The 61,066-nt window shown below is 43.7% G+C and overlaps 2 protein-coding genes across 2 annotated transcripts; both read right to left on the minus strand.

Annotated features, from left to right (window-relative positions):
• Positions 1–3,238: 3,238 nt before the first annotated feature.
• On the minus strand, positions 3,239–21,812 carry lrrc74b (leucine rich repeat containing 74B). Its single transcript, XM_018740503.2, has 10 exons — positions 21,639–21,812; positions 20,859–21,051; positions 20,265–20,407; positions 19,745–19,877; positions 18,901–19,107; positions 6,684–6,793; positions 5,014–5,129; positions 3,792–3,870; positions 3,434–3,529; positions 3,239–3,337 (listed from the first exon to the last, which is right to left on the minus strand). Exons 1-10 carry the CDS (start codon positions 21,810–21,812, stop codon positions 3,239–3,241), a joined length of 1,350 nt encoding a protein of 449 aa, XP_018596019.1.
• Positions 21,813–22,896: 1,084 nt separating this feature from the next.
• nos1 (nitric oxide synthase 1 (neuronal)) lies at positions 22,897–55,844 on the minus strand. The gene is made up of 29 exons (XM_018740541.2): positions 55,601–55,844; positions 50,897–51,716; positions 49,241–49,352; positions 46,467–46,601; positions 45,214–45,359; positions 44,608–44,770; positions 43,702–43,793; positions 42,450–42,591; positions 42,212–42,351; positions 41,043–41,217; positions 36,550–36,651; positions 34,125–34,319; positions 33,940–34,025; positions 33,234–33,378; positions 31,009–31,113; positions 30,782–30,840; positions 30,519–30,635; positions 30,044–30,218; positions 29,696–29,834; positions 29,500–29,578; positions 29,202–29,395; positions 28,844–29,013; positions 27,953–28,163; positions 27,578–27,665; positions 26,855–26,976; positions 26,597–26,745; positions 26,038–26,232; positions 25,794–25,912; positions 22,897–25,376 (listed from the first exon to the last, which is right to left on the minus strand). The coding sequence occupies exons 2-29, from the start codon at positions 51,586–51,588 to the stop codon at positions 25,361–25,363; spliced, it is 4,263 nt and encodes a 1,420-aa protein (XP_018596057.1). The 5' UTR covers positions 51,589–51,716; positions 55,601–55,844; the 3' UTR covers positions 22,897–25,360.
• Between the last annotated feature and the right edge of the window lie 5,222 nt (positions 55,845–61,066).

Here is a 61,066-nt window from a genome sequence, read left to right on the forward strand (position 1 = left end):
TCGCGGCCACCAAAACAGACACCCTTCGTTCCCTGACTGCGCCTAGAAATTCTGTCCATAAAGATAATGAACAGAATCGGTGACAAAGGGCAGCCCTGGCGGAGTCCAACATGCACCGGGAACAGGTCTGACTTACTGCCGGCAATGCGAACCAAGCTCCTGCTCCGGTCATACAGGGAACGAACAGTCCATAGCAACGAGCCCCGAACCCCATAATCCCGAAGTACCCCCCACAGGATGCCACGAGGGACACGGTCGAATGCCTTCTCCAGGTCCACAAAACACATATGGACTGGTTGGGCAAACTCCCACGAACCCTCCAGCACCCTAGTGAGGGTATAGAGCTGGTCCAGTGTTCCACGGCCAGGGCGAAAACCGCATTGCTCCTCCTGAATCCGAGGTTCGACTATCGGTCGGATTCTCCTCTCCAGTACCCTGGCATAGACTTTCCCGGGGAGGCTAAGGAGTGTGATCCCCCTGTAGTTGGAACACAATCTCCGGTCCCCCTTCTTAAAAAGAGGGACCACCACCCCGGTCTGCCAGTCCAGAGGCACCGTTCCCAAACTCCACGCGATGCTGCAGAGGTGTGTCAGCCAAGACAGCCCCACAACATCCAGAGACTTGAGAAACTCGGGGCGGATCTAATCCACCCCCGGAGCCTTGCCACCGAGGAGTTTTTTGACTACCTCAGCAACTTCAGCCAGGGTAATGGACGAGTCCCCCTCCAAGTCCCCGGCCTCAGCTTCCTCTACGGAAGGCGTGTCGGAGGGATTGAGGAGATCCTCAAAGTACTCCTTCCACCGCCCGAGAACATCCTCAGCTGAAGTCAGCAGCGCACCACTTCCACTGTAAACAGTGTTTGTGGAACACCGCTTCCCCCCTCTGAGTCGCCGGACGGTTTGCCAGAATCTCTTTGAGGCCGACCGAAAGGCTTCCTCCATGGCCTCACTGAAGTCCTCCCAAGCCTGAGTTTTTGCCGCGGCGACTGCCAGAGCCGCGCTCCGTTTGGCCCGTCGGTACCCGTCAGCTGCTTCAGGAGTCCCATGAGCCAGCCAGGCCCGATAGAACTCCTTCTTCAGCTTGACGGCATCCCTTACTTCCGGTGTCCACCACCGTGTTCGGGGATTGCTGCCGCGACAGGCGCCGGAGACCTTATGGCCGCAGCTCCGAACCGCCGCCCCGACAATGGAGGTGTGGAACATAGTCCATTCAGACTCAATGTCCCCAGTCTCCCTCGGGACCTGGCTGAAGCTCTGTCGGAGGTGGGAGTTGAAGACCTCTCTGACAGGGGCCTCTGTCAAACGTTCCCAACAGACCCTCACTATGCGTTTGGGCCTGCCAGGTCTGTCCAACTTTTTCCCCCGCCATCGAATCCAACTCACCACCAGGTGGTGATCAGTTGACAGCTCAGCCCCTCTCTTCACCCGAGTGTCCAAGACATATGGCCGAAGATCAGAAGAAACGACTACAAAGTCGATCATCGACCTCCGACCTAGGGTGTCCTGGTGCCAAGTGCACTGATGGACACCCTTATGCATGAACATGGTGTTCGTTATGGATGAACCGCGACTAGCACAGAAATCCAATAACAACTCACCAACTCGGGTTCAGATCAGGGAGGCTGTTCCTCCCAATCACGCCCCTCCAGGTATCACTGTCGCTGCCCACGTGGGCGTTAAAGTCCCCCAGTAGAACGACAGAGTCCCCAGTGGGAGCGCTTTCCAGCACGCCCCCCAGGGACTCTAAAAAGGCCGGGTACTCTACACTGCCGCTAGGCGCATAAGCACAAACGACAGTGAGAGACCGTTCCCTGACCCGAAGGCGTAGGGAGACGACTCTCTCATTCACCGGGGTAGACTCCAACACATGGCGGCTGAACTGGGGGGCTATTAATAAGCCCACACCAGCCCGCCGCCTCTCACCTTGGGCAACGCCAGAATAGTGGACAGTCCACCCTCGATCGAGGAGAGTGGTTCCAGAACCCAAGCTGTGAGTGGAAGTGAGCCCGACTATATCTAGACAGTATCTCTCAACTTCCCGCACCAGCTCAGGCTCCTTCCCCGCCAGTGAGGTGACATTCCAAGTCCCAAAAACCAGAGTTGGCGCCCGAGGTTTGGGTTGGCCGGGCACTCGGCCCTGACCACCGCCCAAATCACAATGCACCACACCTTATACTACACTACATTTTATTTTGGCGTGTTGTTTTAGTTGTCTGTGTAAGATATTGTTGTAATATCACACAACTAGGAACTTGTATTACTTGCTTTTTGTAATTGCATGGTAATTGTGGCATATTTGTACTGGAGGGACACTGAAAGGGTGTAGCAGTTATACAATATCAGAAAAAACTAAGACATGCTCAACTTATAGTAAAAGAAAGAAAGGCTTGGGTGCTTGAAATCCCACTGAATGTAGAATTTTGAGTAAAGGTTAGAGAGCACTGCGGTGGCGCAGTGGGTTGGACCGCAGTCCTGCTGTCCGGTGGGTCTGGGGTTTGAGTCCCGCTTGGGGTGCCTTGCGACGGACTGGCGTCCCGTCCTGGGTGTGTCCCCTCCCCCTCCGGCCTTACGCCCTGTGTTGCCGGGTAGGCTCCGGTTCCCCGTGACCCCGTATGGGACAAGCGGTTCTGAAAATGTGTGTGTGTGTGTGTGTGTGTTAGAGAGCACACCTCAAGCTTATCCATTGTTGCACACAGATGCAGAGAAAGGCTGCCAAAATGGATCCATTCCACAAAAGATATAATGTTTCAGAAAGCTTCAGGTGTGCAGTTGAAAATTTACACAGAGTAAGTCACTGTCTGTACATATTTGCAGTCTTGCACAGATTTAGCGACCACACCTTCAGCAACCTTTATGAATGTTTCCTCCTTATCCTCAGACTGTCTCAAGGCCAGACACCATGTATTTTTCATCTGAGATGGATTCACTCACTGTTTGGTTAACGAAAGGATTAGAGCAATGGCAGAGAAGTGTTTAAATTTCTTATAAAATAAATCAGAGTTTGCTTTTCTCAAGAAAATCCAAATTCAGTTTTGGAGAAATCCATTTGGACGGACATGGAGACTTTAGTGAAGGTGAGATCCTGTGCTGTGCGCATATGAAGGAAAAAGGCAGGAAGAGTAAACTTATTCTGGGATTTGCTGCCCTCGCGTGGTAAATCTTTCCAGTTGCAGGCTACTGCCGTTTATTCTAACAGAACCAAACCATTACATTATCATTACATCACCTTTGGTTGTCTTTTATTTTCCTGTGATGCCGCCGTGTTTGACCTGCAGGACAGGGAATATGTCTTTGACTGTGGAGTAGAGATCCACAAAATCCTGGTCCACGGTGATGTGCTGTAATGAAAAAGAGAAGTTACGTGTAAAGTTAAACTTGAAGGCCCGAGGTGTTGCAGAGATATCACACATGAGGTTATTGAAATTGTGGCATACAGAGAAATCCAAAGACTCCATGGCAGAATCCGGATTGTTCTGCAGAGCCTTCAGCACTCCGTAACACCCAGCTGTCTGTATGGGGTTCCGAGACATCTTTGCCAGCACCGAGGGAAAGGAGAAAACGCCATGATGCTTTTTTCAAAGCAGAACTGAAAAGGCCACCAGACCAAAACTAGGCCATCCAAATGATCATTTCTGACACTGTCATATCATGTCACAAAATGGCTTTTAGGCAGCTGTCAGTTTGAAATATGAGCCTGGAATTCACCTGGTGTCCTCCCTCAACTGCTGCCTGCTTTTGTTTGTTTGTGTGTGTGTGTGTGTGTGTGTGTGTGTGTGTGTGTGTGTTTCTTACATTGAGTGTCATGATTGTTTTGTTTACTTTCAGGCCCATTGCAAAGCGGATTGCGCCTTCAGGGGGAATCCGATTGTTACTGAAACAAGAAAAAAACAACAAATGCCAAATAAGTGCTAAATGTGGCAGGCAGCCAGAGTACACTGTTGAATCAAACACTTACATCTGAGATGACGTAGTATCTTCCATTTCAGCCAGTTATGCCATTTCCTCTATTTTTTTCCTTAAAACACATCTAGGCTTTCGGCACGTTATCTGTCAAAGTATGTTTTTTATATTATACTATTATAATGACATACAATAATTATACATGTGCTATAGTATTATATAGTATTATTATTGTACCATATAATAATAAATAAATAAATAAATAAATGAATAATAAAGCCAATTTTGCAAAAGGATTTCCAGACAATGAACACAAACACAAAACACTGGTTTAGCAGGGCAATACTGGAAAATGAACAGTAAAAGGTGGTTTTGTAAAACAGAGTAGAAGAAATGTACAGGAGTGCCTCATTGAGATTGCTGGCATTTGTAGTATCTGATTGATTTACCTATGCTGTGACAGTTGTTACAGGAAGCCTATCTAAAACATGGTTTGGGAGCTTTAAAATGCTTCAAAATTTAAAAATCTATTTATTTTAGTTAATGAAAGCATAAACACAGTCTTACCCCCCAGAGTATTAGTCAGCTATGTTCATTAACAAGTCAATCACAGTGAACTCCTTAGATAACTAAACTAATTTGAACGGGAGCTCAGAAGGATTTTATAGCCTGAAGATGTGCAGTAATCACTGTCTGTTTTACATTAACACAATGAAAGATGCATGTTAATAAGTCATTAACAAAGTCTTTGTATGTTAAAAAAAAAATACAACTTCTTAGGGCTCCCAGACAATGAACGACTCTGCCTGTATTCACACACACACACACACATTTTCAGAACCGCTTGTCCCATACGGGGTCACGGGGAACCGGAGCCAACCCGGTAACACAGGGCGTAAGGCCGGAGGGGGAGGGGACACACCCAGGACGGGACGCCAGTCCGTCGCAAGGCACCCCAAGCGGGACTCGAACCCCAGACCCACCGGAGAGCAGGACTGTGGTCCAACCCACTGCGCCACCGCACCCCCTCTGCCTGTATTCATTTTTGGCCAAAAAAAGAAAACCATCCCATCCTGAAGGCATGGATTTCCAGAGTCTCTGTTGGCTCCAGGACCTTATGTTGAGCTTCTCCACAGTGTTGTTTGCTCTGAGGGCCTCTCCCAGTGCTATCGCCCCATCTAATGCCAGTCCGTTGCACGACAAGTCCAGCATCCTCAGAAATATGTTGGCCTGAAAATCACAAGGCGTATATACAGTTTTTCGGTCAGAGATTATTGTACATTTTTAAATACAGTGGCACAGCATTGAAAGTATAGTATCAACTTTTTATAGACAGCAGCTAAAATTTTTTAAAGCTATATGTTTATGGGGGGAAGGGGGGGCTGCAGTGGCGTGGTAGCGCAGTGGGTTGGATGGGGTCCTACTCTCTGGTGGGCCTGGGGTTCAAGTCCTGCTTGGGGTGCCTTGTGACGAACTGGTGTCCTGTCCTGGGTGTGTCCCCTCCTCCTCCTGTGTTGCCAGGTTAGGCTCTTGCTCCCTGTGACTCCATATGGAGCAAGTGGTTCAGACTGTGTGTGTGTGTGTGTCTTTGTTTATGGGGGGATGTGGTGGCGTGGCAGGTTTGGCCAGGTCCTGCTATGTGGTGGGTCTAGGGATTGAGTCCTGCTTGGGGTGCCTTGCAGTAGACTGGCATGGTGTGTGTGTATATGTTTATGAGGTATACAATTACTGTAATTGGTAATATGATTATAATTATTGCCTGAATAGGGGGCGCGGTGGCGCAGTGGGTTGGACCAGGTCCTGCTCTCTAGTGGGTCTGGGGTTCAAGTCCCGCTTGGGGTGCCTTGCGACGGACTGGCATCCCGTCCTGGGTGTGTCCCCTCCCCCTCCGGCCTTACACCCTGTGTTGCCGGGTAGGCTCCGGTTCCCCGTGACCCCATATGGGACAAGCAGTTCCGAAAATGTGTGTGTGTGTGTGTGTGTGTGTGTGTGTGTGTGTATTCCCTGAATTGCAAGCACCGAGTTTACGAGAACTTGAGGTCATGAATAGTTTCATTTCATACTCCTAATCTAGAAAACATTTCTTCTCATTTACGAAGTCTGAATTTTGATTTTAATTCGATATAATTTCAATAATCATGGCCCCTGTTTTGGACTCTCAAAACAATAAAAACTTTCTCAGTGAGTGTTAAGTCCATTTGCATTGTTTTCATTGTTTGTCTTTAGTGCTCTGTTTTTTGCTTGAAAGGTTGAATTAATGCATAGACAATGAATGTCATGTGTACTGTATGTGTTTTCTGTTAATGTTTAAGTGTACGGTATGTAATAACAAGCGCAGGTACACAGCCATAAAGTATTTTACAGTAATTCATGAAGGGAAACTGCCTTCTTGCATATATTATAACTAATGTTAACAACTGTGTCCACTTTAATGGCATTCATTTATAGCTTAGCATAAATGGCTGTAAATTTTATGGTTCAGGAAGGCATACTTTTTTATCACTGAAACACAGAAATTACATCTTTGATTTAAAAGGATTCAACTTGTGGAGGGTTTTTCGGGAACAAAATGCCTTTGAAAGATGGGGGAAAACTTTTTGTGTCCACTGTTAGATTCATAGACATAGGAGCATCAAAGTACAAATGCAAACAAATTTACAAAGTAATTACTAAGGAAAAACAGTCAGCGATTTTTGAATCAGACATGTTAAAATGACACAAATACAATAATGAAAACATAGTACAGTTCATTTCAGTGATCAGATGGAAAGTGGGTCTTTTTACCCCTAGGCCCTTGGCCAGTGTGATAGCGCCTTTCCCACGGATGCAGTTCCAGCTTAGATTGAAAGTTCTCAATCCTGTGTTCTCAGCTATGGCATTTCCAAGAAGCTTTCCTAAAAAAATTTAAACAGGCATTACATTCAGACTTTGAAACATTTAATCCCCATGATGCTTTCACAGACTGATGAAATGGATGGATTATGGGGCCCTTTGATTCAGTTGCAGACCTGAATGCCATAGAAAAAACAATAACAGCAACAGTAAAGATAATATAATAAAGCATAGCAAGATGGATTGATGTATTACTAGGGTCAGTCTTCAGAGACAGTAACCAATTTCTAAAAGACTGTAAATTCATATATAAAAAAATGATATTATGCATAATGGATTTAGGACTACTGTCAATTCTGAATGATTATATCAGTTATACATACACACATCTTTCCAGTGGTGCTCATCCTTACTGATAAGGCAATAGCATCTCATTGAATTTCCCAGATGTAATGTATTGTGTTGCTATTGTTAACCAGTGCAATGCTTTGTGTCTGGGAAGTCCTTCTCACAAATCCATCGCAGTGTAATTGATTTGGATTTAAATTCATGAACACTCAGGACCCTTTGTGTGTGGCTGTTTCCCTGAAGGTATTTCACTTGCATAGTTTGTTGTGGTGATCTGTGTTGCACTGCACACACGCACGCGCGCACTTTCAGAGCTGCTTGTCCCACACAGGGTCACAGAGCCTAATCCAGCAACACAGGGCATAAGGCTGGAAGGGGAGGGGACACACCCAGGATGGGACGCCAGTCCGCCACAAGGCACCCCTAGCGGGACTCGAACCCCAGACCCACCCGAGAGCAGGACTGCAGTCCAACCCACTGCGCCACCGCACCCCCTCTGTGTTGCACTGCAGGGTTTTGTAATAGATCTAATAGATCAGACACACTTTTTTTCCCACCCTAGCGGGCTTAAGTGAAAGTCCACTCACTCCAGACGTATGGGGGCACTTCAAACGCCAAACTGAAAATCAAAATGAGAACAGAATTGATTCCTATGAGAGCATTTATTTCATCTGCCACACACAGCATACACGAATATTAGTACGTTTCTTTATGGGGAACACTTCTCACAAAATAAAATATTTTATTTTACATTTATTGCCAGACCTACAGCCATAACATAAACATCCAAGTAATTACTTATTGATTGCTGTTGTTGAATTGTAATGATAAGGATAATAAGGATGTGTCATGATCACCACACAGCAGAGAGGCAACTGACCCAATTGCAGGTGCGCAGGCTTTATCCAAGGGATTGGCAAAATCTCATGGTCAAAAAGCAGCCAAAAATAGTCAAAGTCAGAAAACGAGCCATGGGTCAGGGAAACCGGGGAGACGAAGGCAAAAGGTAGACAGAACAGGGAACTCAGAGGAACTCAGAGGAACTCAGAGGAACTCAGAGGAACTCAGAGGAACTCAGAGGAACTCAGAGGAACTCAGAGGAACTCAGAGGAACTCAGAGGAACTCAGAGGAACTCAGAGGAACTCAGAGGAACAACAGTCAGGGTAGGCTGAACTGAGGTTCCACAAGCTGCTGTGTTCGGTGTAGCCCTTTATACCCCCATTCGTTGATCAGCCGCAGGTGTCTCTGAGTTGTGTGGGAGTGGGGACGTGACAGGATGTGTGTAATGAATGTGTGTAATTGTTTTTTTCTCTGTTATTTTGTAAATGGGAGAGCATTATAAAGAGAACATTTTACACATTTTACACTTTCTGCGAGTAAAGCCCTTACTACGGTTTACGTTCAGTACAGGTATTACTATCAACAGGCTTCCTGAGGCCTCTTAGCTATGAGGTCCAGTACACTCGTAACAGATTGGGTTATCTCTTTATTTCAGATGAGAAGCCTCCAGTCAGCAGCATGCGTTGTTCACCGAAGGATTTATATAGAGTGAAACAGTGAAAACTCACCATAACATGATTGCCATATGTCTGTGTTAAAGCGTTCTGTGTCACTGTGTGAGAAGAGCGTTCTATAAAAACAAATTGAATTGAATTGAATAAGTGGAGGCCAAAAACTTCAGTCACATAAGATGTGGGGCTGCGTTATTGAGAGGTTAATGAAAAACATGATTTTTTTTCAGTCAATCTTCCAATTACTGTGTGGAAGAAAGAAAAAAATGTTTTTATTAATTTTTCATTTATTAGATGTGCAGGAAATAGACTAATTATTGCAAAGGAAACATGACTGTGACAAATATAGTACTGCTAACTACTAATAATAGAATAACAGTACTAATAGTGATGAGTACTACTAATACTAATACATTTGGTGGGCGGGGGACGGGAGCCAATCATCATTTGTGTTACATCCAAATTTGTGTTACTGGGTGGCACACTGCTGAGTGGTTTCTGTCGTGCCCCCATTGGCTGACCCATCAGTGACACCTAATGCCACTTTAGGGAAACTACCGATAAAAAGCAGCCCTGGAAATTCTCACATGCAGAACCTCTGCAAAGAACAACTGCTGCCTGCCTTCGAATGTGTTTCCTGAGTTTTTAAGTTCTCCTGGATTTCCTGACCATTGCCTGTTACCTGACTACGAGTATTGTGTTTTCCCGAGTACAACGTTTGCCAATCGCCTGACCATCGCATGTCCTTTGACTACTCCTTTGCCTGCTCCTTGAAACATTAAAACCAGGAACCTGAGCTCTGCACTTGTGTCCGCTCCATCTGTACCACCGAGCCGACATGACAGAAGGTTCCGCCATGCACACGGATGCAGCAGAACTTGTCCAGATCCGCAGTGCGCTCGCGTCTCAGAGCGCTCTTCTCGGAGTGCACTATCAATCCCTTAAGTGGATTGAGGAAACACTTGACAGGCTGATCCATGCCCTCCATGATGGGGGTCTCCTTCAGATGGCAGAGGTGAGTGAGTCGACCACCTCCCCAGAAGAAAGCACTGCTGCAGCACCTCCGAGTACCCCGCCTCCGGGACCCCGTCTCGCTGCGCCAGAAAGGTATGATGGTATGCCAGAGCACTGCCTAGGCTTTTTAATACAGTGCGGTCTGGTGTTTGAAGGCTCTCCCCTTTTGTACCAATCTGACAAAGCTAAAATAGCCTCTTTGGTGTCACTGCTCACTGGTCCGGTACATACGTGGGCTACGGCGGGTTGGCACATGTGGCAGCGAACTACCTACGCCGCCTTTCGTAAGCAGTTTGAGGCGGTGTTCGATCCCCCGCTCGCCGGCCGTGCCTCCAGAGACCGCCTCCTTCATCTACAACAGGGGAATCGAACGGTGGCTGCATATGCCTTGGAATTCTGGACCCTGGCCGAACAAAGCGACTGGAACCCCTCTTCCTGCCTAGCCTGCTTCAGGAACGGACTCCAACCCTGGATCCAAGCCGAATTGATGTACCGCCGGAAGAATTGGACCCTCAGCCGCTTTGTGGAGACCGTGATCGCGATCGACAACCTTGGTCAGGAGCTGACCCTGCACTGTTGGACCGTTCTCCCACCCCAGGCTTCCCAAGGCGACGAGCCAGACCTGATGCACCTCGGACAGAGTCGGTTGGACCCTGAGGAGAGGGGGCGCCGAGTCCAGAACAACCTGGGCCTCTACTGCGGCACGTCCGGTCACGTTCACTCGGCCTGCCCAGTACGTCCCTATGAGGAAGCCGCCTGGGACCACAGGTAAGCCACTTGGGCTGGCCTGATCAACTGATGTTACTGATTCGCATAACCTGGGAGGGAGGTCAAGTACACGCTCGTGTGTTGGTGGACTCAGGGGCTGCTGACTGCTTTATGGATATAAAGTTCACGCAGACAAACCATGTCCCAGGTCAGGACTGTGATTTTAGGCTATGGGTCAATGCCCTGGATGGCCAACCCCTAGGGTCCAGTGTGGTGGATACCTGCACAATGCCCCTGTGGCTTAAAATCGGGGCATGTCACCATGAGGACCTGGTTTTTTTTTTAATCTAATCCAAGCCCCAGACACCCCCATAATTCTAGGTTTCTGTTGTATTTTTATTGTTTGAGTTGGTGTTGTTGGTGTTGTGTGGAAAGGTGTTTGTATTTGGTTGTCAACTTGTAATTGCTGATGAATGATTGGCATTGAGTTTAATTGTACAATTTGAAATGCGATTTATAGAACTGCCACTAGATGTCCATACGTTAATTACGTTCCTTGGTCTTTTGCGTAAATGCAAAAAGAAGTGGAAGAAGCGGGTACTGCCTCAGAGTGTACAAGTGGAGCGACGGATATTTGTTGGTATGTTAATTAAATGTAATGTTTTATTAGAAACCCAGGAGTCGGTCTCGTCATTTGCGAACTTGAAAAGCTGCAACGTGGTTCGTGACAACAACATTTTTTGGTGCCGAAACCCGGGAAGAGGCGAACTAAACGGATAGCTCGTTGCACCTAGCCGCGAAGTAAAAGGTGAAAGAGAAAATGTCGGACCGACTACAGAGGCTGAAACATAAACGCGGAGTTTTGCGGGCATCCGCAACGCAACTACTGCGGTCTCTAGAAGAAGAAACATGTAAGGACAGCGTGAATTGCGACCGCAGAGAGTTGTTGTCCATGCTCTCCATTAAGGAGGAGAATCTCCGCAAATTGGATAAAGACATAGAAGACGAATAGACGAGCTAGATGCAGATGTCGCGAAAACCGCAGACTATCAGGACCACATCAGTCTGTGGAAAACCCGTGCTGCCAGGCTGGTTGAACGTCAGACTGAAGCGGCGGAGGGAGTAAGGGCGGCCCGGCTAAGTGATGTGAGTAGGCATACAGACAGATTACCTAATAGATCATCGGTGAAATTACCGAAGCGGTCTATAAGTAAATTTAATGGAGAAGTATGTCTTTGGCAAGAGTTCTGGGATCAGTTTGAAACTGCCATCCATGAAAACAGAGAATTAAGCAAAACTGAGAAATTTGCTTACTTGAAGTCATACCTCGCTGGACCTGCTGCCCGAGCTGTTGCAGGATTAAAGACATCGGACAGCAATTATGACACAGCAGTTGATATGCTGAAGGAAAGATTTGGAAGAAAGGACCTTGTGGTGAGTGCGCACATGTCCAAATTATTGAAATTGACTCAAGTAAAGAAATCTTCCGACGTTGAAGCATTAAGACAACTGTATGACGAGTGTGAGGTACAGATCAGAAGTTTAGAATCCTTAGGTGTCATATCAGACACTTATGGAGGATTATTGTGCCCCATACTGCTTCAAATGATACCAGATGATCTTGCCCTTGAGTACACCCGCAAAATGAGTCCAGGTCATGAATGGAAGGTTCTTGAGCTTGTTACTTTTCTGCAACGGGAGGTTGAAAGTAGAGAGCGTGCGATGAACTTGACTAACACAGGAACCATAACCAAGGATGCACAGGCTTCTCACAAGCAACACTGTAAAGTAGATGTACGGAGCGAGACAAGGGTCAGAAGGGCAAATGTGCCTACAGCCGCAGCTCTCCACACAGGCAGTTCGACCGCACCTCTTACTTGTATATTCTGTGATAGCACAAGCCACAAATCAGAAGCGTGCACGGATGACACAGTGAACACCCGAAAAGAGAAATTAAAGAAAATGGGGAGGTGTTTTATTTGCCTACGACCACGACACATCGCAAAGGTTTGCAAAACAAAGGGTGTGTCATGCACTGCTTGTGACAGAAGACACCACGCTACATTGTGTGACAAGGCCAAACAAGCAGAAGCCCCCAATGACACTGAAGGTTCTACAGATGCACTAATTTCATCCGTTATGCCCCGTATTGCAAACACACACACGAAGGGTCAGAACACTCTGCTGTTGCAAACAGTGAGAGCATGGACTGAAGGACCCAGCGGACAGAAGGCGGTGCGCTGTTTAATGGATGGTGGGAGCCAACGAAGTTTCATCCACAAGAAGCAGATAAAGATTTTGGGTCTGCCAGTTCAAAGGAGGGAGACTCTAAAGTTGCATACCTTTGGTTCTGAGAACCCGGTAACGGCTGTGAGAAATGTTGTAAAATTAGTGCTGGAGAATGTCTGGAATAAGGAACAGAAAATAGAGATTGAAGCCATTGAGACACCGCAAGTGTGCACTGCAATTATGAAGGTGCCTGGTGAACACATTCGACACCAGCTAGAGAAGAGGGACCTACCACTAGCAGATGTCTCAGTCGATAGCAGGGAGGAGCCAGAAATATCCGTACTGATTGGCGCCGATTACTACTGGAGGATATTGTCAGGAAGAGTAGAGCGAATATCAGAAGCCCTAGTAGCTGTAGAAACAATATTTGGCTGGGCAGTACAGGGCCCAGTCTCTGCTTCAAATATGGGTGAGGTTGCTTGTATGAACATTGGAATAAGTGAATGCAATGAAGTCTCAAAGCAGCTGCGCATGTTCTGGGAATTGGATTCCCTTGGCATAACACAGGGAGATGGGGACAGCGCAGATGACCGCGAAGCTAGACAGAGCTTTGAGGAGTCAGTCAAATATATTAGAGGGCGATATGAGGTAGGGTTACTGTGGTAGCAAAATGCCCCACACCTCCCAGAAAATTTCAGAAATGCCCAGAAAAGACTCGATAGACTGCAAAGGAAACTGAAAACAGATGTAGTATTGTTCAAGAGATACAATGATGTCATTGAGGGTTATCTACAGCAGGGGGTGTGTGAAGATGTCCCAGAAGACAACTGTTCACAGGTGACGGAGGACAATGTGATGTATTACTTGCCCCATCATGCTGTTATCAGAGAAGACAAAATGACAACTAAACTGAGAGTGGTCTTTGATGCCTCCTCTCATGAGCGTGGCAATCCATCTCTTAACGATTGTTTACTGACCAGTCCAAACCTTAATCCAGACCTTTTAAGCATTTTAGTGAAATTTAGACTGCATCCAGTTGCATTCACAGCAGACATTACAAGGGCTTTCCTACAGATATCCATTGCAACGAAAGACAGAGATGCCTTAAGATTTTTATGGATAACAGGACCCCCTGACACTAAGAACACAAGGCCACGCAAGATGAGGATGACTTGTGTCGTGTTTGGGGTTTCTTCAAGTCCATTCCTGCTGGCAGCCACGATCCGGCATCATCTACAAGGGTACAGAAACAGCCATCCACATGCTGTTAACATTCTAGAAACCTGCCTTTATGTAGATGATCTGATTGCCAGCGCAGAGGATATCGACGAGGCTTATATGTTGACATCAGGAGCAAAGGAGATCTTGTCCACAGCCAGCATGAACTTGTGTAAGTGGACGACGAATTCTGCAGAACTGAAGGCTAAGTGGCTGAATGGTGGATTTGAATGTATGCCAGAACCTGAAGCACATGGTTGCGTGCTAAAGGTGCTTGGGTTGGTGTGGAGGCCAGATAGTGATGATTTTGTCATTGACCTTAGACAACTGATGAGCATCTTAAAGGAGCAGGGTAACACGAAAAGAAGCGTCCTAAAATCATCAGCTAGAATATTCGATCCCATAGGTTTCCTGGCACCATTCACTATACGAGTTAAGTGCCTTTTCCAAGACATGTGGCAAAGGGGCTTAGGATGGGACGAGGAGCTGCCAGAAGACCTCAGTCATGAGTGGCAACAATGGTGCATGGAGCTCCCACAGCTGCATCAGATTGCCATTCCGAGGTGGTACAGAGTGAGCGACTGGCAGAATGCGCAATCCCCACTTCTTCATATCTTCAGTGATGCCAGTGAAAGGGCATATGGAGCAGTTGCATACTTCCAAGGACGAACTAAGGATGGAAGAACTGTCACCAGTTTTGTTGCATCCAAATCGAGAGTGGCTCCCATAAAGAAACTAACTCTACCACGTTTGGAGTTGATGGGAGCTTTAGTTGGAGCTAGAGTAGGGAGCAACTTGTTAAAGATTCTGAACATGATGCCATCCCAGCTTTGTTTGTGGTCAGATTCCATGATAGTTATTCAGTGGATTCGTGGCTCAGCACAAAAATGGAAGCAGTTCGTTGCGAACAGAGTCACAGAAATACAGTCACTGACAGCACCAGAATCATGGTCACATTGTTGTGGTAAGCTCAACCCAGCAGACCTCATCACAAGAGGACAGACAACATCCAAGCTGAAAGGAGATGGGTTGTGGTGGTCAGGTCCACCTTTCCTAACATCACCAACACAACCAGAATCAACAGTGGAAGGGTGTTCTGAGGAAGAATTGAAGTCTGAGATGAAGCCATGTCAAGTGACAGTCCAGCTTAGCAACACTGAAGTGACTCAGTCTGAACCACTACTACAACTAGAAGCATTCAGTAAGCTTACCACTGTTTTAAGAGTCACTGCTTGGATCAGACGATTTGTCCATAACTGTCGTGCTCAAGACAAGAAACGAGGAGACCTCACAGCAGAGGAGCTGTCAGAAGCTGAAAGATTGTGGATTCAGGAGGCACAAGGCAAGGTGTTTGCCAGAGAAATAAATGAATTGAAGACAGGGCAGAATATTCACAAGGACTCAAAAATCAGAGACCTTAACCCTTTCCTTGGTGAGTATGGAGTAATATGTGTGGGAGGAAGGTTGCAACAGTCAAGACTGAGTGAAAGAGAGCAGCATCCATGGCTGCTACCTACCAACCACCGACTGTCTGACATGCTGGTTATGTGTTGCCACAACAAGGTAATGCATTCAGGGGTCAGGGACACATTGGTCCAGCTGAGAGAAAGATACTGGATCCCAGGTGCCAGACGGAAGGTAAAGAAGATCATATCTGCCTGCATGATCTGCAAAAGGTTCATAGCAACCCCAGCTCAGCAGGTGACTGCACCCCTACCAAGGGACAGGATTGTTGAAGCGCCTCCATTTGAAATTACAGGCATTGGCTTTGCTGGCCCTCTTTATGTGAAAACTCGGACCACCGTAGAAAAGGCATACATTGCATTGTTCACTTGTGCTGTGACACGAGCGGTACACTTAGAGTTGGTGTCAGACTTGTCCACAGAAAAATTCCTCCTGGCTCTAAAAAGGTTCGTGTCCAGGCGTGGCCTCTGCAGAGTCATCTACTCAGACAATGCTCAAACCTTCAAAAGGGCTGATCATGATCTCAGAGAACTCTGGGCAGCAATTAAAGAGCCTGAGCTTCAGGAATATTTTTCCTCAAACGGCATCAGGTGGAAGTTCATTGCAGAAAGAACACCTTGGTGGGGTGGATTCTGGGAATGGTTAATCCGATCAGTGAAAACAAGCCTGAAAAGAGTGATGGGGAGAGCTTCACTGAGTTTTGAAGAATTGTCTTCGTTGTTGACAGAGGTGGAGGCTATAGTCAATTCAAGGCCACTCACATTTGTGTACAGTGAGTTGGAAGAGCCTCAACCGTTGACACCCGCACATTTTCTTGTTGGGAAAAGACTTACTTCTTTACCACCAAAGTCTTTCCACATTGAGAGTCAAGCCACCAACATTGGCAAAGAGGAACTCACACGAAGATAGAAATATCGTCAGAGGCTTCTGAATGAGTACTGGAAGCGATGGAGAACGGAGTATCTGTTAGACTTGAAGTCTGCACATGCCAATAAGATACCCCCTTCTACTCCGCTAAAGGAAGGAGATCTGGTCTTGGTTGGAGACGACCGAATGCCACGACAGATCTGGAAAACTGGGATAATAAAGGAACTGATCCCAGGCAGAGATGGACGTGTGAGGTCGTGCACTGTGCATCTTCCAGCTGGGACTGTGTTGAGAAGACCTGTTCAGCGTTTATATCCTTTAGAAATTTGATGGTGTTACGGTCTTCATGGGGGGGAGGATGTTGTATTTTTATTGTTTGAGTTGGTGTTGTGTGGAAAGGTGTTGTTTGTATTTGGTTGTCAACTTGTAATTGCTGATGAATGATTGGCATTGAGTTTAATTGTACAATTTGAAATGCGATTTATAGAACTGCCACTAGATGTCCATACGTTAATTACGTTCCTTGGTCTTTTGCGTAAATGCAAAAAGAAGTGGAAGAAGCGGGTACTGCCTCAGAGTGTACAAGTGGAGCGACGGATATTTGTTGGTATGTTAATTAAATGTAATGTTTTATTAGAAACCCAGGAGTCCGTCTCGTCATTTGCGAACTTGAAAAGCTGCAACGTGGTTCATGACAACAACAGTTTCTCCTGGCTGGTCCGACATGACCCAGCGTTCCGATGGAGTACAGGAGAGCTGGTGTCCTAGGGTGATGGTTGTCAACAGTCGTGCCTGCTACTACCATGCCGGGCTACATCGGTAGAAGGGGTCGCAGGGCTTCCTCCAGTAGATGTCCCGTGAGAATACAAGGATCTACAGGAGGTTTTCAGTAAGACCCGAGCAGATGAACTACCACCTCATAGGCCGTGGGATTGCGCAATAGACTTGTTGCCAGGAAGAACCCCTCCTATAGGCCGTGTGTATCCCCTGTCCTTGCCTGAACAGCAAGCGGGAATCATCAGGCCCTCAACCTCACCTGCCTTTGCCGGGTTTTTCTTTGTTGGTAAGAAGGATGGGTGTCTCTGTCTCTGTATAGATTATCGAGGTTTGAACGCTATAACAGTCCGTTATCCTCACCCCTTACCCCTGATCACAGCCGCCTTGGAAAGGATCCATGGAGCCACAATTGTCACCAAGTTAGATCTCAGGAGTGCTTATAACCCCATCCGCATCCATGACGGGGACGAGTGGAAGACGGCGTTTAGCACCTCCCTGGGACAGTATGAATACTTGGTAATGCCTTTTGGTTTAACGAATGGTCCCTCAGTATTCCAGGCGTTTGTAAACCATGCCCTAGGAGACTTCATCAACTGCTTTGTGCTGGTGTACCTGAATGGCATCTTGCTCTTCTCCCGCACCCGAGAGGAACACATCAAACAAGTAAGAGCTGTACTGCGGCGACTTCTCAGCCACCGGTTGTAGGTGAAAGAGGAGAAATGTCTATTCCACCAAACCCACATATCCTTCTTGGGATATATTCTGAGCCTGGACAGGGTGGCTATGGACCCCCAGAAAGGTAGTGTGGTTATTAATTGGCCCAGACCCATCATGGTGAAGGCACTCCAACGTTTCCTAGCTTTTTCAAATTTTTATCGATGTTTCATTAGAGGTTTTAGCACCATTGCAGCCCCACTCAGAGCTCTGACCGCCTCCAATGGACCTCGATTACCCTGGAGCGACACCGCAGAGAAGGCCTTCCAGGACCCGAAGGACCCCTTCACCTTGGCCTAATGCTGAAACACCCCGAACCCACTTTGCCATTTGTGGTCGAGGTGATGCTTCACAGGTGGGAATAGAAGCAGTTTTATCCCAACGACAGGGGACCCCACCTAAACTATTCCCCTGCGCCTGCTTCTCACGTAAGTTGTCACCGGCTGAACGCAACTCCTTGAAACATTAAAACCTGGAACCTGAGCTCTACATTTGTGTCCACTCCATCTGTACCACCGAGCCGACATGACACGTTCCAGAAAGATTTTACAAAAAGTTTCTACTTTCCTGTTAAACCACCTCTCATATCCCTTTCTGGATGATGCTATTGCACATGGGCTAATTAGTGTTACATACTTGGTACGGAAATGTATTTTAATGCTATGGTCTGCACCTGATGTCCCACCTGTAAATATGTGAATGATGAAAGTGTTTTAAATTTCTTCTTGTTATTAAAAAAAAAAACATTTGATCTGCATCACAATTCAAAAGCATTCGGGAACATCTAGACACCCTTCTGAAATTTAGAAGAAAATGATCATACTGGGGGGGAGGGGTCATGGTGACACAGTGGGCTTGGCCTGTGCCTGCTGTCTTGTGGGTCTGGGGTTCAAGTCCCGCTTGGGGTGCCTTGTAATGGACTGGTGTCCCTTCCTGGGTGTGTCCCCTCCCCCTCCAGCCCTGCACCCTGTGCTGCTGGGCTAGGCCCCAGCTCGCCACAGCCCCGCTCAGGACAAGCGGCTTCAGACAGTGTGTGTGTGTGTGTGTGTGTGTGTGTGTTTGTTTGTTTGTGTGTATATGATTGTACCTGTGAAACATACTGTTCCTTGAAACAAAATGAGATACATTTAACTGCCTTCTCATGAGGATTTGGGAAATCATTTTGAGTTTTCCCCAGCATGGCAAATAGGTGTTTTGTTTACGGACTTTCTCTGCAAAACCACCTATACCACAGCTTGTAATGCTTTTGTCGTGGAAGGTCTTGTGACAGCAAGGGTTGTGTTTGTTCTGTGTGGTGGCTGGAGGGCTGAGGTCCTACCTGCCATATTACCAAGTCGGTTGAGACTCAGGTCCAGGACCTGTAGCTTCTGATTGCTGGTGAGTGCCTTGGCCAGGCTTTTGCTTGCGCTGTCGCCAATGTTGTTGGCAGAGAGGGACAAGCAGACCAGGACGGTGTTCTCCAAAAGCATGTTGGAGATGGCATCAGCTCCTGCATCTCCCAGCTGATTTTCTGACAGGTCAATGTCTGCAAGAAAAAAAAAAAAGACTGAACAGGGCAGACAGCCCTGTTCTGTTCCCAGGGGCCTTTACTGTCTAGTGCTTCTTAATGAAAATAGTCTGCCTTCAACCATTTCAACGAATTCGGTGGGAATCAGATCCAGTTGAACCATGAATAAAGTAAGTAACCGAATGGCTGAACAAGTGGTCTTTTTAACCTGGACGTGACAGGTACATGTGCATGTGAGAGGACTCACAAAGCAACAGTTTGAAGCTGATCCTGTGAAATATCCAACTGTGTAAAGAGGTGACTTTGTCTGTTTTGCTGAAAGAACAACTAACATCTCTTTCAAAGTTCCACAAAGCATTCTTTTTAATTAGTCCTGTCTGCCATAAAAACTGTGTTACGGTGCCACAAACAATTCAGCTCATTAGGAAGAAAACCACGAGACACGATATTCAGGTAGATGCCTGGGTATGTCTGCCCTGACATAGAAGCACCAGAGATGAGCGCCCAGCAGGTAAACAACTGCTGATCCTCAAAGAAAACAACAAGCAAAGATGAGATCAATGGTGCTGTCATCTGATGTGAAGCAGTCGCTGCTCTCCAAACAGTGACAGATGGAGGCGGGTGCAGGGAGAGCTGCTGCCTATGTGCCAGGCACCTGTGATGTAACAGTTCTCTCTCAACATCTCCGCCATGGCCACCCCGCCCGTCCCCTCCATCCAATTATCCCTCAGGTTCAGCTTCAGAATGGAGGTGTTGGTTACCAAGGGAACTGCCAGCGCTCTGGTACCCTGCAGAAGAATTTTGCGGTGTGAAGTTGGTTGTGCTGTGCAGGGACATAGTTTCCCGACAAGAATGGAAGCACTTCTTAGGGACCTCCGAACCATCTTTATGTGGGAGGGTCCCTCTGAAGACCATCTGATTTTTTTCAAGAGGGACTTCTGTAACTCAACTGCCCTCACCAATTCATCATAGACCAAAGGCCTCAAAGCAGCATCAGATCTTCAGTCTGAGAGAGTTCATGGCCTCACAGTTAATACTGGAATGGAACCCCTCCCCTCCCCTTTCCTTCTTTGGCTAAGTGCATGAAACCTTCCCTAGACCCAAAGATGTTAGTCAAAGGATTAAAATCGTAGAAAGAAGAAAAGCAATTTCTAACCTGGTGTAAGAGCTCTCACCTGGGGCCCCAGTCCATGGTGCATCATGGTTAATTCGCTGGCATGCATGTGACGCAGGAAGTAGGACACTGGGACTACCCCAAAGCCTTTACAAGCAGACTTATAGCACTCCTGTCCAGATGGGTCATAGGACTTCTGCACATCTTCAAAGACATCCAAAAGAGACCCCCCCATCCCCCATTACTGCTTCAGATTATTTAGATGAAGTAAAATATAGCTTGAACAATTTTCCACATGATCGGCGGGGGCTGAAGTACCAGGGTGCCCTTTACTGGGCAAAGAAATAATAAAAATAATAATTTCTCTCTACAAAAAACATAAAAACAAAGAGTAGAGTATTTTAATTGCGGGACAAGTTTTTGTAAAACTGTTTGCACAGTTATGAGGGCTCCTCCCAGCATTTTGCAAAAAAAAAAAAAAAGATTAAGAACAACCAGGATCAGAACAGTTATTCAAAAGTGTGACTCATGTCTGCTCGTGATTTTGCTCCACGGTAACTAGGATCCGTGCTTGGTGCATGCTACTTTTCCTACACCTTTTTTACCCCCAAGTGAGTCACCCACTGCTTTTAATAAAAAGAGCAAGCTGTGCTACCCTCCAGCTCCAGGTCTGTGTCATAGTCCTCATCTGAAGCAGTGTCATCCCTGTCTGGATCCATCCCCGGGTCAAGTTCTGCATGAACCACCTTGTCTGGCCCCATGCCAGCTCCAGCCTCTGCTACATGTGCATGTTGGCTCCGTGGTCCAGTTGATGAGAAATGAGCGCTTACGTTATGTCTTAAAACCATCTGTAGGAGAAAGATGCATGTTGAGGTTTGTCTGCTTGTAATGAATGAACACTGAGCCATCCAGTACAACTGGTTTCTAAAATTAATTCTAACATTTGGATTCCATTTTGGCTAGCACAATGAAAGAAGGTGAAAATGTTTTATTTTGACCTCAGCAGGTATTTGAGTCAGGGACAGCACATTCCAGGTTTAAAAACCCAAATTAAAGACATAATTTGAAATGAAATAAATTTACACATAATCATTGCCTCATTTATATCCTTTCTGCCTCCAACATTTCTTTTGCATTGTTAAACCCCATTGCATCATTATCTTACCTTTAATTAACCTTCAACGTGGTTTAGCTATTGCACCTTACTTAGTTGATGCTTTTTCCAGAGTGACTTACACAAGCTAATTCTTGTGATTTACATATTGACAGAGCTGAGTAATTTTTGCTGTATCAGTCAATTTTATGTACCATGAAAAAGGGTACTACAGGAGGAGGCTGAGTTTGAACCTGGGACCTTTGAGGCCATGGCAACAGCTCTAACTGCTTTGCCACTACCACCGATGAAGTCTGTGATGTGTGATATGGACTGGCTCACCTGGTGGTCAACACTACCCCTGCTGTGCTCTTTCCGTGGCCGGCTCAGGGGCCTGCATTCAATCCCTCCCACACGGTCGCTCCCTCCAAACAGCTCGTCCTCCATTTCTGTGCAGCTGTCTTCTAGCACGAAGGGCAGCAGGGGTTCCTTTACCAGCTTCTTGCCGATAACCATGGTTTCAGCCAAACATACACCCACACTTAAGTGAAAGAGGGTTGTCTCCAACTCAGTTGCTCTCAAAAACAGCTTAGTGTTAAATTCCAATGTGGTGCCGATCTGTTGTGTCAATAAAATGTGAGAACTCCAGTGATCCTACTGGTTCTATGTGTAAATTAGTGCAGCAGAGTTTTGTGCAGTTTGCACATTGTACTCTGGACCAACCTATCACGCTTAATGCAAGACGTTTCCCTCACACACACACAGGATGAAAGAGTGGCACTTGGATTAACAAACTGGTGTGGAACACACGTTGGTTAGTCCTTCATCTTCCAATCAGCAAGAGCCATGGGACAATAGGGTTGGACTGTGCTCAGATGATTAATTTTTGTTGTTGTGTTGCCATGGAGCTATGCTGTTGGTCCCATGCTTGGAGTCCTTTACTGGAGGAAGTTAGAGCACAGTAAAGTGCTGGGTGGTAGCAAAGAAGCATTGATTGGGACCATTGTGCATATGTTGAGGTATTGTCTGTGGGATTGAAAGATGTGTCACCGTCCAGAACTGTTGTTCACTGTTTAGTTTGTCAAATCCTGACAAGGATTTCACCATGATTTTTAGCAAGCTTGCTCATATTAAAACTGAAATGCAACAAAAACTCAGTAAAAATGAATCCACCCAGGTTTTCACATAGAAATATTTTTTTTTATTAAGTAAATGCAGAATTCCTTGCATAATGCATTAAAATGGCAAAGAATGATAGTTGATAAATTCCCACAGTAAAAGGAACTATGCAGAGGCTGTTTGGATCAGATTTTAGCAGCAGTGAAATAAACACCGATACCCCTCAAGCACATTAGCATCAGAGGGTGGACACACTTACAATAGTTATATTGATACAGTGCTGGTAAATATACACAGATTCTTATAATGTCACAGCATATATCATGCATTCAGAATATTGTGGAAGTTTCCCATATTTAAGGGATATTAAATACATTATAATTTCTTTCTGTCAGGAGAACAAACAAAGAATATCCATTATATAATGAAAATACATTCTTAAAAAGATCTCAAAATTTAGTTCTTGTTAGATTTTCCCCTTTCTGTATTTATTTATTTATTTTTTTTTGCACGTTTTACATCACAGAGTTTCAGCGGTTTTCAAGCCATTCAAAGTAATCATTCGTAAGTAAATCACTTGATGAAAGTCTCAATAATAGCTGCATACAGTTAACAAAGTTCTTTCTTCAGTCATGAAAAAATGTTCCATTAAAAATCTAATTTATTTTTCCAGGCGCAGATAAATGGAACTCATATTTAAACTCAATTAGATCAATCACGCCCAAGGCCTGTTTTCTCGCTAAATGAGGAACGAAGAAAGAGAAAGAGGCAACTAAGACAAAGAAATACACTGCTAACAGCAAGGTTGGTAGACCACCAAAGGGTGAAACTTGTGAAAATCAATCCCCCAGATAAGTATAGCCTTCTCGGGACACAGTCAACAAAAAATTGTGCATGTATAGTTCATGCTTTGTGTTACACTTTGCAAGGAAGAAAGAGATGCAGTCCTTTTTTCCACTGGGTATTATCAAAAACCGCCAAGAGCAGAGCACAGACAGTTCTTTGCTTGGGGAGCAAAACCATTTGTCTGCCAAGTGTTTCAGCCAGCAGAAGGCATCATTTTTATGACCAGTGTACATCTGAATTAAAAAAAAAAAAACATGCAAATTGATCAGGCTACAGCAACTGTCGATTTGCATTTCAGCATCAACCAGCAAAACAAGTAACCGTGTCAAGGGAAGGCGTTACAAGGGAATAACCGGAGACAACACTCTTAATGTTTTTAAATTTTCATTTCCTTCATAGTGGTAATTGCACTATTGAAAATAAATTTCTAAACACATTAAAAAAGACTCCAGACAAGAAGGGAGGAGGTGGCAGATGAGGATGAGGCAGTTTAAGACATGCAGTGAGCTGTGCAGGTTGGTTCTGCGCATGAGGTCAGGCAGCTGGGTGGGCGCTTGACAGGTGGAACGAGGCCTGGGCTCTGACTTCTTTACCGTAAGGCAAGGATTGGTCCTCAATACATTCTGAGCACAAAACCTCCCTGTGAAGTCGTGAGCAGAAGAACACAGGCGTTTTGCGTCAACGCCATGCATGCTTGGGTACCGAGAGGAGGCGCGATGAAGAAGAAGCAGAGGCTTTGTTGGGGTCCCGTGCAGATCTCGCCCGCTGATTTGGGACCAAGGCCACAGGCAAATCTTGCCAAGGCTTTCTGCTCTTAATTTGGTGGCAGCAGCTCAAGTCGCACTTCAGTCACCGGGAACACCGGCATGGCAAACTGCCTCCTCCAGCACAGTTGGATACAGCTCAGTTTTCCCCTAATAACCCAGGACTGATACAGACAACAGAACCCCGTAACATCCTTCTGTTTTAGCCTCTTTCCTACTCAAAGAGAGAAACAGATTTCCCACCACACAGGATGTCATCTAAAATCTTTACAAAAGCACTTATACCTCTTGTCCAGCAACACAGAAGTCCCACGATTAAAAACTTTATATCACAGAAAAACAACTGAAGAATTGTCAGACAACAAACAACACCGCAAACATGCCGACTTAGATCCTTAGTATAATAATGACATGTTTAAGGAAAAGAACAGTGTTCCAACATAACAATTTATCATTAATACAGGTATTATATTGATGAACACAGTCACTTTGAGTGCTTTCCGTCCTCCAGAAAAGTCTGCAGCGAAAGCCGCTCTCTTTACTTAGCCCAAGTCGGAACCTGATGTTGGTTCTGAATACCAGAAGATGTTCTTGACAGCAGCACAGACAGTGCAGGTAAAAAACACAGAAAAAAAGAATCAGAGGTATGCTGTGATGGACTGTCAGGGGGACACTAGCAGTACTTTTTGAATAACACAATGTGCTCAAAATACAGCGGAATGGCAGCCTGGAGATGCTCATCCTCCCTCTCCTTAGTGTGGAAAGCATACAGAGCTTATTTGAGTGTCCGGTCGATGCAGGGGCAGGAGGTGCATGCTGCCAAACTGTCAGCACAATTCATTGACAGCAGAAGCAGAATGCAGCTAAAGACCTCCTTTCTGTGACGAAGCTGTATGAGGTCAGGCACAATGCTCTAGAACACACAGACACCTATATATACAGAATCACCCCTTTTCACACCTCAAGAGCAATTCCAGAAAAAGTGTACTTTACAGAAAAGTGTTCATTTGCACATTAAACATAACACTGAGTATATGAAATATACTGTTGTCTCAAGCATGCAGTGGTGCAGAGACAGCTCAAAGGTTGGGTGAGCATTGGTGATTCGTAACATAGTCAAAGCATATCCAGAAAAGTGGGGAAAATATGTAAAGAGATTAGAAAAAAAGCCACAGACTAAATGCACAGCCTGATCACTGCGAGCGTGATTTTTTTTTAATGTGTTAAAATATAAAACTTGACATAGTGTTCTTGACTAGCTGCAGTGTTTACATGATTTCCATAAGTTTCCAGCAGGTATCCCATCCACAAAGTCTCGGCCAGCCGCGCACAGTCCTACGAACAGAACACCCTGAGAAAAAAGACAGGTTATATTACAGTACTCAGGTATTCATTGATCAAAATTCCTGATGAAAACCATAATGAACAGGTATTATGCAGTTTTTAAATGACTTTTTCTGAAACCAGCCTGACTTCTTTCTACACTACACATAAGTACTTGTACAAAGGCTCTTCTTTTGAAATGCCCCAATGTGAGTATGGAAAATAACAGAGCCACTTGCAAAACCATAATCCTGTTAGATGGGAACCCTCTAAACTGTAGTTTCTATGGTTACCATTCTGGTTTTGTTATATCATTCCAGAAGCATCATCTTCAGTAATTTAAAGCTTTCGGGTTCCTCCTACAGCATGCCAAGGAACAAACAACGATGTCCTCAGGACACAGAGTGACTTGTCCTGTGAATACAAGGTTTCTGTGAAGACTTACTCATCTGAGTCCTTCTTGCTTTCCTCGATGAAAGCAATGGATTCTGAGCGCAGCCTGTTGGTGACCTCATAAGTGCGCAGCGTCACTCCAAAGATATCTTCGTGGTAACGGTTTTCATCCTGAAGAGAGACAGTCAGGCACAGTTTATGGCAGGCAAGCAAGTCTGCTGTCGATGGGTACCAAATATATAGTATCTTTCAGACAATTCAACATAAAGTTTACTTTTTTAAGGGGAACATCATACTCGCAGTTTGCTGATGTAGAAGCCAGCATCCTCAAGAGACATGTTCCCTTGCAGCTTGACAATCTGCTGGATAGTTTTGAGGACGTCCCCAGCCATGGTTACATCCCCACACACGTAAATGTGACCACCTTGTTCCTTCAGGCAGCTGTAGACTGTCTCAGCCAGTTGCTCGCGAAGTACATCTTGAACATATTTCTGGAAAAGAGACAGAAAGAGAAAAAAAAGAGCAGCAGCCACCACACACACACACATTTTCAGAACCGCTTGTCCCATACGGGGTCACGGGGAACCGGAGCCTACCCGGTAACACAGGGCGTAAGGCCAGAGGGGGAGGGGGACACACCCAGGATGGGACGACAGTCCTTCGCAAGGCACCCCAAGCAGGACTCAAACCCCAGACCCACCCGAGAGCAGGACTGCAGTCCAACCCACTGCGCTACCGTGCCCCCAGCAGCAGCCACCATCATAACTATATTCTGGACACATTTTCAGGCATCTGTGTACAACAGAATGACTAAATCATTTTGCTTGTTAAGGAAGATCATGAGTACACCAGTACCTTTGGTTTTCCAGGCTCTCGTGAATATGCGCTATACAGTTCTTTGAAAGCCCCTTTATTTTTTGCCTGGATAGTTTCTTCTTTGTAGATGTGATCCATCTGAGATTGCCGACATCCAAAGACCAGGATCATGGGGCAGGATGTGATTCCTGCATTACAAACACAGAGTAGACCTCATTTTCTCACACTTCAAGGTACACCCAACTTCGTGGGCTGCAAATGCAGTGTTTGCCACATTAGAGCTGCATGGAAACGAACCCCTGTGCTCATAGTCATACAGTCTCTGTTGCCAGAAGCTTCTGAAGGGAGCAATTCCAGTTCCTGGACCAATGAGGATACATGGAGCCTTGGGATCTTTGGGCATTCGGAAGCTTGGAGCTCTGGAACAAATATTTGTCATGATCATGAATATCTGTTGTATCCAGTGTTTACTTTGCCTGTACTGGGATTAAAACTGTGTCTCACTCAGAACTGCTGAATTCCACTCAATGTTCAAGAAGAGTCTCAAATCCTCTCTCACCTGATGTTTTAACTGATCCTTAAACTTTCATTACATTATTTGTGAAAAATGAACTTCCTATCAATTCTATATAGAGGTACTAATGCTGGCAAAAACAGCAGTATTGGACTGTCCTTTTGAGAATCATATGTCTGTATCCGTATTGCTCTGTCTATTGGTGCTGAACACACTTTTGTTTACTTTGAGTTTTACGTCGCTTTGAGAAAAATGTCTGCTAAATTAATAAATGTGATTGTAAATCTGAAACATTTGCATTTCAGCCATAATTTCCAATGTTTTAGAAAATAATTCCTCTCAGACATCACTATTTTAAATGTTTCCAGGAGGGTGTTAAACACTCATGGAAGTTTTATCAGTACTTATACTGCCTATACAGCATGATTCTTCCAAAAAAACTGATAGCAGAACACACAATTTATACATGTCCATACATCCTTACATCAAAAATAATGGAATTTTACCCTCTAACAAAACATGGGACCATTTCATCTGTTTCTATCCTGTTCAGCCAAGAAGAACAGACTCCATGGTGGATCGGCCCCTCGCCATCTGCAAGAGAAAAATCACACTTCCATATTTCCTCCTCCCTGTACTCACGTAATGCAAGCAATGGTGAAAAAGCAGAGAAACTATTGCGACATTACCCATTGCTGTTTACATTTTATGTGAAGCTGAACTGCAATTACATTAAAATTTCAATTTAAAGAATTTTTGAGCCTGAAAGCTGATTTTTAATTTTTTTTTTTAAATTTTGTATATCACCTTTCTCAGTACAAACTGTAAAAAAACCCTAACATCAGACTCTACACTAGATCAAGTTGAGGTAGCATGCTCACCCCTGGTACGGTAGGACACCACTGCCACGGTGAGGTGGATCTCTCCGGGGTAGGTGTCTGAGGAGGAACTGATGGAATAGTAACGTGGCTGCAGCAGTGGCAACTGGGTGAGCAACAGGGTGCAGGGGATCTGCAGTGACGGAAACTCTTCAAGAACCTCCACCATGGTAGGGTTGTTGTACCACTTCCACTCCTCATACTCCTGTAAGCCCTGGAGGGGGTGTACAGAAGGTAACATTCAGGTAGAGTCATAATAGCAGAGAGCCCACCCAAAGCCCATTGCCTGAACTAGATATAAAATAATCTGAGCTAGACCAAAACTAGGAGGTGTGGTGGTGCCTTGTGATGGACTGGCATCCTGTCCTGGGTGTGTCCCCTCCCCCTTCGGCCTTATGCCCTGTGTTACCGGGTAGGCTCCAGTTCCCCGCAACTCCATATGGGACAAGCAGTTCAGAAAGTGTGTGTGTGTGGTCCAAAACTGTAAAAAGCTTTTATAGAGGAAGACAAAAAGTTGTTCCCTTTAAATACTAACCACAGCAGAAAGAATGATTTTTAGATTGACCACTGGTCTCAGGTACATTAGGAAAATTGAGACTTGATTGTGGGTGGCATTCAAAAGAAATGTATTAGTGGGTAAAAACAGGCATCACTCTAACCTTAAAACATGCATACGCACAGAACACTCCCCAAGCTTCCCACCTGGCTTTTAAGCCAGAGTAGAAAAAAGAAAATTGTGGTAATGCAAATGGTAGGCAGACAAAATTTTTTGTATGTGTTGTTCTGCTTATGCTAGGTCAGTATAAATTACCCATTCAGATCATGACGACAGAGGGGACCACTGAATGCTCATGCTGATTCACTAAGCTTCAGTACCAAACTGTTAAATCCTACCTTGCTGAGGAGCTCCAGCTTCTTCTTCTGCTTGTCACTGTTGGCCAAGGCAGTGAATTGCTGGAGGAGAAGAGGGCTGGGTGGGGTGGTGATGTCTAGGAAGTATTTAAATGCCTGGTAGATAGTACATGGAGGAATCCGACTCTCATCTGTCCAGTTACTGATCACACCTTGGGAAGACAAAGCAATTCAGAAGACTATATAATATATATTATATATATAGAGGTCTATGCTAAATAATCAATGATTGTTTAAAATTCTGATTACGAAGAAGCCCTAAAAAAAAAAAAAAAAACAGGTGTAAATAGTTTGAAAGAATTAGTTTAGGGCCAGCTCAGAGAACATAAAAAAACCTTACCCAAAGCTGTGCTTCGCTCTTGTAAGAATTCCACCTTGACAATCTGATTAACTGGTGGAGCATCTTCTAGTTTATCAATGAGTGCAGTGACTAAGTCATCATGGTTACCGGGAAAGATGCCCAGGTGATCTCCAGGCTGGTATTTCAGGTTCTCATGATTATTTGTGTGGAGTCTCAGGAAGATAGTTGAGCGACTGGAAAGGAACACAATTTCCAAGTCAGCCATTAACTTCTCAGAAATAATTACCACTCACAAAAACACCGTGCTGTGACCAAAGGAGAAACGAAAACCACCTACTCGGATTTGGGGCTTTGTAGGTTCTGTCGAGTAAGGAGTTTTGCACCATAGACCTTCTTCTTGTGTACATTGTACAATGCTGAAGAAAAAAACAAATAAGGTAGGAAATCAGTAACACACATTATTAATATCGTGCAATGAAGCTTCAGAATTCAGCTTGTGTGAATTGCTGCTTGTGATGGCTTCTGTTTCATACCTTGTGTCAACTCAGGAGCCTCGGCTGTGTAAGCCAGACGGAACTTGCTCTTCTTCCAGCTACGGTCATTGCTGATTAGTGAATCATTGGCCTTCTCGATATTGACGTCATCTCCAACACAGAAGACATCACATGCAGCCTTCAAAGGAACAGCAAATAAGCACAATTTCTGTGGCACACACACATAATAAATCACACCCTCTCCTCTCGTGGCGTCCCTAGGTATCAAACTGATCATCATAGAGCCTGAAGCCAACTATTCAAGTGGTTGAATCAATTGATTGGAAGTTCCCAATTTCTTGCAGCCTCTAGCATTGTAATCACCCTGCAGGGAACCAGAAACTGTACCTTAAAGACCTTCTTGGCCCAAGTTCTGAAGGACTCCTCCTGTCCGCAGAGCTCGTCTCCCTCCCCCATGCGTAGGATGCGCTCCCCACCAAGCTCTTCAAATAGTGTGTCCACGGCATGAGCGAAGGCACAGAAGTGTGGGTAGGCCCTGGATCCCAGGCCAAACACAGAGAACCTGCATGGCCAAAGTCAGTTATGTCGCATCCCCTTTAGGTTCTCGCAAGCTCTAAATATTGCCAAAAGACACGCAGTCTGTCATGCTGTTTTTAAAATATGTTTGTAATCATTTCAAGAGGATTTTTGGCCCAGGTAATCAGCATGAAACACCCACAAAAGACATCTGCAGAACTACCCTCCCACACAGCATAATAAAAGTGTGGCATAGGTTAAGGCAAGATGCATCCTGATTTTCCAGAGTGTCCTCCGCTACCCCATCAAATCCTCCCCCACAGGCAGCAAGCCACCTGAAATTTACCTAACATTGGCGAGAGGTCCAGTGCTCTCGAAGTTCACCTTCAGCTCAGGTTCATCGCTGGAAGATTTTCTTGTGTCCGAGTAGGAGGAAACACTGTTGAAGCGAACTTTGTAGCTCCTACAACCAATGAATTGCAAAATGACTAAAAACACAGGAAAGTTACACAGGTGAGTAAAAATGCAAGAAAGCAACAGGTCCAGTAGCTACATTTGCAGGACAGATGAGAGAATGCCTTAAAAGAGACACCACTCATGACTACTCACTTTCGGTCTTCTGAGTTGGAAGTTGGATGTCTCATTTCCATCAAGGCAGCACCAAATTTCTAAGAAGAACATGAACTGACACTGACTTTCCTCAACACATTCTGTGTCAATTTAATCACAGAATCAAACATTTCTCATAGAAACTGATGTGAGAAGCCATCAAACACAGACATAACCAAATGGGCACAAAGAGGCAAAGCAATACATCCAATCTTATATATCAATACCTCTCCATTTTCAGGTGGATCACCATTGCCAAATGTACTCGTCACTACTAAAACCAGGGTTTCATGTTCCAAGTCCACCACATCATATTCATCCATTGACATCACCTGGTGCAGCACACAGTGTACAAAAGAAGAAGACAGCTGTGAACTTTAGGCACATTTCCTATTCAGACCACAAAAACACACGCATATTTAAGAATTTAAGGTGAAAAATATTGGACAGAAAAAAAATACTTCACAATTTAAGAAAAAGATAAAGAACATTTATGAGTCAATTATCGGAATGGGAAGCAAACAACTTATTTTGAGGAAATCAAATACCCTGAAGATGTAGAAGGTGAGTATGAAACTTAACCCTTAGAATACAGAGAGCAGGATGCAAACATTTTGCTCTTCTCTAATGAAGTATTTGTTTGGTATGATTACAGTTCACATCCGTGTATCCGGCTTAAATGAGCCCCTGCAGGAGACTGTGAGAGCAGAGAGACCTACGTTTGGATGAGGCTGCGAGGATGCAAAATGCAGTCATCCACATTTTGTATTCCTCCCTCTCAAAGGCAGAAGTCTTATAGGATGCAAAAGAAAAGCTGGCATCCTGAAGGGGAACTCCCAATGACCGAAAAATACTTTTCTCTGTATTTTTAAACATTTCCACACCTGAGGGTTCTTCCTGATCTTGCATTAAACAACAGTTCAACATGCTTGGCTGAGTAAATTTGGTTTGCATCCTCCGGCATTCCATTTCATGGAAAAAATCATGACAAAAGACAAATTGCTGCACACCACAGGGCACAGACTTGATTTGGCACCAAAAGCTTCTCACACATGAAGCTATTTCAACTGACTTCCTTTTACATTTTTAGGTGGACATTCAGTGAAGCCTCTAAAGCTTTTTTATTTGAGTTTATTTGTCCTGTTATGTCTTGTTAGTTACTGTAATAAAATGACTAACTCTCTTATTCTGAAAATCTGGGATTTAACAAAGCAGTCCACACAGAAATAAGGACAGTGGTCAATGGAAGTGTACTTGATCTTGTTTTAACCTTCAGCTGTCAAAATTTTTGGGGATCAGACTGTTGACTATATAAACATTTTATTGTATACACTTTCAAAGCCCCTAATACAGTCCCAATTACATTTATTCATTTAGTTGATGCTTGTTTCCAAAGCAACTCACAAGTATTTACCCATTTACACAGCTGGGTAATTCTACTAAAGAAATTTAGGGTAAGTACTTTGCTCAATAATACTACAGCAGGAGACAGGATTTGAACCTACAACCTTTGGTCCTAAAAACAACAGCCCTAACCACTACAGCACCAGCTGTTCCAATGTACAGTTAAGAGTCTATTTCTCACCAAGCATATGTTTCAACTAAGTGGTAAGTGAATGAGTTCTGTAAAAATACACACACACACACACACACACACACACACACACACACACACACACACACACACACACACACACACACACACACACACAGAACCGCTTGTCCCATATGGGGTCACAGGGAACCGGAGCCTACCCGGCAACACAGGGCGTAAGGCCGGAGGGGGAGGGGACACACCCAGGAGAGGATGCCAGTCCATCGCAAGGCACCCCAAGTAGGACTCAAACCCCAGACCTGCTGGAGAGCAGGACCCAGTCCAACCCACTGCGCCACTGCATCCCCCATTGTAAAAATACATCTCTTAAAAAACACTAAATAGGTCGTAACAGCTACTCTGGATCATCTGAAATGTTATGTGATTTTATACTGCAGCCATTGCAACTGAAGCTAGTTTTACTAAGTGTTTCAGTGGTGTTGTAATAAAATGTGACTGAATGAAAAAACACAAGTCATATTCCTTGAATGTGCAACATACGTGGGCAGTAAAGTGTTCTTATGCTATCAGATAATTATATAGAAAAGACTTTAATTATGACTGATTAACAACTACCGCACACCAATGAAAGCTCACCATCCGAATCTGTTGAAAACTACGGCATTTAATGATGTGAGCGATAATTTGCAACACACAAGTGCATTTCTATAAAACTGCTCAGTTACATGCCAGTGCAATAGTTAATTTGATTCCCTCATAACTCCTGGCAGTGCTGCATATAGTTGTATATTTTTGGCTTTTGACTTTTTCTGTCTTTTCTCTATGAATTAATTCATGATTATCATGAAATAAGACCTATAGTAGTTTTGTACATGAAAGAGGATCTGTGGGACTTACCTTTGCATCAAAAGCATGTTTGAAGATCTCACACAAGGTTTTTGCATAGACCTGTGACTTCCCTGTTTCTGTAGCATACAGTATGGTGGCCTTGACTCTCTTTGCCATTGCTTGGCCCATCAGTGTGGCTGAGAACTTGACTGCCCTGTAAAGGAGATGCTGTGAGTAAGAGTGTGAGAGGATGGGATGGGGGTGGTAAAAGTGGAATGTTGCCCCATTCCCCTCAGGGAGATATCTCATTTGTAAGTCCCATCCTGCCTTCAGCAGCATGCTCAAGCTCCTGGCATGAGTGGATAGTGTATTTAGTACTAAAAAACAGAAGTAGTCCCCAGGCAAGGACAATAATAGCTCTATAATACCATGCCTAACAAAGGGTTGATTGGCCCCCAGGGGATCATTGAGCAGATTACACTGTAACACATCAGGGTCAAGCCTTCCAGTTTTTGTACCTTCTCTGATGCAATTTGTAATATTTTACCAAAACTCCCTGTTCACAACAGGAACTATGTGAACTAAAGTATATGAACTACTGTATATAAAGAGGGATGGATAAGCTCAGTGAGATGTATAATTCTCATTAAAGGACACATGAGCTTTGCTGAGTTGCACATGTAAAGCTTTCTCCAGAGAGGCAAAGTGAAAACACATCACTACCAAATAATCTTATGTGGTAAGACAAGAAAAACAGGACCCTTTGGTTCCTTACTTTGCCAGCTTTTTAAAGCCAATTGCTCTTTTCTTGGTTGGGGTCCCATTCACCCCCTTCCACACGTGTGTGTTCCATGGGTCGGGCTGCAATCAAATGAGACAGTATTTGAGTGATGCTTTGAAGTGCTTGGCTTCCAGTGGTACAGTTGGACGGTGCAGTAAACCCAGGTTTTCTAAACACACCTGGTACTCAAAGGAGGGCGTCAGCCTATAGCTGAGCATCTCCTGGTGGAACACAGGTGTGATGCTCCCAGACATGGGCGGCACAATCCAGACCCAGTCCCCTGGGCAGCCCCCACGCATCCGATATTCATTCTCCATGTGTTTCATGAAGGACTCGGTGGCAGAGTGGTGGTCCACAATGGTCACTTTGGCACTCTGAGGGAAACAAAAGAGTTAAACAGGTATGTAAGACTGATCAAAGCTGTGAGATTCATGCCATGCTGCAATTTGATTTTTTTGCAGGTCTTAATCTGGACTGTGTCATGCCCCTCTATTCTTTATCCATCTTCCAAGATTTATTTAGTAGTTGCAGCTTCAGCTAAGATGCCTATGATCCAGTTGATTTCTGTCTGTGTCTGGGCATAATTTTTTTTCAAAAGTAATAGCTTTAAATGTACAAAAACATTAAGATACTCATTTAGATAGAATCAGATTTCCATATTGATTTTTGCCCTGGCCACAGAAATGAAACTGTGTTAACCAGAGTTGTTCATGACTTATTACCATCTGATGTAAGTTCTACGATATTTTAGGGCTGTCTTTGATTCGACAGATCATAACTTTCTCATACATAAAGCAGGGTGAAGTTCTCAGTTGGCTTCTGCAAAGTCAGGCATAAGTGGTTTGCCTCTAGATCTAGATAATTGTTTCTATCCAATTTCTGATAACTGTACCCCATCATCAATGTCTCAAGTTTAAAATGGAGTTTGAGTTTCACTGCGTTCTCTATATGCTATCACTTGAGACAGGCAGAAGCATAAAATTAGTTCCTATTCTTATGACACCCAAATCTATTTATCAATATGACCAAATGACTGTGTCTGCAGCTGCCATAGCAATCTGTTTTCATTAGATTAAAAATTGGATTAATAAAAAAATTGTCTCTGAACTCGGAAAAAACTATTGCTTGGAGCAAATAAAGTAGATTTTATTTGATTTATTGAATGTATCAGCTGTTAAGATGAACTGTTTAAACGTTACCTTTGAAGAATCAGCTAGGCATTTAGGAATTTTTAAAGTGGAATTTATCCTTTGGTGAATATCCGAGGATAGGATATGTTTCATGTGAAATGTCTGAGAACATTCCAAAATGAAAGAGATGCATTTGTGTTCAAGACACAGAAAACATTGTACAGGTATTTTTTGAACAGCCATCTTCAGTACTGTAAACTGTTACCATCATAGGATCAAAACACTATCTGTTTTGTTCAAACAAATCCAGTATTTTCAAATAAGGCCAATTCTAAGGTCCTTCCTTTTGCTTCCAGTAAAGTTGAGGACAGACTTAAAAATTTCCTCACTTAGATAAGCTCTGAACAGTTAGTGCAGACTTTTTGAACAGAACTTGAGTTTTTGAACAGAACTGATGGTATTTTGAAGTTCAAATACATTCGTTTGTTGCAGGGTTGCAATAATGTCATTCAGAGAAGAAAAATATCAACTACTGGCAGTAAAAGCCTTCAGCCATAGGACACCTTAAATGTGGTTTTGCCTACCCAACAGTGTCAGGAACATCTCTTCAGACAGTACTTTAAACACCTTCTAAATAAAAGTATGCTTTTATAGAGTGCTCTCCTCACACAGTGATAGACACCACTGATCAAAGGATTAGAGACATAATACAAATAAAATACATTAAAACTCTACAGTAACTATATTAATTATTAAAGCTGCAAGTTAGTCAGTTGGCCATGGAGGAAAGGAACAAACAAAACCCAACCAGAAGGCAAGGGAGAAAAATTCATTGGCAGTCCAAGTGCCAGTGGCTGCTCACCCCTCCTGGGAAGTCTAAATAGAATAGAAGACTTATAAGTGAACTTAAACTGCTTTTTATAACATTGTCACAAAATGCCAATAAGTTGATGTCCCAGTTGAAATAGACAAGGGTTTTCCACCATGGCATGAGGTCAGTTTCCGTCAACATGGAGTGCTGGTATCACTTATGGCATAGTACTCTTCTTAAGTATGAGTCAAACTGCTGGTGCTGCATCCTTACATATTTTGCTAATGTTGTAATGCTAATGTCTAAGAGGAGTGAGCAGCCAGTTGGCATTGGACCCCAGAGGATTTATAAATGTATCAATCATAGGGTGTTTTTCTGTTGTATTCTGAGTTTTCTATCACTTAAGTTTGAATGATCTATCACTTTTATCAGTTGCTCTACTTGTTGCATGTCTCTGTACTTCAGCATTGTTTGTGAAATGTTCTGAGACTATCTATTTTGAGGGTGCAAGACAAAAATATCTTCAATTGGAATTAAATTTCAGTTAGCATCTTGGGTAAATGACATTGATATGTTACTATAGCTAAGGTTCATTGAACTCTTCTGAACTGAGATCAGCATGGACAACAATGACCCACAAATTTTATAGAAGGAGGGCTGCACCTGGAAACTGTGGAGAACCGCGATGTTGATCTCCACCAAAGCCTGGTCTTTCCATAGAGATGATGTCTTCCGAATATCCAAACCCATCATTTTAGCCACATCCTAGATTGCACGCAAAACACCATGAGAGTTACACATCACATGCAATAAAGGAAATCGGTATACCCATTCTTCACATAAAAGCTTTAATTTGTTCTGTGAAATCACCCCGTTGGCATATCCACATTGTGAGACAATTGATCTATCATCCATCCATCCATCTTCCTCCGCTTATCCGGGACCGGGTCGCGGGGGCAATAGTCCAAGCAGAGCTCCCCAGACTTCCCTCTCCCCGCACACCTCCTCCAGCTCCTCTGGGGGAACCCCAAGGCATTCCCAGGCCAGCTGGGAGACGTAGTCTCTCCAACGTGTCCTGGGTCTGCCCCGAGGCCTCCTCCCAGTGGGACAAGCCCGGAACACCTCCCCAGGGAGGTGACTGAGTTCCTCACCCTATCCCTAAGGGTGCGCCCAGCCACTCCGCGGAGGAAACTCATTTCTGCTGCTTATATCCGCGATCTCATTCTTTCGGTCATGATCCAAAGTTCATGACCATAGGTGAGGGTAGGAACGTAGATCGACCGGTAAATTGAGAGCTTCGCCTTACGACTCAGCTCCCTCTTCACCACAACAGACCGGTACAATGACCGCATTACTGCGGACGCCGCACCGATCTGTCTGTCAACCTGCCGCTCCATTTTTCCCTCACTCGTGAACAAGACCCCGAGATACTTAAACTCCTCCACTTGAGGGAGCAACTCCCCCGTAACCCGGAGGGGGCAATCCACCTTTTTCCGACTGAGAACCATGGCCTCGGATTTGGAGGTGCTGATTCTCATCCCCGCTGCTTCGCACTTGGCTGCAAACCTTTCCAGTGCACGCTTGTAAGTCTTGATTCGATGAAGCCAACAGGACCACATCGTCTACGAAAAGCAGAGACGAGATCCTGCGGCCATCAAAACAGACACCCTCCGTTCCCTGGCTGCGCCTAGAAATTCTGTCCATAAAGATAATGAACAGAATCGGTGACAAAGGGCAGCCCTGGCGGAGTTCAACATGCACCAGGAACAGGTCTGACTTACTGACGGCAATGTGAACCAAGCTCCTGCTCCGGTCATACAGGGAACGAACAGCCCGTAGCAGCGAACCCTGGACCCCATAATCCTGAAGCACCCCCCACAGGATCCCACGAGGAACACGGTCGAATGCCGTCGAATGGGTGCGTCCCCTCCATCCCTGTGCCCTGCATTGCCGGGTTAGGCTCTGGCTTCCTGTGACCCCGCTCAGGACAAGCAGCTTCAGTGTGTGTAACATGTGTTCAGTGTGTGTAACATTCTCCAGGTCCACAAAACACATATGGACTGGTTGGGCAAACTCCCACGAACCCTCCAACACCCTAGTGAGGGTATAGAGCTGGTCCAGTGTCCCACGGCCAGGGCGAAAACCGCATTGCTCCTCTTGAATCCGAGGTTCGACTATTGGTTGGATTCTCCTCTCCAGTACCTCGGCATAAACTTTCCCAGGGAGGCTAAGGAGTGTGATCCCCCTATAGTTGGAACACAATCTCCGGTCCCCCTTCTTAAAAAGAGGGACCCCGGTCTGCCAGTCCAGAGGCACCGTTCCCGAGCTCCACGCAATGCTGCAGAGGCGTGTCAGCCAAGACAGCCCCACAACATCCAGAGACTTGAGAAACTCGGGGCGGATCTCATCCACCCCCGGAGTCTTGCCACTGAGGAGTTTTTTGACTACCTCAGCAACTTCAGCCAGGGTAATGGACGAGTCCCACTCCGAGTCCCCAGCCTCAGCTTCCTCTACGGAAGGCATGTCAGAGGGATTGAGGAGGTCCTCAAAGTACTCCTTCCACCGCTCGAGGACATCCTCAGTTGAGGTCAGCAGCGCACCACTTCCACTGTAAACAGTGTTGGAGGAACACCGCTTCCCCCTTCCGAGTCACCGGACGGTTTGCCAGAATCTCTTTGAGGCCGACCGAAAGTCTTCCTCCATGGCCTCACCGAAGTCCTCCCAAGCCCGAGTTTTTGCCGCGGCGACTGCCAGAGCCGCGCTCCGTCTGGCCCGCCAGTACCCATCAGCTGCTTCAGGAGTCCCATGAGCCAGTCAGGCCCGATAGTACTCCTTCTTCATCTTGATGGCATCCCTTACCGCCGGTGTCCACCACCGTGTTCGGGGATTGCTGCCGCGACAGGCGCCGGAGACCTTATGGCCGCAGCTCCGAACCGCCGCCCCGACAATGGAGGTGTGGAACATAGTCCATTCAGACTCAATGTCCCCAGTCTCCCTCGGGACCTGGTTGAAGCTCTGTCGGAGGTGGGAGCTGAAGACCTCTCTGACAGGGGCCTCTGTCAAACGTTCCCAACAGACCCTCACTATGCGTTTGGGCCTGCCAGGTCTGTCCAACTTTTTCCCCCGCCATCGAATCCAACTCACCACCAGGTGGTGATCAGTTGACAGCTCAGCCCCTCTCTTCACCCGAGTGTCCAAGACATATGGCCGAAGATCAGAAGAAACGACTACAAAGTCGATCATCGACCTCCGACCTAGGGTGTCCTGGTGCCAAGTGCACTGATGGACACCCTTATGCATGAACATGGTGCTCGTTATGGACAAACCATGACTAGCACAGAAATCCAATAACAACTCACCACTCGGGTTCAGAAGTAACATGAGTGGAGGGGAGGATAGCAATGTGGTGGTGCAGTGGCACAGTGGGTTTGATCTATCATTTCTATTATTATTTCATTTAAACAGGGAGTGCTATTACACAGCTGATTGTGGTGTTTAGGAACTATACATCAATACTGCAAGCGCACTCATAAGAGGAAACATACATAAGAATCAAAATTAAGTCTGATTGTAAAGACTATTTGTAATGTTTTGATGTTCCTAATCAAGCTGACCTTATACCAGTTATTATCACAGCCCTAAAAGCAGTGCACTAAGTACTCTGCTTGCAGTATGACTTGTTTTCTGGAAAACTACAGAATAAAATAACGTAATGTGGAGAACTGGCTGTCTATCAGTAATTTTTACTAATTCAGTTAGTAACTTCTTTGCCCTCAGGCCAAATAAATCCTTTTAATTCCTGAAGTAACATGAGTGGAGGGGAGGATAGCAATATGGTGGTGCAGTGGCACAGTGGGTTTGGCCAAAGCCTGCTCTTGGGTGGGTCTGGGGTACAAGTCCTGCTTGGGGTGTCTTGTGACCGGACTGGTGTCTTGTCCTGGGTGCGTCCCCTCCATCCCTGTGCTCTGCATTGCCGGGTTAGGCTCTGGCTTCCTGTGACCCCGCTCAGGACAAGCAGCTTCAGTGTGTGTAACATGAGTACAAATATCAGTTGTGTTCTTATATCAACTTTTTTTTCCATCCATTGTGGAATTGAAATGAACCCAGATGAGGCAATGATTCATAAGTATTTAAGTATTTAATAATTATTTAAAGATTATCAGAAGCTATTGCATTCTTTTTAGAGCTGGTAGCATAGTGATTAGTGCTGCAGCCTTTCAGTCTGAATGTTGCTGGTTTAAATCTCACCTACTGCTGTAGTCCCCTTCAGCAAGATACTCATCCTAAATTGCTCCAGTGAAATATCCCAGCTGTATGAATAGGTAAATACTTTGAAGTACTTTAATATTATAAGTCACTTACAATTAAATGAATAAATGTATTGCAGTGAGCTTTTGTTGTACAGGACTCCATCATATGAGGGCTGGTTGTATTCTTTGTGACTGTGTATTCTAACACAGGGTGTCATTGTGTCCAAGGCTTTCTGGATGACTGTGTGATTTATAGTGCACGAGATCATGTAGATCTTGTCAAATTAAGACCTTTTTGTGATGTGATTTTGCTTGGCAACAAGTCAGCTGCCTTCAGAAAATACCCATAAAAATGCAGATTAATGGATGCATAACCACACACTTCACTGGATAACGGCTACGCTGATATGGCTGCATGAGAGATGGAGGTCTACAGTACCCTGACACAACACCTCTTTTTTGCAATCTACATGCAAATTACTGAATAAAAGTACAGTGAAGACCTATAATTAGATCATCAGATCTCTGCATTAAGACAGACAGTTACCTCAGATAAAACAGTCTTTACCCCATTATAAGTAAAGCTTTCAAGACACTATATGTAGCTATCTTCTGAAAATAATTACTACATAAACTCAGAATAGTCCTTTGGTGATGAGCCATCATGCATGGCTTCTTAACAAATATAAAGTGTTCTAGGAATGAAGCAATAACGCACAGCTCCATCAACCAATTATGGGTTTGATACTGAATGCTTTTTCTTTCCAAGTGCAATCAAAGGTCTCCTGTTGTACAGGCTGTTTGAAAATGTCATCAGCAGCAGAGAGATTTTGTGAGATGCTAGACAGCAATGAAAACGGAAACAACTGCAGCAAAATCCATCAGCTGGGCTGGTTTCCACTATACCTCCATGATGTTGTAACGCGAGGCATCACAGAAGTCACGCACACCGATTTCCGTGCCCATGTACCAACCGCTGAATGGGCAGGCTGTAAACTCCAGGCCCCCAATCTCCAGCAGCATGCTGGACACAGCAGGCAGTCCGTACCACTTCAGATTTAGGTCCTTAAACCACTCAAACCTGTAACCGAACACAGTTACATAAAAGCACAGAGACATTGCTTATTCCCGGAATAAAAAATGCTGTTATACTCTCAAACATGGCAGCTGGATGCCGTCAATGTAATATCCTTCTCTTGACTGGTTAAATATAAAACTATCAACAGTATAAACCACTTGGAATACATTTTTTAGAATTAATTTATTGCTGTATGTGAAACAAGAATTAATTAACTGCAATGACAAAGAAAAAGCAGTCTACATCTGCATACTATATCACAACACCCATAAAATTATTTTAGGTCTCTTGTGGCAAATTTTATGGACACAGATGCATTTTGTTTATGTTTTTTGCATGACTATTCTGGGCAGTGTTTCATTTGACTTGCTATGCAAGTTTGGCAAAGAGTTAACATTGTTGCAACAACTCAAGCACATATATCCACAAATTTTCACATGATATCATAAATGCATTGGATCTTGCTTTAGAGCAATACTTACAAAACACCAAAAATCTGAATGTCTAAAACTCACAAAAATGCAAACAGCTCCCGTCAAAACATGTCTGTTAACCACCCAGACATCTGCAATGGTTTGAGATGCTAAGATTTTTGGCCTGGATTCCATCTGCTCGGTGCACTACAGTTTCTGAGCATCTATTACATGGATCTGCACGGCTCTGTTGCCACAGTAGCAGATACAACCAAGAATCCCATATCCAGAAAAAATGTTAACCATCCACATGGTAGTGCCAGGCCAACAGAAACAGTAGAGCCCTATGGATGTCGTTGTTTGGAAAGCAGCCAAAAAGGAGCCTGGCAGTATGAACTGTTCCCATTGCGATGAGGAGAGGTTGTCGACATTGGGGAGGGGTGTATTTCTTTTGTGCTCATTGGACTGACTTCTTCATACTCTGACCTTGCTTGACATGGCAGGTCACAGTTGGTTGCACGACCTGCCAGGCCCCAGAATAGCCGCTACAGGAGACACCTTTCCCCTTCTGTCTTTACACTTACTTGGGGTGTGTGATTGGCACCTCCAGGATCAGATCACTGGGAATCTCAAAGAGCTCTGGGTCATTGCCGTTGGCCTGCAGGAGGAGGGGAAGGACATCGAAACGCCCTTTCGGTGGCTTCCAGCCCTGCTGTATACAAATCTGTACAGAAAGAAATACGCTCAAGCAATTTGGGCAGAAGGGCATGGCATTTACATTAATGGTGTTATTTTAGTCAGAAACAGAGGCACACAGCTTACCTCTGTCAATTCTACAGAGGCTGGGTCCCCCAGAATAGACCCATCAGGCTGCTTGTAGCCTGCATACCGAATCAACTGGCTGTTCCACACCCGGAAATCGTGCTTGCCATCTGTCCTCTGTGGAAATATGGTAATGGCAGACCTACAAACAGAGCGGAAACTGTTACAGGAAAGCATGGCATTATAATGAAAGGTTTACATGGGCATGCAGAGCACCGAGGAACAGAACTTTTTCATTCATGTTCATTCTGGGCATTTAACTGGAGTAGGTGAGAAAAAGCAAGGCAATCATGTCTTCTCTTTTGTGTAGACAGTGCCTTATATAAGTACATTAGAAATTGCAGTTGGTCATAGAAAACAAAAAAAAGCAGTAAGTCATAGAAGAAAACAATTCGCTGGGTTCTCACATCTTAGCTTACTGAGCAACCCTTATTAAGGCAGGGCAGTAATTCTATTTTTGCACCTCAGTTGTACAATGAAATAGTGCCAACAAAGTCCATGATGATGACATTCAAGTCATGTCACCTTGTGGATCAAACTGTACATCATAAACATGTGCAATGTAAAAAGTGACCGTGTGGCTGTTTTCTTTTTTCTTTTTTAAATCTGTGTGTGGGAGGAGCAGATCCGTCATCATCCATGGGCAACTGAAATGCCAGCTTACAAAAATACACAAGTTATGATAACACTGCAAGAGTGTAATATGTATGTGGACAATGCCAATCTAGTGAGATAATAGTCTTTCAATCCCTCTTAATGTAAGCATCTGGTTATGCATTCTGTACTGCTGGCCAGTTGAAAGAATATACAGCAGCTACATTTTGCCAAGCATGGACTGATCCAAACCAAGAAGACACAAGAGATTGCTTGGACGACTGCATCCCTTGCCAACTCAACCCCCTGTTGTTGCACAAATGCAATCTTCTCAGCCCCCGCTTTCCTGTTTCATCACTATGAGATGATGCTGTACACCATCATCAAGATGAGAGGCACCTTCTTTCCCCTGCCCCCATTCCCACCAACGGTGCCAAGCAGCAGTCTTTGGGAAATCGGCAGGAATTAATCAAATAGCACCACCGAGCAGTTGTCGTGTATAATTAAGCCCTACGAGGCAGATCAGCGGAGGCATGTTAATTGAAACAAACTGGAAAAGGGGGGACTGGGTGGAGATGAGATGACAGGTGAATGGAAGATGTGAGGATGACTTTGCCCAAAGCAAGGTGAGGGTGAGAACATTGGTCCCTAAGCTTACCTGAGATTTCCTTTGTTGGTGGCATACTTGATGTGGTTGCAGATGTAATTGAACATCCCATGTGCAGTGGTGCAGTCCCTTGCATCAAATACCTGAATGTCATCATTGCCATGTCATTATGCAAATACAACTCAGACATAGTTTCATAAAACAGGAAGAAACATCAAATAGAATGGACTAAAACGGGTGTAGCATGCTGGTGTGGTCCGAAGGGGGGGTGGTCAAGGGCAGAACAACAGCAGCTGAACCTGATCAAGGCCTCTATTTCTTACCCCAGTTTGAGCAGTGACAGGAGCGAGCAAGTGAGGAGCTGATGCTGGCGACGACCCCGAGGCACGAGCACGCCCACAACCCCGAACCCGATCACAGCCCCTCATCCTGAGCACCCCCACAAGACACCAGTTCCCTGTGCCTCCTTTTCCCCCTGTCCCTTTGTCTGCTGGTCCTCCCTCTGTTGAATAAACCCCCGCTCTCTAGCAACCCATGTGTTTGTGTCGGCGCTTCTTGTTACAACTGCATACAGTGTTTTTCCTGCCCAGTATGTTGAGGATAATATCTTGATTTTCATTAAATTTCAGAAAATGCTTAATAACAAAAGGGGTGTGGTGGCGCAGTGGGTTAGACCGCAGTCCTGCTCTCCAGTGGGTCTGGAGTTTGAGTCCCGCTTGGGGTGCCTTGCGACGGACTGGCGTCCCGTCCTGGGTGTGTCCCCTCCCCCTCCAGCCTTACGCCCTGTGTTGCCGGGTAGGCTCCGGTTCCCCGTGACCCCATATGGGACAAGCGGTTCTGAAAATGTGTGTGTGTGTGTGTGCTTAATAACAATAATAAAGTGTAAAGCAATGTTCTGTAATTAGACTCCATAAGATCTAATATGGATTTTTGACAGGGGGGCAGTTTTTGTCTCACCTGCAGCTTGGACCACTGAATGCGCCCCACACAGCGAGCAGCATTCCTCCAGGCATGCTTGGCCCCGTAGATGAGTTCTGTGTCCTTCAGCTGGTAAGTTCCTGATGCCTCAATCTCTTTCTTCACCTCCTCCAACCTGTCCACATGGGCCTTGGAGCCAAATCTGTTCAACACAAGCAGAGCGCTCAGAGTGAAGTAAAGCAGGACCCTTAGACACCAAATCCAGGCCACAAACCTACATAAACTGCTCACCACAGATGAATTTGTCATACATATCTATCAAGAACATATGTGTCCAGTTTAGACTATGGGGTCTAACCCTGAAATGTAGCAAAGGAACCAGCATTAGGTAGGATGCCAGCTCACCCAATGACACACACATACACACCATTGGAAATTCAGCCTGACCTAACATTCTTGTCTTTGGACTGTGGGATTGAGGCAACTGCAGCAAATTCACTTGAAAACAGGAAAAAAGCAAACAACCCAGGTAGGAAAGTGTCATGGTGCTAAATGCTACCCACTTTGCCACGATGTTACCCCCTATGAGCTTTCATCAGTTTTCATTGAGTTTCCTCTGGTCTCCTTTTGTAACACTACACTTGCCTTTTTATGGAGGTGTAGTACTGGTCAATGAAATCTGTTGCCAGGGGAAGCAGATCTTCTTTGTTTCGGACCTCATCTGGTTTCCTGTTCTGCTGACTGGGTGTCATGATGGAGCCTATACACACACGCTCAGTGCAGATAGGTACCTGGGAAGTTACCAGTGATACACTACATATAAGATGGAAACATGGGTCAAAATATTATCTCTTAACTCAGACACTCTCATTTCTGAACAAAGTATTGTTTAAAACAACTGCCTTGATTTTTAATAAACATGCTCAAAATACTTAATGGCGATAACTGTAGGACTACATCACTTTGGACAAAAGGACACGCTAAATAACTTGAATAAACATACAGTGTTTTTTATATTTTTATTTACTCAGATTGAGTTTCAGTCTCTTGGATGGGGAATCTTTGCTCTGCCTTGCGTCAATTCTTTTTAGAGAAAGAGATCACTTTACCAAAAAAAATTGACCAAAATGTGTTAACATCCACCTCGTTCCCCATTGTGTGTTCATTAGATGGGGAGAAGTGGTAATGAATAAGTAAACTGCCATCTTCACTGAGTCAGGAAAGAAGGCCCTACAATCAGCCTGGACGAATAGAGAGGAAAATGAGAGTCATTGCCAAGAGCAACTTCATATAGCCAGCGTAATACGATTAGATCTGAAGTACACTGTCACTTTTGGTAGCTGCTGACGTAGCTACTAGATTTGGAACAAATGGTTGCGAGACTGAGACGGACATTCAAAAATAGCTCAGCCAAATTGGGCCACTTTGTCTTCAGGGGCCACCCACTGAAAGTCCTAACCTGTTTAACAGCACGGACCCCCCACCTTCTCCAATTGAGTATAAACCGTAGATTTTCCTTAGGCAACGAATGCACACAGACTTTGTTTTTAAAAATAGACCAAAAGTTTGTTCACCGTATGGCACTGGGTATTCTGAGCCAGGCAAACACCCAGCAAATGAATGGGTCATTGACCATAAATGGGGTTTCTGATATTTAATAATTTTTAAGGTTTATAATTTCATACGTTTGTGTGTGAGTTTTTTGGAGGTTCACTGAAGCCACATTTGTATTTGATTTCTACTGTAACAAAATGGCTATACAGTTTCTGCAATGGACATGGCTTATGTCCTATGCTTCCAGGGATTGGCACTGGATGAATGCTTCTCTAACTGGATGGATGGATGGATGGATGGATGGAGAAACTGTTCAATCTCAAAAAGAGGAGGCACAGGAGTACCTTGCTGGATTTCAGATGCAGCGTGTCATTGTACACTGTTCCAGTCTCCCAGTTCTTCACTTTCATAAAGCGGGGGCACTTGGATGGGCTGCCATTCTGTATAGTTTTAGTCGGGGACATTCTGCCTTGGGACTGCTAGAGGAGCAAACAGTCAAAGGTAACACAACCGTTTAGGGAAGCACAGCTTGTATGACACTGGAAGAGACTAGAACAGAAAATTATTAACAAAAAAAAAAACTAAACAAATTTGAAAATATAAAAGTTATGTGGAACAGATTCACTTGTCTAATTAAAACAAATAATCACATTCTCTACTGGAAACACAAAGAATTCCTACTCCTTTAAACATCATGATGCAAAATCATCAACACAATGTGGAAAATTCACCCCACATTCTCAGTAAAAAGTCAAAGGCAGCACTGAATGGTAATGAACATATTTTGACACTAATTGTGGGTTTACTGTGCACTGATATTGACCAAGTATTAGTAATTTATTCTTGCAGTAAATTGTCTTTACAAAAGATTATATGTGTGCTCCTCTTTGAAAACTAGACCTGTGGATCAAAAGGAAATCAATTCTTGCCCTCCCACCTTCCTATTACATCTGTCATCAACCAAGTGCAGTTATCCCAAATGGCTCCGCACTTTCCAGAAGAATATGAATGCAGATGAGGCAGTCAGTTAAAGTTTATTGACAGTCCCTATTCATGTCAGAGAAAAGAAAAAATCTGTACAAACGGATCTGATGTCCTGCTACTAGTTAACATGGCGAGTGCAAGTGCTGCAGAACTTGGTGTGCAGGGGTAGCATGGCTACTGCTGGGGCAAGGATGCAGAAGATAAACCCTCCTTCCATAAATCAGTCACTAGTAACTGACTTTAAATAAGGCCTCAGCAAAAAAGAAAGGTGAATAGTAGGAACTGCATGAATAGTTTGGTCTGAAGTTGGGGAGAGAGAAAAGATTTGGGTTTGATCTCCATGATACAGTAGAAGCTGACTTCTGTCTGTGCATGTGCTTTCCCAGGAAGCAGTAAAGGCATAGCTGTCATCAGTACAGTGGCAGCTGTTTGTGATGCCTCTGCCAGCTAAGGTGTCTCCTATATCTCTCAGCTGAATCCAAGCCACCGCTTCAGATGGCACGTTACACAGCAGTGTAAATCTGTAAAGTGAGGGAAACAACCCATTGTTTGATGGAATGACACATAAATTCACTGGAAAGGATATAAGGTGCATCCATCACCTTTTTTTTTGTTTTTTTAAGGCAAAATCAGTAATTACTTGTAAAACTTCTCATTTGTGAATGACAGCTCAGAGCACATCACCAGCTATTTTGGACTGAAGCAAATAAACAAGTATGCAGTGGCTATACAAGAGAATAAAACAAGGGGCATCAGCACTGCTGGGTTTGGATTGAAATATGGGCTGACGTTGCTCAGCCTTTGAGAGGGCAGGCAAGACGTATGACCCAATGCATGCATCAGTCCAGAGGGAAGTGCTACACTCATCTGTGGAGCCTAGGTCCTGCGATTTGAACCATCCTGATGGAGCTGCAGGGCTGCACAGAGATGCCTCCATTCTGATATGCTGATTCAGCTTTTTATACTTGTCAGGCCTGTTTTTGGATTGTCAGTGGGGAATGATTCCTAGTCAATCTGGGCTCCTCCATATTTTTGACTCATTACATTTGTATTGTCATTTATTTTTTGTTCCTCAAAAGCTCAAACATTTACCAATTAATATAGCTGGAATATTTTTTATTAACTATTTCAGGTCTGGTCCTGTCAAGAATATCACAGCAAAATCTATACTAAAAGTTGACCTGGCAACCATCAATGCCATATTTATATTTAAATTTATTAATTTAGCCATCAATTTTCTCCAAAGATTTTTAGAATTTTCAGTTTCTTTCAAATTTAGGCATTTGTTCAGCTAGGAAAATTTTACTGGAGCAATTTGGAGCAAGTGCCTTGCCCGAGGTAACCTGCTTAAGCAGGAGGTGTCATTCAGACATGGGACCTCTTAGTCCAGGGACTCAAAGAACTATGCTACCTGCTCCCTAGCCTCACTGCTGCCAATGTGGCATTCCGTATTATATTGTATTCCTGCATTTCCTTTAGTTAGGTTACACCTACGAAAACCATCACTGACACCCAAATGGAAAGTGTGACTTCAGCAGACAGAGGTGTGGATTCTTTCCAGCCGCTTTTTCAGTCAATGCAAATCACTTTCTGTTTCACTGTGCTGAATCTTAACATATCCCCGAGTGTTAAGCTCTTAATAAATTGAAAGAGATGAGGAACAAGACACACAATGGCATAACCACAGCTGCGAGCCCCATTCATCCATCTTCCTGGACCCTTTCCCTCCCCCCTCATCTGGCTGCATTCAAGGCATTTAGAATAGCAAGTTGGCAGTAGCTTGGGGGAGGGGTTAAGGGCAGGTAATGACTATGACAATCCCAGTTTTCCATTTGAATGACAGCCAGCTCTGATCACAACCCATTTGAGCCTGATCTCACACTCCAGCATAAAACTGTCAGGGGGGTGCAACTCAAGTGATGTAGCTTAAGGTGAGTGTGAGTGTGTGTGTGTGTGTGTGTGTGTGTGTGTGTGTGTGTGTGTGTGTGTGTGTGTGTGTAGGGAGACTGTGGAGCAGTAATAAAAGCACAAAAATGATTGGACACAGATATGCTCCTCTTTAAAAACCTACTGCAGCCTTGCATATGCACATGCTCTACACAAGTACACTCAAACATGCTACAGCAGCGGCTACCTTCTCGCCCTCAGAGTAAGGGTTGTTGAGCACTGTGGGCATGTCCTTCTTCCACAGGTCACTGAGCACCTTGTCTGTGTCCAAAGCTAGCCCATTTCCAACAATGGGACCCCTGAAAGACATCAACACACTCACATTAGTGGAAATCCCTTGCAGAACCCCTTGGTGGTCCTTATGAGAATGTGGTATTCTGGGCCAAATCAGTGGAGGAAGTCATTGGTTGAAACAGGGGATGCGTGACATTGGGCCCTCGTCGATCAAATGGCACTCTGACAGGAAGTCTGATGTGGGCCTCACAACTGCCACAGACATGTCAGTCTTCTGACAGAGCTGTACACCAAGATCTGTATGTGTGGGGGCAGGAATCTTCAGTGCAGTCTTAAGAAGATGGGCATTGTTAGTTGGGAACACAAACAACAAATTCAGCAGAGTGTGATGTTGGGTTTGTTATCTTCCACTTCAAACACCCACACATAGTTTTTTTTTCCCCCTCATAAGACAACCCATTTTAGATGATTTTACATCTTGGTACGCATTCACCCAGATCTTTGGGAAGTAGTTCTCATGCACTGTAAGTGATTTACATGCCGTGGTTCAAAACACAATGTTTTTTCGTCTAGTGATGCGCAAACACGGCACTGTATTGATGGCCCGTCTCTTGTTTATTCAAAATGTGCAAATACTGTGCCTTGAAATCCCAGTGGCCCAGCTTACAGTTACGGACACATTCTGTTTCCAAATGAAGCACAAGAAGCATACTTGATGCACACATTCATCAGAGGCAAAAGCAACATCTGAATCCATATTTGCAAATCATTTCAACAGTGAGATTAGGGAACCCTTTTCAGAAACACACCACACTAACAAATTGTTAGTCCTTCTAAAAATGCTTGTTTTTTGTCTCTTGCTGTCTGAATAGGCATTGCTTTTTGAAAGCCTATTTGTTCATGCACTCCACTTATCAGATTATTATTTTACCTCCATGTTATCTGATTGGAGCTTGGTACTAGGTGAAAAAAAGAACCTATGTGCATCCTTTGATAGGATATAAAGAGTCACTTTAAAGAATGTGCTTTGTGGAAGATAATGGTTAGCTGAGTGGTTTTGTTGCACTAATCTTGCTATAAATAAACAAAAACCAGATTCCCATCACCAGTGCATATAACTTGGTAATCAAATATTCATCTTAAATGATAGGGTTATCAGCTTTCAAAAAGAGAAAAAAACCGCACTCACAAAGAGACGTCCATTTTAAGCCCAGATATTTGAACATAGTATCCATTAGAAGTCGCTTTGGAGAAAAGCATCTGCTAAATAGATAAATGTAAATATAAATGAAACTATGATGATAATTAACTTAATTTTAAAGGTAACTGACTCTTTTCTTGGTTGAAAAAAGAATATACCAGCCTTTAACTTAACTCAGTGACTGAAAACATTGGTAGATGGCCAGTCCTTTGAAACTCTTTCAATTAACACATATCAAAGTGATCATTCCTCCATTCCTTGTTCAGCAGAGCTCTAGTTTAATTTTAAATCTCAGTTGCATTTACATAATTTACATTTAAATTTCTGTCACAATACAACATTTTCACAATCTGTCTCATTAGATCAGTTTTCTAAAACAAGCATTATTTCAAACAGATTTTTTTTTACCTGTCCACCTGAACTTCTGCATCTCTCCTCTCCACTGTCCTTTGCCCTTCTCCATTGATCTCCCTCTTGCTGTTTTTCAGCTGCTTCAGCACTGGCTCAATCTCCTTCAACAGGTCCTTGTTCTCCTCCAAGCCATTGACAAGGGCATGGCAGTCAGTGGAGTCTCCGGGTGCTATGAGTGACGAAACCACACTGTTGATCTGGATAAGCGAGCTTTGCTCTCGGGCTGGGGAAAGGTTCTCAATGGCCCGCAGCTGATCTTTGCCACTTTGCAACTCCTGTGGTGAGCCGTCAAAGGACTTGAAGGCAGGGAAGAGTGGCCTGGTGACCCTTACCGTCTTCTGCCTACCATCCCCGGAGAAAGTGGTTTCCAGGTGGGTGGTGAAGCCCTCCGGCCCCCTGAGGATGAGGACAACATAGCTTTCCGGGGAGAGGTTCTTCAGGGTCTCCAGTGCTCGCTCATAGCTCATGTCCACCAGTGGTTTGTTGTTGACCGCCAGGACAATATCCCCGACCTGCACCAGGCCGCATTCCTCAGCTGCTCCACCCCTAATGAGGTCTGACACAATAACAGGTGGTTTGCAAGACCTCTGCTTCACCAGGAAGCCCAGGCCCCCAACTCTCCTCTTAAAGAGCCGCACGGAGATGATGTTGGGCTGCAGCTGATAGACGCTGGGCTCGGACTCCTGCATTGTGATGTTCAGGAAGCTAGACGTGTCAGGACTGTGATTGAAAGAAGTCAACTTTTGTTCTGTGATTGGCTGAGAGGCCAATTTCTCACATGTTGGTCTCTCTCACAACTTTTTTACATGGAGAATCCCTGAGATTAAATGAGAAAGAATAATTACTAGAGGCAGGCACACTGGCGATCCAGACTATTATGGTCAACAGCCATATGAATTCAGATTTAGCCAAGACTCATGAATATAACTGCAACATTGTTCAGTTATTAGCTGATTTGACTTACAGTTCTACAAACACTCAATCATCAACTTCATTGCATTTTTGAAAGCAACTATAATCAAATGTAAATTAAATATTCACATCTTATTTTTGCATAAAAAATGTTTTGCTTGTTCAAATATTATACTTCCTTTTAAAGAAATGTATGTTCATTACTGCAAATAAGGGTTGAATATGTAAATATATGCCAAAAAATCTGAGATAATATGATAACAATGTTCAAGCACAAAGTAATTTAATACAGAGAGAAAAGCAAACACTACACAGTCCAATATGAAATTAAACTGATGCTTCCTTACTGCAGAACACATTTTTCTACATGGTAATCCTGAAACTCACCTCACAACACAGCTCACCTTCTGACAAGGTAACACTCGTTATAATTTCACATTACCCCATGCACATGTATTTGCATATCATCCAGGTTTCATCTTTTGACTAAACAGAAAACTTTTGACTAAACAGAAAACACTGCTTAGCATACAAATTGACAATACAAAATTTTCTTCATCTTTTAGAAAGATTTTCACCTGTCTACATGGTGCCAATTTGTAAATACTATTAAAATGGTTAATTCCACAAAGAATAGTGAGGCCTGAATAACATTTTAGTTTATTAATCTGATATTTTTCAGCAAAGTAGTACAGAACTTTGTTACTTACGGTGTTCTAACCATATATTCAGCTGTTCATTTCTTTACTGGAGCAATTCAGGGTAAGGTACTTAGTGCTAAAGGGTACTACAGCAGGAAACGGGACTCAATAGCAAAGCAGTGGTTGTATCTACTATGTTACCTGCTACCACTACAAGCACTACAGCTGTGTTATTATTAAGGTAATATTTGCATCACGCATATCATTTGCATAATATCCAAATTTCCTCATTTGACTTTATTGGAAATGTTGAAAAGGTTAAGAAATTATTAACCATTGATGGTCTCTCCAAATTAGTGTACACTTTGGTTAATGACTCTGCCACTCAGAGCAGATTGTAAGAGAAATTGAAACTGAGATGGAAACAGCAGAGCATCAACAATTTGTTTCCTGCAATGGTGATATGGAAACAGCTGGAGCAGGAAAACTGTTGTCAAGAGAGAAACTTTAAACAATATATACGTCAACATGTATGTTTTACACTGTATTTAAATTATTTACAGCACTGTTTGAAAAAGAAACAAACACTACCATCAGTGATTTTCACATGCCAGTAATGTGCTTCTCGTTTTCCTCAAGTGATTCTTGTCACTTCTGGCAGTCACAGACACATATGGCTCTCTGCAACAAAGCTTGCATAATGCTGACGAAATCCAAGTTATAAAAAGGCACAAACTGTGTTGACAAGGACTGGGCAACTAAGAGCACCTCGCAAGAAGCAGGCTCTGATAAACACAGACACTACGTTAAATGGATCAGAGCTCCACTATCAGATCACAATCGAGTGTAATAGATATGATTTTTAATCAGAATGTTGCCTTATGTGATGCCTATTTTGCATACCATAGTTTATGTTGTTAAACAGACAAATCCAGTTATGATGTCTTTGTAAAAAAGAGAAGTCAAGGCTGCAAGACTTTTCAAAAGTGTGATAATAAGTCAGTGTGAATGACTGAAAGACTCAGTTACATTCATTTAGCTGCCAGCTTTGTCTAAGATGACTAATATTGTTAGGTAGACTGTGATGCTTATAATTATTTACCCATTAACACAACTGGGTCATTTTTTTTTCTGGAACAGTTCTCGCTAAGTTTCTTGATCTAAAATGCAATGGCAGAAAGAAGGGTTTAAACCTGGGACCTTTGGATGGCAAGGTGTTAAACTTAGCCACTATGCCACCATTAGTGAGGTTACTTCTGTGTTCTGAGGTTGAACAAGAGAAGAATCATTTGAGGCAGACATGCTCAGGATCCTGGATTTGTACACTGTACAACTGCATTCATTGGAATTTACTTGAAAGTGTTGACTTTACATGCAAATTAACGGTGTGCAGTAGGAATAGTAATAGTTTCTTTCTAATATTCTTCGATCCCGGTGTGACACTGCCCAATGCCTGTGTTACATGATTGTGTTTACACTATTACAACAACAAAACAAGTGTAACAAGATGTCACAGTAAGAGAAGAGGTTGCACGTTTGACTCGAAATTAGCACTCCCTCATCTAAATCTATTAGGGGGTGCGGTGGTGCAGTGGGTTGGACCGGGTCCTGCTCTCCGGTGGGTCTGGGGTTCGAGTCCCGCTTGGGGTGCCTTGCGACGGACTGGCGTCCCGTCCTGGGTGTGTCCCCTCCCCCTCCAGCCTTACGCCCTGTGTTGCCGGGTAGGCTCCGGTTCCCTGTGACCCCGAATGGGACAAGCGGTTCAGAAAGTGTGTGTGTGTGTGTGTGTGTGTGTGTGATCTGAATCTTTCTTGAAAATGTGTTTTCCTGTATAATTGATAAAAATTACTCGTAGAGACATCTTAACCCTTCATCGCAATGAGATTTAAAAGACGCATATATTTTCAGAACCACGGACAGCTGCACAGCGGCGGAAATCCTGGAAACAACTCATTAGTGCAGTATACCTTATTTCGTGGTAAAAGGTTTAAAAGCCTCCAAGACAAATAAAGAAATGCAGAAATACGAACAAATTCGTACCTGAAAACATATACAATGATCACCCTACTTCATCATTTTTGTATTCATTCAATTTCTTTAACTGTAACTGAATATATAGTTATTTTTAAAGCAAAATGAAAAGTAATGAGTAAGTTTACTGATTATCTTGATATTTCAACCAATTGATAGCCTGTGCGAATGAAGTCACGTAAACTCGAGAGCACAAAAAAATGATCAGGTCTGTAATGTAAGAACTTTCTCTATACTTATAGATGCTCACATATTCCGAAAAAATTTAGTTTCATCGTCCCGTTTGCTCCTATAGTATGAACATCACAAGAGTCCGCATTTAAACGGTCTTTCTCTACACCTATTTTTTTATTACCACATGGATTCACAATATTCCATATTTAAAAACAACAGTAACTACATAAAATACCGCTCCTTTAATAATTTTTTATAGATTTTATAACACAAATTTGTATGACAAGTGGTTTAACACTGATAATAGTAATCCAGAAACTATCACCATTTCAAGTGTAAGATTTTAAAGAAAGATTCCGATGTATGAAATATGGATTTTGTGAAGGAATGGGGTGGTTTAATTTGGAAAGCTTACGCACAGCAGCGTGAACCGTCTGCGTGTTCATTCACAAAATGCTCATTTAGTCATTAGACTGAAATAATGAACATAATGGAAATCTTGGTTTCATCGGACGGAGAGGTCTACTGATTTACCTCTGATTATTTGAAACAAATGTGCGGTCCGGCATTTTTCCATCTTATATACAGAGAGAGAAAACAATTTCATGCATATTTAATTTATCGTGTATTGCACCGTTTTAATTGTCATCACGGACTAATCGTTCATAAGTTTTTGATTTATGATGATTTCAGCCTAATGTCGATATCTTCATGGGGGGGGGGGGGGAATTATTTGACTCCTTCGCAGCCAATACAGAGCTCCTGACTTAGGGAATCAACAGGAGGAATGCCATGAGTTCATCTACGTAACCACGCATCGACTACTCCTTAGATAATATCTCAGAATAATAATTTAAAAAACATTCACAGTCACGGAACGAAGAAGTTATCAGTTATAACGGGATATTATCGGAGAGAAAAGCAGTCGAAAGGGAAGACTTACCTTCACCTGTGGCAGCGGTGTATATTAGAGCAGACTGAAAAGTTGGACGCTTCGCAGTGCGCAATGTCTTCGGATGGCGCTGGGCTCGTAAGCTGCGCTAACCTCCAAGTGTCACATGTAGAAATGTGAAGTGTGTATAAATAGGAAAGAGGGCGGACGCACGGTGGACCTCGATTACCTCAGCCCGGCTCGTGCGCCCGCATTTATTCCGCGGAGCGTTCCTGTGTGCTGCTCTGTGTGCTCGTGTGCGCTGCCTCCACTTCTGTCATCACCAAGAGGAGTTACTTTTGACGTCCAAGCGGCTTTATTGGCTGTGCTGCTCCCTTATTTACTCCAGAGCAGGAGCTATTAGGTATAGATCGCAGAAGAACGCACGCGGCGTTCGAGTGATGTCCAATAGTCGGTTCAGTCACGTTTTTCGAGAGACGCAAACCTGTGCTTTTGAACGAGTATTTCAGGTGAGCGTTCATTTGCACATCCAGTATTATATAATTACACCATGCATTGCCGAAAAAGCGCTTTTTTGTTTTCTTCTGTGTGCGAAAATAATAAAAAGTTTTCACTTAGCCATAGGCTTGCAAATCGTCCCAATGGAAATTACTTAGGCTTGTTTCGAGACTCAAAAAAAGACTACAAAACTACTGAGCTCACAATATTTTCTCTGAAACTCTCCTTCCTTTTGGAAGTGGGAACGATGGTCTAATATTACTAGGGGTTAAACGCCATGCGGGATACGAATGACATGTAAATGTTTCAAACTGCTATGCAGTTGTAAAAGGACTATAAATTAATATAAAACAAGGTTTTGAGGTACGATATCTTATACGACAATTTGCAGAACTGAACCATCACAAAGTATTCACTGCCTTATAAATACGCAGAATTTATTGTAAACATCCATTTTTGTGGGGTTTCAAAGTTTCCTATAGTTACATTTTTTTTTCAAGCTGGAACAAATATAACTTTTTGTAAAGTAGATAATAACATACAACTGTTGTCAGTTTGGGGTAAGTTTGATTCCAAAAAGTTTTAAAAGTTGTAACCTCCAACAAAGACAGAAAATACACAGGGCTGATGCAGTGGAGCACAAATACAAAAGGTGGCAAAGTTAGAGGAAATGTTTACACCTTTGGATTGATATTAAAAGTAGGGGGAAAAACCTAATTAATGGAAACAGTGACTAATGAGACTCGTATGATTAATATGATGAAAATAATCACCTGACCTCTTATTACAGTGAGACAGAGAACTGAAGAAGTACTGAAAATACGGTTGATTCTTAAATCCAAGATGCGGGTGAATAAGCTCTTTTTTGTCTTCGAAAGTGAGTGCAAGAGCAGAAGGTAAAAATTTTGCTTTGCAGCTACTTCAGAGGAGAAGCCTTTCAAACACACTGCATTTTATAGTTCTTAGCTGAAGCCTAACAGAACACATGTGATGGACCACCTATACTTCATAAAACTTCAATCTTATACTGTCTTTGTGAAACACATGTTTCTGAAACATCCATGAAATTGGACATTTGTAGTACTCATGATGTAACACTGTAAGCTTGAACACCTATGATGGAACACTTATAGTTTACTTTTATTCATTTAGCTGACACTTTTCTCCAAAGCAAAATACAAAGTGGAAGCTATCTACAACTAAGTAACTATTTATACAACAGGTAGTTTTTACTGGAGCAACTTAAGGTTAGTACCTTGCTAGACTTTGGAACTTTAGTACTTTAGAACACTCATGATGGTACACATGAAGTTTAGGTCACTTGTGATGAAACACCTGCAGTTTGGCACATTCGTGAAGATACACCCCTGAAGAGACTGTAAGCAATACATTCATTCTGTTCATACAAGTCCATCCATTGCACTTCATCACATTCAGAGCTTCATCTTTCACATTTGAGGATGATCTGGGCAATAGAAGTAATTTTTATCCCACATTACTGTAAAAATACATATATAGCTTCTAATAGTATTTGTGTTTCTTTTCATTTCATTGAAAAGTTAATTGCCCCTTCATTTACAGAGAAAAAAGCAACATGCATCTATGTATTACATATAATTTACATGGGACAGTGGATAGTGTAGTATTAATAGCTATTCTATTATGGTGTGCAAACTCCTGGTTCAAATCTCTCCCGTGATGCAGCAGTCTTTATCAAAGTACTTACCCTCAATTAATCCAATAAGCATGGCTTCTCTGAATAGGTACATAAGTGTGAGATGCTTTGGATGAAAGGAATGGTAAAGTTTAGCCCAGTCAGGTGGACTAAACTCCAGTCCAGTAAAGAACAATGTAGCAATCTCATAACTGATGTGTAAAAGCAGAGGTATGCACAGTGAAGTCCGTAGAAGTCCTTAGCAATTTCTACTTGCATATATAACATGCCTCTATCTGAGAATACCTCCATCATGATGTGGTTTCATCATGAATTTACCATCATTGTTGCACAGACCACACGATTGCAGGACTAATTCAAAGATTCATCTAATGGGTTCAAAAATCAGCGTAAGACACTTTCAGCATATAACACAGTAACTCAGTAACTCAACAAAACTGAAGTTCCTTTAAGAATTCCAGAAGAGACACTGACGAACTCAGAGCTCAGTGGTTTTTGCTCAAAAATGCTCTCTCAGTGACGCGGAGCAATGCTAAATGCCGACTGCTGGCCAGTGTCATTATATCAATTACTTCCTGCTTGAGTGCAACCATCTGCCCTGTAATAAAGAGTACAGATAGCTCTGGATCATTCCTGCTTTGCTCTGTAGTGCATTGCCTACTGTTAATGCTCTGTACTAAGATTACATCTGTTGTTCCTTTTGATACTTTCTCTTTAGTAACCAAGGGAATGAATAAAAGAGTATTGTTTGGCTCCCTGAGTTAAATTTCAACTTTAAGCGCTGATGTCTTTGTTTGCATGGTGTCTGATATTGACATTACATGAAGAACAAAGGTTAAGTTTTTATAGGGCAATGATTGTTGCAAACTAAAAACAAATAAGAATGTGTAGTATTCCTTGCAATTTACATACACTGTGACATAACTGTTTTGATGCAGGTGAAACTGCTCTGTTTTCGTATATGACAAGAAAATATTTACACCCTTACTGCTCCGTGTACTGCTTTGATGTTTAAAAAATACCAAATGATCTCGGGAATTGTTTGATACATGCAAAGCTTGTGGACTGAATTTTCACCTCATGTTGCATTTGCTTTCATAATTGACTTTTTGTGCATTCCGAAAATGACAAATTGACCTTCTTCTCAAATAACGACACATATGTATTACTCCCACACTAGTTGTATCGGTGCCTGAAGCAATCTTTAATTAGGAAAGGTATTCAATGAAGTCATAAAGGAGCAATGTCTCTGATTAACAAACTGCTGAAGCTGTCATGTCTGCTGGCCGGGGAAGACTCTAATATGAATGCAATAAGCACATTTTTCATGTAAATGTTTTGCAACTCACATAGCCCTGGTAATACATTTGCATCCATTTACATTAGTGCACAGTGCATGGGCTGTGAAGCAGTTTGCACAGTTGTGTTGTCCTAACAATTAAAGGAGCTGGGTTGACATCCCTGCACCTTCAGTAGTATTCTTGGGCAAGGTATTTACCTTGAACTGATAAAGAAAAAAAAATATCAACTGTATGAATTAGTAAAAACTGTAACTAGCTTAATATAAAAACCTAATGTTATAAGGTATTATGAAGAAAAGTATCAGCTAAATAATGCTGATGTTCAAAATGCTAAATATACAGTTAATCTGACTATACATGTAAGAATACCAAAATTATGTAGAAAACAAAGGGTTTTTATGATGGATGCAATCTTATTCTTATTCACTATATACTAACACAAGTGGTTACTGACCAAGATTTGTATTTAATCTCTTAAAATTTTTCACTTAAAATGAATTTTTTTCTAAAATTTAGTATTTTTCGTCTATTGTTTTAATTATCTTGTTACGGTATATTTTCTATATTTTAATTTTTTTGTCTGTCTGCTGTACTGATTACAACTGTTGCATCCATAAAGGACATATATAAACTTACAGTAAATACATGCAGTTTGAAAGGTGATCTCAAAGCAAGCACCAAGCAGTACTCCTGTGCCTCCTCTTTTTGAGATTGAACAGTTTCTCCATCCATCCATCCATCCATCCATCCATCCATCCATCCATCCATCCATCTTCTTAACCGCTTAGTCCTTCTAGGGTCACAGTGGCAATAGGGTTTCTCCAATTTCTGAATTTAAAAACTGAGAAAGCACAAAGTATGCATTGCTAGTTTCAGTCACTGTAAAAAAAGAAAAAATCACAAAATACAGTACTACCTCACTTAGCACTAACTCCTAGAGCTCTGTTTTGCTGTAGTGCATTTTCATTTTAATGCTTTGTATAATTTAACATAATTTACCATATTTTTTAAAAATTGAAAAAATATTTTGAAATGAATGAATTGATAACGGGGTGCGGTGGCGCAGTGGGTTGGACCACAGTCCTGCTGTCCGGTGGGTCTGGGGTTCAAGTCCCGCTTGGGGTGCCTTGCGATGGACTGGCGTCCCGTCCTGGGTGTGTTCCCTCCCCCTCTGGCCTTACGCCCCTGTGTTCCCGGGTAGGCTCCGGTTCCCCGTGACCCCGTATGGGACGAGCGGTTCTGAAAATGTGTGTGTGTGTGTGTGTGAATTGATAACGGGGGGTGCGGTGGTGCAGCAGGTTTGGCCCGTGCCTGTCCTCTGGGGTTCGTGTCCCGCTTGGGATGCCTTGCAACAGACTGATGTCCTGTCCTGGGTGTGTCCCTCCCCTTCCAGCCTTGCACCCTGTGTTGCTGGGTCAGGCTCTGGCTCATTGCAACCACACACACACACTCACACACACACACACAGTCTGAAATCGCTTGTTACATACGGGGGTTGTGGGGAGCCATAGCCTAACCCAACAACACAGGGTGTAAGGTTGGAGGGAGAGGGGACACACCCAGAACAGGACACCAGTTCGTTGCAAGGCACCCCAAGCGAGACTCAAACCCTAGACCCACTGGAGAGCAGGACCTGGTCCAACCCACTGCACCACCATGCCCCCTTGGGACAAGTGGTTTCAGTCAATGTGTGTGTGTGAATTAATAACTACCTATGGTGGTGTTTCATTTAGTGGCTCTATTTAGAAATGTAGCCATTTTTTAAGAACACATCTAGTTAGTTTACTAATGTACCATTCTTTGCTTCATATAGCAGATGCTTTTCTCAAAAGCAACGCAACACACACACACACACACACACACACACACACATTTTCAGAACCGCTTGTCCCATATGGGTTCGCGGGGAACCGGAGCCTACCCGGCAACACAGGGCGTAAAGCCGGAGGGGACACACCCAGGATGGGACACCAGTCCGTCGCAAGGCACCCCAAGCAGGACTCGAACCCCAGACCCACCAGAGAGCAGGACCCAGTCCAACCC

Source organism: Scleropages formosus, chromosome 12 (assembly GCF_900964775.1).
Source record: "Scleropages formosus chromosome 12, fSclFor1.1, whole genome shotgun sequence".
NCBI lineage: Eukaryota > Metazoa > Chordata > Actinopteri > Osteoglossiformes > Osteoglossidae > Scleropages > Scleropages formosus.

Bases quoted from the DNA above. Each gene is read 5' to 3' on its own strand.
- nos1 (XM_018740541.2), bottom strand. From the start codon at position 51,588: ATGCAGGAGTCCGAGCCCAGCGTCTATCAGCTGCAGCCCAACATCATC. The intron at 30,841-31,008 runs GTATTGATATAT...TGTTCTTCTTAG, and splicing joins ATCCACCTGAAAATGGAGAG to AAATTTGGTGCTGCCTTGAT. The intron at 29,579-29,695 runs GTATGAAACAGA...TTTTTTCTTCAG, and splicing joins GGCTCCTGAGTTGACACAAG to CATTGTACAATGTACACAAG.
- lrrc74b (XM_018740503.2), bottom strand. From the start codon at position 21,812: ATGGTTATCGGCAAGAAGCTGGTAAAGGAACCCCTGCTGCCCTTCGTG. The intron at 21,052-21,638 runs GTGAGCCAGTCC...TTTCTCCTACAG, and splicing joins GGGGTAGTGTTGACCACCAG to ATGGTTTTAAGACATAACGT. The intron at 20,408-20,858 runs GTAGCACAGCTT...ATGTCTTTGAAG, and splicing joins CACAGACCTGGAGCTGGAGG to ATGTGCAGAAGTCCTATGAC.